Consider the following 72089-nt stretch of genomic DNA (forward strand, 5'->3'; position numbering starts at 1 on the left):
TATCTTTCTGTTGAGGCCTTAGCCCATAGTTTCGTTGATGATTGGCAAAGTCTCCACAGAATTTTTGCAAGTAAAGTCTGATTGAAACATTGCGAATCTCTGAACCTCATTCCATCTTAAGATTTCCTTTTGTTAACTTGATGCCATGAAGTTAAGTAGAGTCTTTTTTCTACATGCTTATTCCACCAAATTTACGCTGGATTTTGTCTATCTCCTTAATTGTCTCATTTGGTACCTTAAAAACACCCAGATTGTGAGAAGGCGTAACATTTAACACACTCTTCACCAACACAGATCTCCTTACTTAGTTAATGAATTTCCCTTTCCATCTGGTGAGTCTTTTCTTCGTATTATCAATGAGACTAGAGAATGATATGACCTTCTTCCTATTGAGAAATAAAGGAATGCCCATTACCCTTTCATCTGAATTCATCTTTTTCATCTTCAGTCTTTTGAGAATAATTCTGCAATGTCTTGACTTGAGTGAATGTGCTTGGAAAAATAAACAACCGATTTCGGAAAGTTTATTTGTTGACCGGATATAGCACTAAAAGCATTGATAAGATCAAGTAAATTATTTGCATTATTATGTATGTCTGTTTTTGCGAATAACAGGCAATCCCCGCAAACAATATATGGGCCATTTATAGAGCATTTTGTGCAATCTTAATGCCTTGTATCTTGCCATCTTGTTCAGCGTTAGCCAGTGTGATGTGGTAAATGCTTCCATAGTCGAGGAGATCCGATTTCGCCGTACCTATTCCGCCAAAGTAACCTTCTGAACCCCGATTTACCAACGTCAACAGGAACGGGGTACCGGTAAAAGAAAAATAAAATAAAATATCAAAGCATGCTGTCACTTCCATCTTTGATTCTTTCTCCTGTTTCTAATTCTTTCTTTCGTGTCGTGGTGTTTTTCTTTTTTGTTTTTCCTTTTCGAGAAGAAGACTTCAGAAAGAAATCAATTTATTCAAAGATCTCCACATCCTGTCGAGTCAAAGTTCAAGCAAAGAAAAAGAACCCTCACCAAGGTATTGTATTCATCTCTCTTGTTCATGTTTTATATTTGTTTAGGGTTTTGATTTTTTGATCGAATTTGCTTCAATTGCGATCATGCCCATTAACAATTTGCGTATGGAAATTCACAGGGAAGAATTGGTAGAGGGAGAATCAAATTCGTCAAGGGAGCAAACCCCTCAATCTGTTACGATAAATCAACATTTTATTAGGTAAGTTTGATTTTCATCTCTCGGCGCTTGATTCCTTAATTTTATATCTTTATTAAAGAAAATTATATTAGGGAAAATGTTATACTGGATTTTTCTTAGTAAGCATCACCATCCGTTTACTGCAATTTAAATAATTAGATAAATCTTATAGTATTATGGGTAATGTTGATAGTCTTTAGAAATATCGAGCATCAAAAACATACCAGATCTTCGAATGTATGCTTTATGATCAACCTTCTACAACTTGCTTGAGATCAATAATCATGCATTAGAACGGCTAGGCTTAAGTGGTTATAACTGTAGCGGCAACACTCTATCTGCTGACGAGTTCTCTTTCATCACACTGATGGAGGATGTTGGCAGGTGCACACACTGTGGTGGATTTGTAATCTCAGGCTCCTCGTAGTCACAATAATTAGCTCTTCTTCCTCCAACAGTCCTAAGATTTTTTACTTCCTGCTGGCCAAATGGCATGCTTTGTCCATCTAATATACTTAGTTAGTGGCGATCTATAGAATAAGAGTTACGACACTCCAATGGGTCACATTCATTGTTTCTTTCTTCAATAACCACTCTATTGATTTATAAAGCATATAAACACAGTTAGGGAATATTGTAGTCCGTAAGAGTTTCTGAAGGTTACTTCTTTATGTTTGGTGGAATTTCAAACTGCTATACGTGTTCGTAGTGGTGTCATCTTGGTTCACTTCACATACTATGTTTTATGTTTTAACCTTTAACTTGTTTCTATATAATTTTCCTCCTCATACAAAACCAAGAAGTAACCTTGTTGCGCTCTTTAGAGTTCTAATACGCCTTTTTGGATAGGTCCAGTATGAAGCAATTACTGGGAAGTTGGAAAGTATTTTTGGCATGGATGTCTGTTATGAACGTTTCATTATTTTTAGTTCTTATTTGAAATACCTGAAATCATGCACATCTTTAAGCTACTAGCTGTCTAGCCCTTGAAGGGATTTGCTTAACTAGCTGTCTAGCCCTTGAAGGGATTTGCTTAACTAGTTTTTTCGGAAGGAAGAAAAAGTGCTCTTGGGGCCACTTTAACATTTGTCAAGCTTCCAAACTCTTGCCTGATAAATCTGAGTTTCTTGCTTGAAGCAGTAACCAGTTGTAGAAATTATACTGCTAGCTGTTTCGGGATATTTATAGGTTGTATTCGTTCATGTCTGAAGTGTTTTACAATTTCTCCCACTAGCACCATGTAGACCTATGTTGCATGTAAAAACAGTTAATACATTGTTTCAGAGCATGTGATATCGCACTTCTGATCCTTAGTTACGCACTGCAGCTCTTAGGAAGCTCTTTGGTGTTTCTCAATAATCAAAGTCAAGCGCACGTGAAACTGTGATGTTTTGGACAACCATCTTTTAAGTCAGTGCTTTAGTATTTACACAAGTTTTACAACTTCGTCTTCACTGAACTTTTTTCTTGCATATACAGTACATACAGAGCTATTTTCCAGATACTTCAGAATGCAAAACGGGAGGCTGCCTGAGGAAGTCCCTCAACGTAATCCAATTGGTAAAAAGAAACCTAAGTTAGAAACAGCTTTTGCATTGCAACAAGGAGAAGAGAATCTTAGAAGGGTCCAACACCCATTCCCACAATCAATTAAGTCACAAAAGAGTAAAAGGAAAGTGAAGATGGAAGTTTCCCCATCGCCACAACAACCTGAGAGATCGACGTCAGATTCTTTGCCTGATTCTTCACAATTTGGAAATGAGTATCGAGCATTGAGGCGGAGGTATTTAGTGTTGGAGGAAGAGAGCTTCGGGTTGGGAAGGGAACTGACAGAAGTGGGAGTTGAGGTTAAAAATTTGGAGGATGAAAAGCTTGCACTGTTGGACCAGCTTGTTGTGTTAGAAGGTCTTATTGGTCCTTCAGAACTGCAGCATAGACTGCCTCCACCAATATTGTAAGTCTAATGTTGACATCGTTATTCTGCTGTATGTGAGCACTTGCCCTAAAATGTTTACTTGCCGTCATGCTTCTCGTGATGGATTGAGCTTAGTAATGGTAAAAAGTTATTACAACTAGGAATATTGTTTAGTTCCTGTTCTTTGCCATTCATTTTGTGGATGTTGCCTCGTATCCAGTAGACAATTTTCAGTGAGTTCGGTAAATATAAACATTACATGCCAAACCGCCACTATCCAGCAGTCCGATCTGTCAATGGCTCAGTCCATTGTCTTTCACGGAACATTTGTTTTGTTTGTTAAAACTATTTTGTGACCGTTATTATGGATGGGACCATAACACAACATTATCCAATCAAAAAGGCATGGCACAAAATATTTTAAAATTTGTGCATTTTTGCATGCGCCACAAGCTTGGAGGCTGGAGCAACAGTTGCAGAGCGGACCAACAATTGCAGAGCGCACCAGCATTCATCCATGTAGTGAATGAATATGAGGTCCAGTGCCCCTCCACAACCACAACGCCTTCAAGAAAACAGAAAGTCAATATTATAAAAGTGAGGATTTCCTTTTCGCTTTTTTATCATGAACTCCTGATTATAAAGTCCCATTGTTTAAATCTTTTTCAGATCCCAGCTGTTCTTATCTAAAGTTGAAGATATCTGGAGTAAAATTTATGATTTTTCTAGTATTCTAGATAAGAAGGAAGTAACTAGAACACCGAGTTACTGAAATTCCAATCACCTAGTAGTAATATTATTTCTGATGCATTCATGTTTTCTCTTTACGGTTAAGACAAAGTTTCAGTCTTTGTTCCAGTGAAGATTTGTCTCTTATTCTTTAAGTGCTCGTTCTAACCGCACTGTCAATTCTTCCCATATATGTCCTAACCAGTGTCCTTATTTGATCATTGTATGTTGTATTTTATCGCAATCAATAATCTCGTCGGACCCATAACCCATTTCATCTTCGCTGTAATATGCTAACACTGACAAAAACTATTCCAACGAAAGAAGGCAGATTTTATACTCCAAACAAGTTTTATCTCGACAATTACATAACCAATGTATGAAACAAAGAACATAGACTACTTAGTCTAGTATATATACATTGCTTCTACATAATTTTCAATGAGCAAAAATGAATTACAAACATAAAAATTACAGTTTTATCTGAATTTGATTCAGTTCAATCCTTTGTTTTAACGTAATAACCCGGTGCTAGAAGATTTAACACGTACTGTCAACGGGATAGTTACTCTAATCTTTTTCTTCCTCCATGTTAAGGACCCAAATGTATAACCTTTTGTTGGAGCAATGACTTCGAAATTCACCGTAAAACTTAATTTCTGTCCATAGCTTTTGAATATCAGAAACCTTGGGAAAACAGTAGTTTTTGTTCCAACAGGAGAAGAAACTATTGCTTTGTAAATACTTATTGGCTTACCCACATTAGTTACTGTTCGTTTCACCGAGTAATTTGTTTTAAGATTTGGTACTGTAATTGATGGGTAATTCAGTTCTGAAGGTGAGCTGAAAGTTGTCTTATTGCATGTGCTATTGTCTTTTGTGATTACACGTAGTGATTCCTCGTCGTAACCAATCGAGCACAAGAAGTTTTTGTAATCTACTGGTTCTGCATCATAGACTAGGCCAGGATTCAGGACTTTCCCAGGGTCCACAAATCCTGCACCGTAATCGAATGGGTTACCCTTCCTTCCCGTCGGATCCACTGTTATGTGCTTGTTGTTTTTGTTCAGCACAGTTGCTGCATTTTCCAAATCCCAATTTCAGATTCTTGAGAAAAAAATATGAACATTATTTCATTGTTCTACCTAGCTATGTAGTCTTGCTTGCTGGAGAAAAAGATGGAGTTTGGTTTTACCTGTTGTCATGATGGCAGATTTAATAGCAGAAGGAGACCATGATGGATGTACAGCTTTGACCAAAGCTGCAATGCCTGTAACATGAGGGCAAGCCATGGAAGTTCCAGAAATAATGTTGAAATTCAATTTTCCGTTAGCTGGAGACCAGGCAGCAAGAATATTCAATCCAGGAGCTGTAACATCAGGCTACAAAAGAAAACAAATGTATCAGAACAGAGAAAACGATTGGCAGAGAGAAAAGGATGCTACTTATAAATTCAGTAGGCCCATTATTCCACTGTCCATCTCATCTCATGTGAGTTTTACCTTCAAAATTGCTGGGGTCAATGCATTCGGGCCTTTCGAGGAAAACGATGTGACTCTTGGAGATGATTGGGATCCTAATACTGTCTTTGCACTGAAAATCCGTGCAGTTGGCTTCCTGTAAAATGAATTATTGAACAAAAATAGCCTTAGTAGATGTTGTCACGTAATTGATAATAGAAGTCTGTTTATGGAGAAAGCGGACCGTGAATGATTTGCGTATGATAGTATCTTCTCTCCAATTTGTGCTCCAACTATAGCTGAAGGAATTACAAATGGAATGGCCAGACTCTTATCTTCTTCATCTATTAGAATCATTCCTACTGCACCAGCTTCTTTAACCACCACACTCTTTGCTAGCTTCGATTCCGAAGAACCTTCAGCATGTCGGCATATAAGAATTTTCCCTTTAGCCGTTGTACCGTTCAATGAACTCTCTAAACAGAAACTGAAGCAAATATTTACAACAAGAAACGTAATTAAAAATCCATCAAGTATTTTCGAATTCCCACTGTTTTATATTCCTTTACCTAGATTGATAAGGAGTGAAGTATCCGTCATTAGCTTCGGAAGCATCTAAGAGTGTTGTGGAAGTGTTCATTTGTGAAAGTGTTAGACTTTCACCCTGCAACATAAGCAAGAACTGGTTAGAATGTACACCATATAACTCTTTGAGCATATAACAGGGGAATCTGAATTGCATTACCGTGAAGTTAGACCCGTTTCCTAGCGAAATGTCAGAAGTAAAATCCCTATCAGTAGAACTAGCAGCAACAGTAATCATCCACGGAGCAAGATTTGAAGCAGAACCTTGATTTCGTTCATTTCCAACAGAAGAAACAACCAAAATCCCATGACTAGCAGCATGAAATGACCCGATAGATATTGCGTCATTGAAATAATCTCCTTGAGGAGATTCAGGGCCAAGAGAAAGAGATAAAATATGAACACCATCTTTAATTGCATCATCAAATGCAGCTAATAAATCGACATCATAACAACCCGAATCCCAACATGTTTTGTACACTGCAATTCTAGCCATGGGTGCACCTCCTCTAGCTCCTCCCTGAGCCAATGACCCTTCATAATTCACATTTTTAACGTATCGGCCAGCTGCAGTCGAAGCAGTATGACTACCATGGCCGGAACTGTCTCGTGGTGAGTTATAATTCTTTTTCGTTGGATCTTCATTGCTTTCAATCCCACTTAGATAATACCTTGCTCCGATCACTTTTCTGCATAACCACACGTAAATATAAGAATCACGGCATCACTCCGTATCTCAGATATAAGAGAATTCCATGAGAGAAAACCTGTTACAGAAAGAAGAATTGAATCCTTCACCCGCTTGACATATTCCTTCCCATGTCCGGGGCACAGGAGGCATACCGTGATCACTGAAACTAGGCGATTCTGGCCATATTCCTGAATGTGATTGATGTTTCAAAAAAATTATCACCACAAGCAAAAAAACAAAAAGCATTAATTGCTCTGCCTCGATACGGAATCACCTCTAGAAAACTAGATAACAAAAACTACAGCTACGGGGATTGATTTAGAGCCACTGAAACAGAGAGTTAAGCCCTTCAGTAAGTACTCCTTTTTAACCTTAAGATGCTCTGTTTTAGCAATTTAAGAAATCGATTATTTTCTTACCTGTATCAATGAAACCAATGATGATATTTTCTTGATTCTTAGTAGAATATCCAGGTATTTCCATAGATTCATCATCAAGAATACCCATGTAATCCCAAGAATGAGTAGTATGCAAAATTCTTTTCGAATTACGAAACACGGAGACAACCCCAGGCATTCCTGTATAATTTTGTAATCCATAACCAACATTAATAATTTCAATCAGAGCAAACAGACTAATTCAATATCAGTAATTTTTCATACTTACTAGCAATTTCTGAAGCTTTTTCCTCTGTTAATTTTGCTGCAAATCCTTTAAAGCCATGAACGTAACTGTAAACATGAGAAGCTTTGGCTTCTTCATGCCTGCATATACAATCCAATGATTTAACATCTAAACTATGAAATAACAAGGAACTCACTTTTCTTTAGTAGTACTACAAAAATCAATCGTACTGACCTTCCTCCATGAATTTGAGCAAGTAACTGATGGTTTTGATTCAAAATGTCTTCTGGGTTTTCTTCATTTGTTTTACTACCCATGTAAACAACATATAACTGCCATATCCCATCAATAAACCATTAGAGAAAACGGAGAAATTAAAAACTGAACTTCAAATTTTTACAGACACATACATGAATATGAATAACTCACCTTTGAAGCAAAACAATACTTGATTTCTGCAAAAACAATAAGCAAAAACAGATGAACATAAATTCTTCTGTAATTCATTGTATCCATCTTCAAGTATTATCTATCAATCAGTGAAAAGAGAGAATGAGATTTAAATAAAGAAAATGAGGGGTAAAGAAGACTGTTAATAACAAGTGTTTTAACTGTTACTGGGTTTGTGACACGTGCCACTCTGTTCAATCCAAGCCCAGGGACATCATCTTGGACCGTAATCACCAACATTTCATTTCATTGGATGTGAACTTATCACCCTATAATTAGGAAAATCAAAGGGTTTAAGAGAGTGGGAAGGCAACTTTGATGTTATAATGTAGTAGTAAAAATCCCTACTACTCAGAATCAGAGATGGGGTAAAACGTGAAGACTGAAGAGGATATTAAGTAACGTTCCTTGTAGAGCAACCAAAATCCAAAAGGAAGAAAATCAAACACAAAGTACCCAAAAACACGTCACAAACCAACCTTGATATGTATCTCCTTAAAATCATGGGAGGTTAGGTTACACTGAATAAAACAATACGCCCTGCTCAGAATATGTAACAGAACAGGAAAAGGGTCGAGCGCCATTACGTGTTTTCGACAAGATTTGGTTTTTCCGATTATGCAAAACATGGGTATGTAGAACAGGTTTAATAGGTTTTTTCTTACTTCATGTCGAAGGAGAAGTTCAACTGAACTAGAATACAATACATTGCCCACACTTCTGCTAAAGTTGTATGGGCTTATCAACTTCCAAACGATTTGAAAATTTGAAAATTCTATCTTCCTTACGTCCTCAGCTCAGGTTTATGATGTCAGTTCTATGCTTTGGTCACCAAACACAGTTTTCTCTGTAAGGAATGGATGAAGCGTTTGGCAATGGATTTCGTTTTGTCAAAGCTCTTGTCCAGGCAAAAGCACGTTTCTTACATCCTCACTATCTGGTGGTTTATGTTTGTTTTTTTCTTCTTTTTTTTTTACGGAAGAAGAAGGTTATATTAAAGAGAAAAAAGACCTTTACAGAAAGTAAAGGGAACTACATTTACAGTCATAAGGGTTTCCCAATTTCTCCGGTTATATTAAAGAGAAAAAAAGACCTTTACAAAAAGTAAAGGGAACTACATTTACAGTCACAAGAGTTTCCCAATTGCTCCGAATGAGACTAGGAGAAACAAATTTAAGGGTATCGGAATCACAAGACCATACAACTACAAGTTGTTTAACAAGATCAATAATCTCAGTCGCCTCTTTCTTTCTATCTCCAAAAATTCTCTCGTTCTTTTCCTTCCACAATCTCCAACAAATAGCATAGTGGATAATAATCTCCCAAACAGATTTTCCTCCACCCTCTACCCTTTTATATTTTTATAAAAGGTTACATGGCGCAAGATTTGATCTTTTGTGTGGCAAGATGAAAGTGTTCAATGCCTCCCACTTCCGTTGTTAGTTAGGACAATAGTCTGTTACGAATACGAATTTGTGCACACCCTCTATTTTTGGAGTGATTATAGCCAAGATTCTTAGTACGCGAAGTAATGAGACCATCTGTTAACTATTTAACCAATTAAACGGACATACAACCAAATTAGTGTGTACAAACACGAGTTAATCAGGATAGTTGCTAATTGTGCTTTCTCTCCCTCATTTCCTATTAGTAGCATTGTCATGTAACCGTAAATATGTGGTCTAACCAGCGCACTCGATTTCAGATTTTGTGTTCTAAAGAATCTCATTCACGAGAGTGCAATTCTACTCGATATCTATCCGTTTCTCATTTAACAACGATCCTGTTATAGGGGCGGCATGTTCCATTAGAGGGGCGGCAAGTGTGATAACAATGTCCCTCTAGTTGGTTAGGGGATCTCTTATAAGGTTGTAAATTGACTAATTTACCCATTCTATTTTGGTTGAAAATACATAATTGTCCTCCCCTATTTCTAAACCTAATAAATCAAAAAAATCAAAACTGTTTTTTTTTTTCCATCTTCATCTTCTCTTCTCCTCTTCCATTAAAACTGAAATTTTCATCCTCCTCGATTAATCGGAAATTTGAAAAATTGATAATCATTGATTGAAAACTATATTAGAGATGCCGAAGAAGAAGGTTGGCGAAGATTGAAGTAAGTTTTGTATCAAAAATTAGGGTTTGGAACAAAATTGAAATTTTTGTGTAGCATGTGAGTTACGGTTGGTAATAACGCCAATTGGAACCGTAACTATAGATTTGGTTGATGTTACGGTTCATTTAACTCAAATACCAACCGTAAGTTCTTGATTTTGAGAAAGAATGTTCAGTTACTATTTTTTTTTTCAGCCGTAATTGATTTACGGTTGGTCTCGATACTTAAGTTACGAACCGTAATTCTTTCTGGATGTTTCATTTTTTTTACGGTTTGTATTTGCATCACTGTTATCAACCGTAATTGAGTTACGACTTGTAACTCAAATAACCTTACCAACCGTAAAACATACTGTGTCTTAAAAATTTATTCGGTTCAAAAATTAGTTGAAATACCAACCATAAGTCAGTTACGGTTGGTCTCGATTCATTAGTTACCAACCGTTATTTGTTACGGTTGCTATATGATGTCATGTTTCAAACCGTAATTAGATTACGGTTCGTATCGAATTTTTTTACCAAACGTAACTGGTATTCCGATTGGGTTTTCCCCAAATTGAACCAGTTACGGTTGGTATTCGATAATTTATGAACCGTAACACAGAGTTACGGTTGGTCAAGAGCACAATTCCAACAGTAAATTCTTCTGAAAATGTAAAAGTTTTGATTTTTTACGTATTTTTAGATAGTTTTGAGCGACAAAAAACTAATGAGAACTAATTTAGAAGTATAACTGGTCAGTTTCAGGCTCTAGTTCTTCACTTTATTGGCTAATTTCTTCAATTGATTGAGATTGACCTTGACTTTGGGTTAAAACATCTCTACCATCTAACAAATACTCCATATCAGGATCTCCATCAAGAGGTATGTAGTATTTGTTTTCTCTATCGTATAGAGATTCACCCATCTCAAATTTGCCACTGGAATCACTCATTTTGGTTGAGTGAATCAAAATTTAGGGTTTCACAAATATCACAAAAGTTTCTTTTTTCTTTTCCTTACAACTTTTTATTTTTTCTAACTCTAAAAATCTGATTTTAAAGTTATTATAAGTGAAAATTAATTATCAACACTAATCTTGATTATCATCACTAATCTTGATTATTAATAATAAGGGTTAATTGGTCATTTCCATATTTTTTTTGATAAGGGGTGGTATGAATTACCATGTATCCTTTTTGTCTTATTAGATTGTCGCCCCTCTAATGAATCATGCCGCCCCTCTAATAGGATTGTTTAACAAGACGACACACTATTAGACATGATTAGATGTTTGTTGTTTCATATATTCATGATATACGAGCAAAGGCAGTCTTAAATTTTGGTTAATAAATCTTAGCTTAAAAGGGAAAAACAAAAAAAAGGGTATAAATAGTCGAAAGAAAAAATTACATTGCAAGAGAGGTAATAGATAAGACTAAACCTTTGCTTTACCATCTTTTTTCCACTATCAAAGAAGTAATCGGCCATACGCAATCCTTGTATTGGCCATTTGATGATTAGTGTATGACCTCTCACAGTCGGTATTTTCTTCTTCATTTCCCCTTTAGATGGTTATGGATATCACATCACATACTTCACAATCAACGCCATCTTAATTGCTTAGTTATATCGTTAAATAGTCATATTGTCTAGTAAGTTGATAGAAATTTGTTTTTTTTTCTTCTTCCAGCAGTAATATGTACAATACAAAAATATTCATATTACTTTTGGTATGCCTTGCTTGCTTGGCCTGAGCCTAGTGCTGATTCCGTGTGGACTTGCAGCCGGAAATAATGTGATAGCTCACTTATTTTTTCTTTGTTACAGCCACATGTTACATGGTCAAATAATGATGCAACCCATGGGTGGCTTTTCCCTTTTCTCCCTGTCAACTTTGTCATTTTCAAGTCTCACGTATACTAGCTATCTTTTAAGCTGTGTAGATATTGTTATGGGTTATGGCCATGAATTTGCATAATTATTCCATATGTGCCAAAGTCGATGACAACGGTGATGTGATAATAAATGCTGATCCATTTTGTCACTCAATCCAAAAATATAAACATAATATTTTCCTTTTTCCCCAAAGGCCCAAACCATTCTAATTCATTACAGTGCATGCATGTTTTGCTATAACATTAACATCTGTATAAACCCATGCTTCCAGCGATATCAAAAAAAAAAAACTGTTTAAACCCGAAGTTTATAGAGAAGGAAATACAATCATATACTTTTATTATTAAAAATTGTGGTTGTTCATCATCTTGTCACACGCAATTAATAATTGTATCAAGAAAATGGAAGAGATAACCACTATACGGATATAGTATACATTCGTATGCACGATTACCTCTAATTGTTAAGACCTTCTTGTATACATAAATAATACTAACACGTGCAAAAAAATTATAAAAGGGAGAAAATACGACAAATAAAAAATATGCATACATCACCTTACCCTTAAAAGGACTAGCGCCCCCACGTTGAATGGTGAGAAAGCCGACCTTACCATTTAACGGTGAACGCTACTCACCCGTAAAATTGTTTAAGCCTCATAATCGGAAAAAGGAGAACGAAACCAAATTTTTCTCACAATATTTTTCAGGTTTTCGAAATTTTTCCATGCGAATAAAAGGTAAATAAAAAAATATTTTGACGAAAAATAAAAAAAACTAAAACTAAACCTAGAACGGAAAATGGGTCATTTGTCCAAATATTTTAAAACATGGTTCAAATGGACGAGTAAAAATTAGTATGGGTGAAATGGACACTAAAAAAATAGCAAGGATGAAACTGGATTCATCCTGACTTAAACTTAAAAAATAGTAAGGATGAAACTGGATACATCCTAATGTAAATTAAAAATAAGAAAAAGTATTTGAAAATGGGTAGGATGAAATTGTTTACATCCTGGCTATTTTTACATTTTTGTCAATTTAAACAGTATCAAAATCTAAACGTCCTTTTCACCCAGGAATTGTTGATTTTGGTCTTTTTAACCAATTTTGGGAACCTAGAAAACCCTGTCAATGGTTAGAACATCCAAACCGTCATTATTAAGAAATAAAAAAAGATATGCTTGCTAGGAGTCTCAGGGTGTCTCTTTTACTAAACAAGGCATTCTACGTAAATTTTCTTATCATCTCTCATCCTTTCATCTTAAGAGAAACGATTGTTCTTATTCTCTCTTTTCATCAACCCGACATCTTAAAACTTAATCTTATTATTTATTTGTTTGTTTTTTTGTTATGTTGATATACATAAGAAGCAAGGGTGTTGTTGACGCTGTCCATGGTGACGATAATCTATTAGCCCATTCTGCTGAAGGTATCAATCTTGCTTTGTTTTCTTTTAACATGTTTACATTTTTATTCGAATATTATTTCGATTTTTGTTTTGTTGACCATACCAAGGAGGATTAACTCTTTGGAACCATCTGCAGTATCAAAAATATATTGACAAGCATTTGTTACTACAGCTAATATGCGTCAGGTGATCCTATAATATTGCATACACCTTAAGATTCGTCGGAGAAGTAATTCATATGCAGTTTACGTACAAGTATCAATGTTGTTGCGCCAAAACCCGTGGAAAAGCGTTAAGTCTACACAGCTACAATTGTACTTCAATATTACCCAGAATACAATCACACGCACATACACAAGAAGAACAAGTATTTAATAAGGTTGAATCCTCGGGAAGGAATAAGCAATTTTATATATCACCATATTGGAGGGAGCAATATATAAAGTCTTCGGAAGAGAAGAAGATATTTTTGGTGTGTTTCTACTAGGTTCTCTCTATGGCTATTTATACATATCAATAGTACTAGACACATTCCTTAAGAAGGATTACCTTTCCTACAAGTATAGAGTTTCCTAACTTAACTCTAAGAGACAAATCTCTTAATTTGTTATACTTTGGGCACAAGCAACGGTTTCCTAAACCAATAGATTCCCTAATTTAATCCTTCTTTGTTCGACCTACCAATAATTCTTCACCTCGAATCGTGCATTCATGCATGAGACTATCACCGGAAAAAATCACCTTCATGTTCAAACGTCGATTGAACCATCACTGGCTACCTACGTATCCTCAATAGGAATCAAACCCGACCGTAGTTCTCTAAAACGACCTTGCTAGAAGGCCTCCACTAGGTTCCTTAGAACCCCTATCCCCATAGGGTCTCTTACAAAACATAAAGAATGTGGATTTCGAGCAATGTCGAAACTTGACCCAGACACAACTTTAGTCAACATCTCAGCTGGATTGTCTTCGGTATCGATCTTCACAAGTAGATGTCTTCTTCTTCAATAATTTCTCTGACAGAGTAAAATGGTACGTCTATATGTTTAGTTCTAGCATGATGCACTTGATTTTTAGCCAAGTAAATTGCACTAAGACTATCACAATGCACATGCAGTTGGTCTTGCACAACTCCTAAATCATCTATCAAACCCTGCAACTATATAGCCTCTTTAAATGCCCTTGATTCACTTCTTTATCCTCTTTTAGAGAGCCACGGTAGAATACAAAATTAATCTCCAACTAATCGGTGCCCCTGTTACGGTAAATACGTACCCTGTAGTTGAACGTCTCTTGTTCAAATCACTACCATAGTCAGAATCCACATACCAAACATACAACTGATTGTTACTCACTTCCTTTATAAACTCCAAGAAAACATCATGTGTACCATAAAGATACCTCAAAATCCATTTCACGGCTTGCCAACGTCCTTTACCAGGATAATGCATATAACGGCTGACTATACTAACTGCATGCATGTGAAATGTCTGTCCTTGTACATACCGTAGCATACATCAAGCTATCAACAACCTCATCATATGGTACTTGGGCCATATACCTTCTTTCTTCTTCATTTGTAGGAGACATACGAGCATTCAACTTAAAATGAGGAGCAAGAGGAGTACTTACGGATTTAATTCCTTCACGGACACCAAATTATTTCTGTAACACTTTCTTCAAATATGCCTTCTGAGACAAACAAAATTTACCCTTCTTGAAAACGCGGAGGCACCAAAATACACCACCACTTTTTTCTTAGAAAATCTGTATGGACAAACTCGATACAATTTCGAGAGTTAAACTCAATCAAGAAATAGTATCTAGAGTTATATCTCTCTCTTTTGCGATTAGAACGTTTACCGAAACAAATCTGTGAACCTAATCACAAAGAGATAACTTGTACGGTATCAAAGACCAATGTCTAAGAATCAATCAAGTCGTATCCAACAAACTAGGTCCGATGTATCTACTGTGATTGATCAACGCACAACCTATGATATTTCAATTATAAAGATAAACAATATAATGTGGAAAAAGAAATAACACGGACACCAGAATTTTTGTTAACGAGGAAACCGCAAATGCAGGAAAAACCGGTGACCTAGTCCAGATTGAACACCAAACCGTATTAAGCCGCTACATACACTAGCCTACTACCAATTAACTTCGGACTGGAATGTAGTTGAGCCCTAAAAGGTATCCCACCGATTAAGGTACAGTCGCGCTCCTTACGCCTCATGAATCCTAGCAGGACTCCGTGCAATTGATTTTCTTAGCTGACGTCACACCAACTAAGAGTTGCTTCAACTCAATTGAAGACTTTGAACCAATCTTCCTCCCACAAATTAATTTTATATATGAATTCCTTTTACAATCGAATAGTATGATCAAAGGTGATGGAAATCGATAGCAATAGACACAAAATCCGGACATATGCAACCCGAAGTGCAGCCTAGATTATTATTCACCTTACAAGTATAAAACTTGTGGAATCAACAAAGTTTGAGACAAAGAGAACTTTGATGATTTATATATATCTTGATCAAGTGAGTAGCTTAACAATCAATCAAGATCTGGATACGCAAGTTATCAAGGAAAGATAATTGGACCTGGATTCACGAATCCCTAAGAAGTCTTTGTAGTCGCTAAACCTTCAAAGGGTTAGGAAGAGGACGATTCTAGATACAACTAGGACACACCAAAAAGTAGTGTCGGGATTTAAAGATCCCAGTTGCTTGAAGTTCCCCTTTTATAGACATTCAAAGCATAGGTTGCTTTAGGTTTAAGCTAGGATAGCTTTGGAACTAAGCAAACATTAGCCACCGTTAGATGAATCTTTGAATCTGATATACATAAAAAAATATATACACTCTGGTTAGGTGAAACCATAACCGAACCGTGTACAAAAACTATGTTCAACATGGTTAGCCGAAACTACGATTTGAACTTAAAGGTTTAATATTGATTTTCATGAACACATAAGACATTAACTCTGAGTCACAAACATGTGAAATAAGTAGTATTTTTAGAGAAATAATCAAATGCTAATTACCTTGTAGAAATAATCGACATGGTTAGTAGGTTTACAAGGTATAAATACCATTGTCGTTCGTGAGTCGGTTTAGTCACAGTACGTACGTGTACCGGTTTGTAAACATTTAATCAAACCAAGTTCCGGTGTTAATAGAACTATTTTGGTTTTCCTACCGGTTTGGAAACCTTAAGACTATCACTGGTTCCGGAGTTCACAGAACTAATATGGTTTGCGTACTGGTTTGGATGCACAGCCGAGTTCGGGAACACGGAACTGTTTTAGTTTGCGTACCGGTTTGGATACTAATCCTGATTCCGTAACCACAGTTCCAAAATGGTTTGCATACGAGTATGCATACCGATCCGGTTCACGATTTAAACAGATTTTTCATATGATATACATAAGAATATGCGTACCAGAAATCTGTAAGTCGATATATAGCTACTCTTCTACGTATATGAGTACATGTAATACGGGTTCAGACATGTAACAGTTTTCCCAGTTTGTAAGACTGATAACATTGTCTTGTATCTGAATCTATAGTAGTTTTATATTTTTCTCTAAATCGATTCGAAACATTCCCGAATAACATCATTGACACATATCATTGTTGCAGGTTATTTTCGAATGATAAGACTTGAAATCATGATTTTTATTCCAAACAATAAATTAGCCGAAATTCATCAAGTATGAACAAATGTTCATTAAGCTTAGTCATTATATTTCGAAAATTAATTATCAAGATAAACTTGACTTGAAATTCTTGTCTATGCATAATAGTCTAATCAGTTATGAGACATCGTCTCGATGATAGAAAAGTGAATATAACTTGAGAAATAGGTGGTTCACTCTTCACTTACCTTTTGGCGATGAAGTTCTCCAAAAGCTTTGGTTGATCTTCGCCTTTAAATGGTAGAACGCAATGATGAATGTCGTGATCCACTGTTTCTCAACTACATTTTTATCCTAGTCCGAGACTTAACTTATTGTAGACTAGAAATCAAGATATATTTTTGACAAATAAATTTGACAATAAGCTTGAGATAGCAACACGTGTGAGTTCAACCGAGCAATGCTGTAACAATCTCCCCCTTTGTCAAATTTAGTGCCAAAACTATCAATACATTTGGATAAAAAATAAATCTTTGACAACTCTGAAAATCGGGGGTCTAACAACCACACCCAATATTTCGTCCGGAAATCTGTATGTACTAAATCCAATATAATTCCAAGAGAATCAACTAGACAGTCAGACTCAACCAAAGAAAAACATCCAAGAGTTATATCTCAATTTCTCAATCACAATCTACAATCGAACAGATAAAATCTGTGAGCCTGATTGATATGAGAAAAAACTTGAATGGTATCAAAAACCAATGTTCAAGTGTCAATCAATTTCAATCAACAACCAAAGGTAGGATTTACCAATTAATTGAACTACACACAACCTGTGACATTTCAATTATATAAAAAAATATAATGCGGAAAAGAAATAACACAGACATCGGAAGTTTTGTTAACTAGGAAATCGCAAATGCAGAAAAATATCGGGACCTAGTCCAGATTTGAACACCACACTGTATTAAGCTGCTATAGACACTAGCCTACTACAAGTTAACTTCGGACTGGAATTTAGTTGATTCCTAACCAAGTCTCACACCGATTAAGGTACAGTCGTGTTCCTTATGCCTATGAATCCCAGCAGGACTCTACGCACTTGATTCCCTTAGCTGATCTCACCCACAACTAAGAGTTGCTACGACCTAAAGTCGAAGACTTTATAAACAAATCTGTCTCCCACAGATAAGTCTATTCTGATAGATAAATCTGTCTCCTACAGAAATACCTGCGAAGTTTTTGTTCCGTCTTTTGATAAATCAAGGTGAACATGAACCAATTGATAATCCGGTCTTATATTCCCGAAGAACAGCCTAGAAATATCAATCACCTCACAATAACTTAACTATATGGTAGTAGAACAAGTTATTGTGGAATTACAAAGAATGGGACGAAGATCTTTGTGATTACTTTTTATATCTTACCTATCAAAGATAAATCTCGAGCCAATCTTAGAGAAGATAGTACTCGATATGATAGAACAAGTAAGATCACAACACGCAACTACAGAGAAAATAGTTGGGTCTGGCTTCAGAATCCCAATGAAGCCTTTAAGTCGTTAACTTATAATGGTTTTAGGAAAATCCTAGGTTAAAGGATAATCGACTCTAGTACGCAACTAGTATCACACAGGAGGTGTGAGGGTTAGGTTTCCCAGTTGCTAGAGTTCTCCCTTATATAGTCTTCAAATCAGGGTTTAATAGCTTTGAAACAAAGCAATCAATATTTACCGTTAGATGAAATCATGATTTAAGATTCAAGCTAAATTTGCTTAAAACCAAAGCAATATCTCTCCACCGTTAGATGGTCTTAGCTTGTTACACACAGATGAAATATACCTTCATTTAGATATGAGTAACCGTACCTAAACCTGTATAATTAGTTGGCTCAACAATATTTAACCAAAGATAGCCATAAGAACACTTTTCTATTAACCACATTCATCTAACACTTCTTGATCAAATGATGATCAAATGAATCTAAGTGTGTTACTCATAGAGTTATTCAATTGTTAATATTCTCATAGAAGTATACAAGACACAATTGAAACAAAATCGTATTGATTCAAGAGAATCAATTCATGAAGATTAAGCCACAATTTGCAAAGATTGCATTACTTAATTTATATATGTATTTGTTCATGAGTATGAAATCATACTTAACCGATTTTAAAACTTAAACCAACTTAGTTTGCAAACGGGTACGCAAACTTAAGTTCCGGACTTTGGTCTTGTCCGACAATTCGCAAACCGGTATGCATATTGTCGTCCCGGACCTAACTCAGGTAGAACCGTTCGCATACTAGTATGCATACTTGGTTCCCGTACTTTAACAGTTAAAACCGTTTGCATACTGGTATGCAAACTTGGTTTCCGGACCTGAATTATACCACAATAGTTTACATACTATGATATATCCAGACAATGGTTAATTGTTTTAAACTCCATTTCAATCATTGAAACATCCTTAGAATATGACAATACCTATCTCACACAAACTATTAGCTTATAAGTAATTTTTAAGTGATTGAATGATCAATACGAAACATTCCGAGTCGACATCAAATGACTGTCTCACACAAATCATGTAAGATGTTTCAAGGCAATTTTCACATGATCATCTTTTGACTCATTATTTAGTTTCCAACAAATAAATTGTTTCCAACTAAACTCGTCAAGAATAATGATGAATGTAGCTAAAGCAAAAAGCTTTCAACACATATTTCGAGAAAAATATAAGCGGGTTAAACTCATCTCAAAATATCAAATGGGTATAATGTAAAAGTCTATATAGCCATACGACCTATTCTCAATAGGAGATATAATAGAATATACTTCTGAGTTATAGATAAGTTTTAGTCTCCACATACCTTTTTGTTGATGAAGTTCCTCCAAGCTCTCCTCATTAGATCTTCGTCTTCAATCGATAAACGTCGTGAATTCTAAAGCTCAACTACACATTCCATCCTAGTCCGAGACATAGCTATAAGTAGACTAGAAATCAAGACTTATAATTTTGATCACCTAAACTTGACAAACAAGCTTGAGATAGCAACGCTTGCAAGTTCGACCGAGCGGTGCTATAACAATCTCCCCCTTTCTCAATTTTAGTGACAAAACTATCAATACATATGGATTACAAAATAAATAAACTTTGTAGCTTCTCATCCAACATGCTTGATTTCCTTGGTTCTTCAACATTCCTTGAATTTTTCGTCACTCCAAGTACTCCAGTGATTCTGAACGTGTTCAACTCAGCATTATTGTTGTTGAAGATCCATAGCAATATCAATACTCAACAAGATTGTTTTCGTATTGTTATACAGTGTCATAGTATTATTACACATCATCAAAGTTCAATTGTATCACAACTTTGACAATAATACTATGGTGATATGTATCACTCCCCATTAGTCAATACTTCATCCGAAAATGAAAACTACTCCCCCTTACATAATGATCCGTAAACCATATGTATGTAGTGTAAACTGCAAAATAATTCTCCCCCTTTTTGTCAATATAAATTGGGAAAGGTACGAAAACTAGCGGGATCATAATGAAATTCTCAAAGAGATTATTCATGACTAAAAGAGAACATATCAACTTTGTTTCGATGATTTCACATAGTCGAAACTTAGTGTATTCATCAAGGAGTTTATAAAGATACAAGAAAACTCCTACAATATTCCACAGCCGCACTCCCCACAAAGATTTGGCAATTAAGCACAAGTTCAATTAAGAACTCTCCCCCCATAATATGTCATTCTCAAAAGAACAACAAGAGCGACCTTACTTTTACGAGAAAAGTGGGATTTTCTTTGGACATTAACAAATCACATGAAACATGAATTTGTATCCAAAAAACTCAAATAAATTTACCACAAGAGAACCTTAATGATTAATTTAATTGGAAATGCTCAACATAAGAAAACTTACGGAGTCATACAGTACTTTCACATAGAAGTGGATCAGGGAAAGATCAATACTGCGGAATATTCAAAAGTTCATTCTATCTTTAATCAATATTTGCATAAAGACATAATAGACTTAACTTTTGACATATATGAGATAATCATAGTTTACGGATGTAAACACACATATCCCATAAAAAAATTCAATATATAAAACCATAAATATTAATACTGCAAAATCATCTTCCAAATAACTTAGAATTTAAATAAATAAATCTAAAACATTGCTAGATGAAAATCGTTGGCTATAGCTATGTGTAATCAAAATATTGTTATTCCAAACCCTAGTTATCCTTCTTAAAACACAAGAATAAATTCTCATAATAAGTTTCCTAGACATTATTTAAGCAGGAAACAAAAGGTCATTTCACTTACTTTCAAGACTCTTCTCATATTCCCTACAATCATCAAGTTCATCTTCGATTAGATCAATTCTGGATTCGAGATTATCCATCTTGTCCTCAAGTATTTTTGTTGAAGATTCGAGTTCACTCTTCAAAGCATGTACTTGTTCCAAGACGAGATTCATGGTTAATGAGAGTTTATCAAAATGAGAGACATTGGGATTCATATCAGAGGGGGAATCATGTTTGTCATGACGCATCTCATTATTAGAAGAATCAAAACGAACTTTCTTAGAGGGAAAGAGAACAGTCTAGACATCATCTTCTTTACTGAAAAGACTTGATGAGGACATGATAGAAGAAGATAAATGAAATGCTTTCTTAGAAGAAAGAAATCTTCCAACTTAAAAATGAGGATGATATGAGATAAATTTCCAAAACGACCTTTGACCAAAACCCTATCAGAATTTTGGATATCCCAAAAAGGATATTATTAAGTAAACCGTTTATACATAGGAACGGTTCTTAGCTCAATAACCGAAATTAGAGCACAAGAAGGAAAAGCAAAAACAAGTCAGCAGAGAAGTAACAGAAATCTTTTCACAACCCTCTTGAAGATTATGGTTCTTGTCCAAGGGAAAACAAGAATACCCTTAAATCCTATTACAAATAAAGGATCAGGTGGATTTTTATGAGAAGGGGATGATTTCCTTATTCCTTGTTTCTGATTTCTCTTTATGGAGGAAAGATCAAGAGTAGACGTCTTCCTTTCCTGCAATGTTCTGAAAACCATGTTTATCGATTTTTGCAAACCATGAATGGTTCTGAATATCTCTTTAGAAAATGATGTAGATTTCTTATGAGATTTTCTTTTCTCCTTATGGTAACGTAAATTAATAGAAAAAGATTTTTCAAGAACCTTTGTGCAAATCATCTCTGGGTGATCCTGGATTTTACACAAGGGTAACAAACGATCTGTCGTGTCATTGTATTTTACCATGTCTTTCTCGTTACAAGAGAGGTTTGAAAAAGACATGATATCAGGAGTAATATGCTAATTGGGTTTAAAAGAGTTTGTCGAAGATAACCGATTCTTCTTCTTAAAATCACGGTTGCTAGATGTCGCATTTTCTTGTCTTCATTTTTTCAGTTGACATTCCAGATCATCAATCCTTTTAATCCATGCTTCTTTCTCCGGTTGAAACATGCTCTTCATTGAGTACAAATCTTTGGTCAAAAGATCAATTTTCTTTTATGAGGAAGTTAGATCGTGTATCGTGGAACAATCAGAGTTGTTAGAAAGACAAGTGTGATTATGAACAAAGTAGGTGAGAGAGCTTTCACAAACTTCTTCCTCGGGACAGTAGTCAAGAGTTGCCATCCATGCTTTAGTTAACTCACTAACCTCCTTATTAGGATAACCAGACATATTATGAATACTTTTATAGCACTTGGAGCAAGTTCCATTATCATAGTTTTTATGAACTTTTTCATTCTTCTTATTGATTGACGACGAATTTTTTTGAGGCTTTCTTTTTCTCTGTCTAAGAGTTCTCTTTAACTATTGTACAAACAGTGAAAAAGTTGAATTAAGAAATTTTCATCCTTTGTATCAATCAATTCAGGACATAAAGACTTTACATCAGATCTAACAATAGGATTGTAGGACATGTGAAGTTTTTCTCTTTTACGCAATTCAAGATAAAAAATCTTTAGTTTTCCAACAAGAGTGTTTCTGGAAAGAGTTTCAAGGTTATTTCCTTCAACAATGGCATGTTTTTTCGAATCGTATCTAGCTGGCAACGATCTGAAAATTTTCATCACAATATCCTTTTGAGGAATACTCTTACCTAATGCAAAAGATGCATTAACAATTTCAGACACTTTGTGATTAAATTCATCAAATGAATCTTCATTATCCATACGAAGGTTTTCCCAATCATAATTTAGGTTTTGAAGCCTAGCTTCTTTTTCAAAGGTATTTCCTTCAAATACGGTTTCTAAGATATCTCAAGCATCTTTAAACCGAGTGCACGTAGTCACATGGTGCTGAAGATCTGGGGTAATGGCATGTATGATAGCATTTAATCCGTTAGAAATTTTTTTGCAGCGAGAATCTCATCAGGCTCATACCTACCAATATCCTTTGAAATAGTTACACTGTCTACTGTAATCATTAGAGGATCATAACCATTAACAACACGAACCCATGATTGAAAATTAGGCGCTTGAAGAAAGGCACGCATAGCAATTTTCCACCATAAGTAATTTGAGGCATTGAAGATTGGTGGTACGTTTATAGAGATAACACTTATGTCCATAGAGTCGGATTACTACAAACACAGACTTATGAGGTCTTAGCATGTTTGGCTGCTCTGAAACCAATTGAAAAAGCGGGGGTCTAACAACCGCACCCAATATTTCGTTCGGCAATCTGTATGGACTAACTCCAATATAATTCCAAGAGAATCAACTAGATAGTCAGACTCAATCAAGGAAAACATCTAAGATTTATATCTCAATTTCTCAATACAGTCTGCAATCGAACAGATAGAAATCTGTGAGCCTGATTGATATGAGAGACAACTTTAACGGTATCAAAAACCAATGTTCAAGTGTTAAACAATTTCAATCAACAACCAAAGGTCGGATTTACCAATTGATTGAACTACGCATAACCTGTGATATTTCAATTATATAAACAAATATAATGCGGAAAAGAAATAACACAGACACCAGAAGTTTTGTTAACAAGGAAATCGCAAATGCAGAAAAACTCCGAGACCTAGTCCAGATTTGAACACCATACTGTAATAAGCCGCTACAGACACTAGCCTAGTACAAGTTAACTTTGGACTGGAATGTAGTTGAGCCCTAACTAAGTCTCACACCGATTAAGGTACAGTCGCGTTCCTTATGCCTATGAATCCCAGCAGGACTCTACGCACTTGATTCCCTTAGCTGATCTCACCTACAACTAAGAGTTGCTACGACCTAAAGTCGAAGACTTTATAAACAAATCTGTCTCCCACAGATAAGTCTATTCTGATAGATAAATATGTCTCCTACAGAAATACCTACGAAGTTTTTGTTCCGTCTTTTGATGAATCAAGGTGAACAGGAACCAATTGATAATCCGGTCTTATATTCTCGAAGAACAGCCTAGAAATATCAGTCACCTCACAATAACTTAACTATATGGTAGTAGAAAAAGTTATTATGGAATCACAAAGAATGAGACGAAAAGCTTTGTAATTACTTTTTATATCTTACTTATCGGAGATAAATCTCGAGCCAATCTTAGAGAAGATAGTACTCGATACGATAGAACAAGTAAGATCACAACACGCAACTACAGAGAAAATAGTTGGGTCTGGCTTCAGAATCCCAATGAAGCCTTTAAGTCGTTAACCTATAATGGTTTTAGGAAAAACCTAGGTTAAAGGATAATCGATTCTAGTACGCAACTAGTATCACACAGGAGGTGTGGGGGTTAGGTTTCCCAGTTGATAGAGTTCTGCGTTATATAGTCTTCAAATCGGGGTTTGATAGCTTTGAAACAAAGCAATCAATATTTACCGTTAGATGAAATCATGATTTAAGATTCAAGCTAAATTTTCTTAAAACCAAAGAAATATCTCTCCACCGTTAGATGGTCTTAGCTTGTTACACACAGATGAAATATACCTTCATTTAGATATGAGTAACCGTACCTAAACCTGTATAATTAGTTGGCTCAACAATATTTAACCAAAGATAGCCATATGAACACTTTTCTATTAACCACATTCATCTAACACTTCTTGATCAAATGATAATCAAATGAATCTAAGTGTGTTACTCATAGAGTTATTCAATTGTTAATATTCTCATAGAAGTATACAAGACACAATTGAAACAAAATCGTATTGATTCAAGAGAATCAATTCATGAAGATTAAGCCACGATTTGCAAAGATTGCATTACTTAATTTATATATGTATTTGTTTATGAGTATGAAATCACACTTAACTGATTTTAGAACTTAAACCAACTTAGTTTGCAAACGGGTACACAAACTTAAGTTCCGGACTTTGGTCTTGTCCGACAGTTCGCAAACCGGTATGCATATTGTCGTCCCGGACCTAACTCAGGTAGAACCGTTCGCATACTGGTATGCGTACTTGGTTCCCAAACTTTAACAATTAAAACCGTTCGCATACTGGTATGCAAACTTGGTTTCCGGACCTGAATCATACCACAATAATTTGCATACTGGTATGCAACTGTGCTATATCCAGACAATGGTTAATTGTTCTAAACTCTCATTTAAATCATTGAAACATCCTTAGAAGACGGCAATAGCTGTCTCACACAAACTATTAGCTTATAAGTAATTTTCAAGTGATCGAATGATCAATACGAAACATTCCGAGTCAACATCAAATGACTGTCTCACACAAATCATGTAAGATGTTTCAAGGCAATTTTCACATGATCATCTTTTGACTCATTATTTAGTTTCCAACAAATAAATTGTTTCCAACTAATCTCGTCAAGAATAATAATGAATGTAGCTAAAGCAAAAAGCTTCCAACACATATTTCGAGAAAGATATAAGCGATTTAAACTCAGCTCGAAATATCAAATGTGTATAATGTAAAAGTATATATAGGTATACGACTTAGTCTCAATAGGAGATAGAGTATAATAGACTTCTGAGTGATAGATAGGTTTTAGTCTCCATATACCTTTTGTTGATGAAGTTCCTCCAAGCTCTCCTCAGTAGATCTTCGTCTTCAATTGATGAACGTCATGAAGTCTAAAGCTCAACTACACACTCTATCCTAGTCCGAGACATAACAATAAGTAGACTAGAAATCAAGACTTATAGTTTTGATCACCTAAACTTGACAAACAAGATTGAGATACCAATGCTTGCGTGTTCGACGCGGTGCTCTAACAAACTCCTTAGATCCATCATGTCTTGATTTTCTTGGCTTTTTCAACTCCTTGAACTTTTCGTAATTTCAAGCTGCAATAATTCTGAGTGTGTTCAACTCAGCATCGTTGTTGTTGAAGAACCGATTCCATAGCATTAACAACTTTTGAGAAAAAATATTCTCAATCGTCGTTATACATAAACATAGTACTATTTTTTCCCCAAAGTTCAATTGTATCCCAACTCTGAAGTAATACCACGGTGATATATTCTACCCCTTAATCAATACTTACATCTTTTGCATAATAGGTAATACCTATAGATTATTGATTCACTCCCCCTTGCATAATAATCAGTAAACCATATGTATGTAGTACGAAACTATTAAATAATTTCCCCCCTTTTTGTCAATTAAATTAACAAAGGTACGAAAATCGTGGGATCGTAATGAATACAACCAACACATATGTCAAGTTTTAAGGAAGTTTTGAGATTCCACATTATAACATGGATAAAATACAACTCCTCATATCAACTTTATTTAGATGATATCACATAGTAAGAAAATACTTATCACTCATCTAGGAGATTTAAGATACAAGCATCCCCTTTCAATTCCACAGCCACACTCCCCACAAAGATATAGTGATTAAGCACAAGTTCATTTAAGAACTCTCCCCCATTTGATGTTATTCCCAAGATAACAATATGAGTGACCTTGCTTTATAAAAATAAGAATTTTGTTGGACATTAACAAATCACATGGATTTGTATCAGAAAATCGAGTTAAAATAATCTCAACGCCAGTTACGAAAAAAAAGATAATTTTGATCGATAGGACTCAACATAATAAAATCTTACGGAGTGTGTCAAGCAGTAAAAACACAGAAGTGTGATCACATGTAGATCAATACTGCGAGAAAATTTGCAAAGAGTTTGTTCTGTTTTCCGTTTATAAAAACATGATAGATTTAACTTCTGAGCATATATGAGATATCAGTTCAATTCACGAAAACGTAAAGGAACATATATGATGAGCTAATAATCCACGATGCACCCAAGACACCACAAACACTATTAACTGCGTAAATAAATAAGGTAAGGTTTTAATTTGGTCCTTACCAGTCCATAACACTATGTTAGTAGGTAATTTGGTGGAAAAAAATTTAATCATTAAAGATTGTAGTATGTCTTGACATGTTGAGGTATAACGAAATATTACACCTAGTGGAAATAATTTAGGGTTATTGGTATGAAGAGAAAGTGGATGTTGTTTCTAATCAATTGAGGAGCATGATTGGTGATGGAGGATGAAACCCTTAACCAATATTTTCTTCTCTTAATCATAATCAGTATTTACTTTGTTTTTATTTACATTGGTATAGTTTAAAATTCACAGCTCATTTTGATTACATAAGAAGTTGAAAGTAACAATTACTGTAACTGCATAAAATCCTACAGCCATAAGATATCAATCGAATCCCTTAGATGAAATACAAGATGATACCAACGAACATAAGTGCAATATAAGTAAAACGCTGAAAAGATGAGGGTACCCAAATACGCCACAATCTTTTATTATCAACCTATAAGTCCGATTCCAAGTGTCATCGTCTATGGAAAAAGTCGAGACAATACAACAACTTGATATTCACTTGATAATAGTTACAGTTTGAAACCGATTTACTATAGGATCAATATCAAGTATTAAGGAGTTAACGCACTTGTGCATTTTACTTAATTATAATAATAATTATAATGCGGAAAACAAAGTAAAAGACACAGTAAGATTTTGTTAACGAAGAAACTGTAAATGCAGAAAAACCCCCGGGACCTAGTCCAGTTTTGAATAATCTCAGAATTAAGCCGATATACAAAATCTAATACCAACTTCATATAGCTGAGACCAAGAAGACTACCCCTAGATACTTAGTTCCCTCAGTATCCCTGCGCCTTCTACTTTTAGAGTCACGCACGTGAATAGCAAGTCCTTTGGATTGTATTCCAAACAGCAAAGCAAGAATCTGTTTGGTAACCACTCTAATCAATCTTGCTTAAGATAAAATGAGTCTTTCACAAAGGCTCTTATGTTTAATCTAATAAACTCCTTTTTTTGGTTAAATAAATCTATCCAATGGCTACCGAAATAATCAAGTTTAGATTCGCACTCAATCGATATAGATCTCAAAGAGAAACTACAGAGAGTTGACGATCTCATGCAACTAATCAATCAAGTCTATCAAAGATAAACCGATTCTAGTTGGATCCCGGCCGATCAAGTTTTGTGCACTAAATCCACAAGATACGAAAACTAATAAGAAATCTTATTCGTCTTCAAATCTTATATTGCCTTCAAATACCTGCACAACAACACTTGAATCCTCTTGTGATCAATCACACACAAAACGGAGTCTGTTAACAATGGATTATCACAAGATGTATTTAGATACGAAGATGGTTCTAAAGATCCCGTTGATACTTTGATCTAGTTTGAGTGAATCTTATATCAGAAAAGAAGATTCTCAAGAATAAACAAACTAGGTGCAATCAAAGTTTCAACAACCGTTAGTCAATCAAATCAATAATGAAAAACTAATAACACTGGAATTATCTAGTTTCCCACCAACGGTACTCGTAGAGCTTCTTGATCCCACAGAAGTCGCTAAACGAGCGGTCATAAGAGATTTCACCTAATTAAGATACTTTCCTCTCCTAATAGACGACTCCACCAGAAACAACAAGTAATAAAGTTTGCCTGGCTCTTAGGATAGTTTGCAAGAAATGCAAACTCAAGTATTTATACACCAAGGTTGTTTGGACAACAAGGAAATTCCAAAACCGAAAATATTCTCAAGATATGCATTAAAGTACCTAAATTCAGTTTTCCTATTCCCAATAAATGTTGTCCAATATTTTCGAAAACTCTCATGGAAAAATTGTTATTATTAGTTTAGGACATTAACAAATAATATATTCCAGAGGATATGTTTTAAGTGCTGGTAATTAAAACATATACTATGAAAATCATAATTAAATGCTTTTCACTTTTTTGGACCAGAGATCACCTTGAGTATCGAGGAATATCTTTGAACAATAAATGATAAGAGTTACGTACATTTTCAAATATGTCGGCATCTAGTAGTTTCTTAGCAATCCCTAATTCCAAGATTCACACAAAACTTACAGAGATGTGAATATTGGAAGCTCGGTTTTGCTTCTTGGGATCGGTTGTACCAACCTCACAATGTAAGTTGTGATTGGTGATACCATGTTTCCCAAACCAGGTTGTGACTGGTTACACCTTGCTTCCCAGGGGTATCTTGTGACCGGTTACACCTCACTTCCTGAGTTAGCTTGTGATCGGTCACACCTTGCTTCCAAAGGTAGCTTGTGATCGATTAAACCTAAATTCCAATTCATCTTGTGACCGGTTATACCTTGTGAAAAACCGGGGGTCTAACAACCACACCCAATATTTCGTTTAGTCAATCTGTATGGACTAACTCCAATATATTTCCAAGATAATCAACTAGAAAGTCTGACTCAATCAAGGAAAATACATCCAAGAGTTATATCTCTATTTCTTAAATCAATCTGCAATTGAACTGATAGAAATCTGTGAGCCGGATTAATATGACAAATAACTTGGATGGTACCAAAGACCAATATCCAAGTGTCAATCAATTTATATCGACAACCAAAGGTTGGATTATCTAATTTATTGAACTACGCACAACCTGTGATATTTCAATTATATAATAATATAATGCGGGAAAGAAATAACACAGACACCAGAAATTTTGTTAACGAGGAAACCGCAAATGCAGAAAAATCCCGGGACCTAGTCCAGATTTGAACACCACACTGTATTAAGCCGCTACAGACTCTAGCCTATTACCAACTAACTTCGGACTGGAATGTAGTTGAGCCCTAACCAATCTCACACTGATTAAGGTACAGTCGCGTTCCTTGTGCCTCTTGCCGGATTCTACGCACTTGATTCCCTTATCTGATCTCACCCAAATCTAAGAGTTGCTACGACCCAAAGTCGAAGACTTGATACACAAATCTGTCTCACACAGAAAAGTCTTGCATAGATAAATCTGTCTCCCATAGAAATACCTACGAGTTTTTTGTTCCATCTTTTGATAAATCAAGGTGAACATGGACCAATTGATACACCAGACTTATATTCCCGAAGAACAGCTAGTAATATCAGTCACCTCACAATAAGCTTAATCGTATGGAAGTGAAACAAGATATTGTGGAATCACAAACGATGAGACGAAGATGTTTGTGACTACTTTTTATCTTACCTATCAGAGATTAAATCTCGAGCAAATCTTAGAGAAGATAGTGCTCAATACGATAGAACAAAGTAAGATCAGAACACGCAACTACAGAGAAAATAGTTGGGTCTGGCTTCAGAATCCCAATAAAGTCTTTAAGTCGTTAACCTATAATGGTTTTAGGAAAAAGCTAGGTTAAAGGAGAATCGACTCTAGTCGCAACTAGTATCACACAGGAGGTGTGGGGATTAGGTTTCCCAGTTGCTAGAGTTCTTCCTTATATAGTCTTCAAATCAGGATTTGCAATCAATGCTACCTTGGTAACAAAGCATTCAATATTCACCATTAGATGAAAACCTGATTAGAGTCAAGCTAATATCTTTCAACCATTAGATCGAACTTATCTTGTTATACACAAATGAAATGTGACTTCATTTAGGTATGAGTAACTGTACCCAAACGTGTGCACATAGTTGTCTCAATAATAGTTAACCGAAGTTAGCCATATGAACACTTTCATATCAACCTTGTTCATCTTAATCACAACTAGTTCAAATGACTCAAAGAAACTAATTATGGAGTTGTTCAATTGTTTATATTCTCATAGAAGTATACAAGACACAATTGAAGCAAAATCGATTTTGATTCACTTGAATCAATTCATAAACATTATAGCCATGATTTGCAAAAGATTGCAGTTCCTTAATATATAAATATATTTGTTCATGAACAAACCGATTTTAGAACTTAACCCACTCAAGTATGCAAACGGGTACGCATACTTAGAGTTCCGAACTTGGTATGGGTTGGCCAGTATGCGAACGGGTACTTATACTATCATACGTGACCAAACCCAGTTGATTTCCCCGACTTGAACTTTTCAGCCGGTACGCATACGGGTATGCATACTAAGTTCCCGGACTTCAACTATCAAACCAGTACGCATACGGATATGCATACTATGGTTCCTGGACTTTGAATAACTTGCAACAGTTAGCATACAAGTACGCATATTGTGCTATATCCAATCAATGGTTAATCGTTCTAAACTCCATCTTAATCATTGAAACATTCTTGGAAGACGGGAATAGCTGTCTCACACAAACTATTAGCTTCAAAGCAATTTTCAAGTGATCAATAAATCAATACGAAACATTTTGAGTCTACATCAAACGACTGTCTCACACAAATCATGTAAGATGTTGCCAGGCGATTTTCACATGATCATCTTTTGACTTTCGTCAAGAATAAAAATGAGCTTGGTTAAAGCGAAAGCTTACCGACACATATTTCTAGAAATATGTAAGCGAGTTAAACTCAGCTCGAAATATCAAATGTGTATAATGTAAAGTCTATATAGCGGTACGACTTTTTTCTCAATAGGAGATAAAATAGAAATAGACTCCTGAGTGATAGATGAGTTCAAGTTTCCACATACCTTTTGTTGACGAAGTTCCACAAGCTTCCCTTAGTAGTTCTTCGTCTTCAATCGATAAACGCCGTGAAGTCTAATGCTCAACTACACATTCTATCATAATCCGAGACATAGCTATAAGTAGACTATAAATCAAGACTTATAGTTTTGGAAACCAAACTTGACAACAAGCTTGAGATAGCAATGCTTGCGAGTTCGACCGAGCAGTGCTCTAACACATTGGTTCCCAAAGTAACTCATGGTCGGTTATAACTTGCATTCCAATATAGCTTGTGATCGGTTTGAAACAAGCAAAGCCATCTTCCATTGGTCATCCAAAAGATATTCAAAGAATAAAAAGACCAATCATGATTTCCTTTCGATCATGAAACATGTTCATACATGTACTTACTTTAAACAAATGTTATAAAACATTATTTCCTAGGATGAAATCATTCATATATAATGCACGCATAATCAAATAACTATATACAATAGATTATGTCGATGTCGTAGTTACGAAGTTCCAAAAGATGAGCGTTTATACTTTGTAATATGTTTTCCTTGACACTTACTATTATGAACAAGTCACGTCACTAGAGTATTATATACAATATATACAGCTTCATATGTTATGTTTTCAATATAGCACGACTTGAAAGATACATTAGGAGTGGAAACAGGATCAAGTCGGTATTACTAACCTCAAGTGGAAGGATGATGTCGTCGTTGTAGTCGTGACTTCTTCTCATTTTTCAGGTATTCAAAGTAATACTTGTATGTCTCAACATTCCTAGACTTTCTAGTCTAACCTAAACGAAGTTGACTCTAGTATTTAATCAAGCGACTCTAAATGAGTTTTGATACTAAAATATGACAACCAAACTTGACATATTAACGCTTGGCGAGTTCAACCGAGCTATGCTTTAACAAACACAACAAGTAGATAACACATGAGGGTTTTACGTGGTTCGGTTGTTAATGAAACCTACATCCATAAACTTATAATAATAAAGTGTATGAGGTTACAAATGATATTTTCTGTTATTGAGTATGGTATCTCTCTGTTATTGCTTAATATTACTCTCTCTCCCTCTTGCATAGATAATTGCTAACTACTTTATCCTTCCTTAAAACACAAATGATCTTTATTTATAGCCCAAAGGATGATCTAGAGTTCCACATTTATTGAGTAACACTTTCCACGTCCTCCTCGGTTTGAGTTCGAATATATAGCTCAGCTAACCCAATGTGACCAATTTATGCTTGACAAGTTACCTAGCTATAAAGTTTTCTCATAGCTGACCATACGGTTTCAACATTAAATGTTCTCCAACTCCTTTTTCAATGTGCTCCGTCTATCTTCATCTTGCTCTTACACGAGTCACTTTTCTTTCCTTTGGCGGATTTTTTTAATTGAAGCATACACATGGGTAATATGATTACATGCCTCCTTGTGTACATCTTATCTTACTTTATGCTGTCGGATGCGTCCCGCACATCCCATGGATATTCTTCCCTTTCAACTTCAAAGTTATTCGTCGGAATAATTTTTACTACTACTATATGATTTGTTATTATTAATAGGAAATATCTAGAATAATTTGTTGTAATTACAAACATATAATTTGTTGTAATTTTTTTTTGTCAATCAACAATTTCAATTTATTCATATCAAAATCGTGATTACATGATTGCTTACAGTAATAATAAAAACACCAAAATAAAAGAAAATCAAAACCCTAATACAAATAAAGATATCAATTACAAGTAAATCGCGAAGAGAAAGAGCCGTGAACCGCAACGATATCCAATTTTTGTATATGTAATAGGGACGAATGATGATATAATCTAGAATCGATTCCGACCATTTAATCTGATTTTCTTTTTCTTCAATAAGAGATGCTCCTAAAAGAAATGAGTAATTTGTCCATAATCTTGTAGATCCAAACATACCTGGATGCCCGAAATCCGAATAAGTATTCAAAGCAATACCGTGTTGAAACATCGATGTTTTTGAATCGATAATAGCAAGCCACGAACTAGCGATTAAGCTTTGAATAAATCGCCCTCAAAGCGAAGAGAAAATCGGCCCAAATGGCGAAGAAAATTCGCTCCAAATAGCGAAGAAATATGTCGAAAGACATAAAAAACTAATAGAAAAATTAGTTTTATTCAAAATCTACCTACTAAAACTTAAAAAGAGAAGAACTTTTGCTCAGATCTGGTCCAAAAAGGACCAAATCTGAGCAAAATGTTAATGGAGGCTAGATTTTTTTTTCTCAGAGAGAAGAGTAAAGGAGAAGAAAGAGAAAGGTAAAGAGAAAAAATAGTATTGATGGATTATTCTTTTTGAACCCGTATATGCTCGACTCTCGGCCTTCAGTTACATTAGGTGTCATTGCATCTTTTATTTTTTTTTGGCAATTATATCGACCAAATCCGATTGGATTCGACTCATCGGTGCATAATGTGACACACTAACACCAAATGAAGTGTTGTTGACCAACAACTCTAGGTTTGCCCGAAAAAATACCGGGATAAATCCCGTGACTCACAAAACAGCGGATCCACTTTTTCCTTTACCTAGATGCTAGCATCGTTGCCCCTTATCCGTCGGATCCCCTCACGGGATTTTCCACAGTTATATTGGGCGTGAACGTAGCACCAGTGGTTGTTGACGGGCTCAAATGAATTGGTGGGTATCTCGGCAGTGCTCGGCAAAACCCTAAATAAAGGTTAAACTCGTCAAATGGAGTGAACCCTAGAGAGCCAGTCCATTCCACTATTAAAGCCAAATAACAGAGAAACCCTAAACCATTCTTCAGAAATATCCTTAATCGTTCTCTCTTAGTTTCATCGTTTTTCTTTGTATGTATTGCTTATCGATTTTTGCTTGTAGTTGTTATTGCCTGTCCAAATTCCAGGTGATGAAAATTGGATTTAAAACTCACGACGGTCATCAGAGACTTTGTGTCGTTGTTGATTCGAAATCTATTTTTTCTGATGGTGTTTCTCTCTATTAGCCGATTTAGTTTTCAGTTTGTTTTATTTTTTGATTTCATTATTGAATCACTTATGAATCGAGATTGAGGCGTGGTGATGAAAAAAGTTAAATTCTTTCCGACTAAATATATGAATGGATCAAATAACCTCCTACTCATTCTGAACACTGTATATCTCGATCATTAAGATTCGTTTCTTTTTATTGTTTTTCGAGTTGCGATTCTATGAAAAATTTAGGAGTTAGGGTTATATTAATTTTTAGTTTTTGATCAATGATTTACGATTTCGACACGATGAGGAGATTAATTAATGTTGAATCAGATCGACAGATCTTTGAAACTTTACTTTCAATAAGTCCTTTTCATTCTGAGTGTCAATATTTCGAAAGTAAATCCTTTTTCCCCCCTCTGGTTTCTAGTATGTAATTCTTTTTCATAAATTTAATTGTTTGGACAAAATAATCTGATTTTTGATTGTGGCATCTGCATTGAGAAATAATGTCACTAAAAAAACATAGGCAACAATTGAGAATCCAAAACAAAGTATTGTTGTTTCTCCTTTGTGGCTGAATTTACCATCTTTGTTTAGTATCGTAGCGAATGATTACCACTTAACTAATGCTTTGAGTTTGTTCAATGAAGTCCCAGGAAATTTAAGTCAGAGGTTAAGGGGTTAAGTTTATGATTTTGACACAAATCTTATTTTCAAGCATAAAGTCCTTTTGCAATAATTAAGATTACGAGTTGTATGCAACTGAATTATACTATTTTCAAAATTCTCTCTTAAGTCAATTTTGAATGCATTGGTGTAGTTTAGTGAAATAGTTGAGCTTCAACAATAATTAGAAGAACTTTTCCGATTCTACGAATGCGGTGCTAAATTTTATTTTTCTGAAGTAGAATTATTTTATTTAGATGATATAAGGTTATTTTTCTGAAGTAGAATTATTTTATTTAGATGATATAAGGTTTACTCCCACGAGGATATGAAACTTATTTCTAATTAGGATTAAATTTATATTTTAATCACAAATTATACAATTCTTTATACAATTCTTTTATTTTTGTTATGTCTTAATTCCTGGCCAGTGGTCAGTCGGGTCTCTTGATCAGATATTTTCAGTTTTGACAATCAAAGTATTTGAAACTGAGATCTGGTTATATCCATTAAAAATTTGAAAGCTATCACCAGCAACCGGGGTAAAAATTTGAAAGCTATCACCAGCAACCGGAGAATTCAAACACACAGATAGACTTATATCTGAAGTTAAGTTGCACACTTCAAACTTTGTTTGTAGTATATATATTTGAAAGCTATCACCAGCAAAATCACCAATGCCTGTGGGTAAGGAATAATTATTGTAACTCCTATGGTTATATCGGCTCTGTCATGAGGAATATAGATTTGTCTTCCTTACCGTGTTTACGATTCTGTTTTATAGCATAGCGCCATTGTGTAACGAAAGAACAACATTACAAAACTAGTAACATGCGGAAAATGTAATGAGGAAAATCCAAGAAATATAAATTTGTTTGGAAAAAAAAAACTTCCCAGACTTTTTTTATCTGAAGGACAAATGAAAAAACAGCAAGAGAAGAAACATATAAAAGATCAACATATTAATACTAATCCTATCATATTAGTAGTTTAAAGCTACTAATGGGACATGTAAACATAGAGCTCTACGTCAAATCTTTGTATTCTATCAGATGGTTCTCAGATTCCTAAGATTCTCAGTTGACAGGGTTTAAACTCTGTTGCCAAAAAACCCCATATCAAACTCCCATCTTCCACAAAAAAATTTTCCCCAAACTTTCAAACTGTAATGGCTTCTGATACCCAAGGTACAAGTAATGAAAAGAAGATTCTAGTGGTCGATGATGATAATGGACAAAAATCAACCAATCATGTTCAACGAGGACAGTGGCTTCGAGCTGCAATTCTTGGTGCAAATGATGGATTACTGTCCACCACTTCACTCATGCTCGGAATTGGTGCGGTAAAGGAGGATCGATTGTCCGTAATTCTCTCTGGACTTGCTGGTGCTGTTGCAGGAGCTTGCAGTATGGCTGTTGGGGAATTTGTATCTGTTTCAACTCAAAGAGATATTGAAGAAATGGGTAGAACTCTGAATTTTCAAACTAAGTTATCAAATCAGGATCAAGAATCACATGAGAATGTTAGTCGTACTAATTTGGATGTTTCACCTAATATAATTCTTGGTGGAAGAAAGAGTGTAATCACTGGACTCAATGAAATGGCTGCACTTTCACCATTGACTTTGACATATGGGAGGAGCTTACAATCTTTCTCACCAGGAAAATCTCTGTTGACTAGGGTAATTTCAGAGGATGGCATTGTAAAATTGAAGAAAAATGATGAGATCATTGTGGCACTACCACATCCAGCACTAGCTGCCTCAGCATCAGCTTTGGCTTTCTTATTTGGTTCATTTTTTCCACTGGCAACAGCTTTGCTAATTAAGGAGGCCAAAGCGAGAACTATTTTGATTCCTATTGTTACATCAATAGCTCTAGCACTATTTGGGGGGATAGGGGCTCGTCTTGGTGGGTCGTCAGTCAGCATTTCTGCTTTCAGAGTTGTTCTTGGAGGGTGGATAGCCATGGGTATAAGTTATGGAATACTAAAACCTTTCCATGTTGAAGATCAAGAAACAGATTCAACTTAGCACTGCTATGGGCAAGAGTGCTGGATTCAATCATGCTTGTGTTCTAGATCATACTATAGGGAATGAAAAACTTTGATCTTACCTCACAAAGTTTATAGTCCTTGCTTAGGACAACCTCTGTTTCTGCAAAAAGTGATAGAAAACTTTTGCAGAAACGGAGGGAGAATACATTTAGTGTCGGAACTGAACCGTCATCTTATCATGTACTATAAGTATCGTCCTAGCGTTTAACCAGCATTATGTAATCTGCTACTTTCGAACTAGTTCTAAATTTACACCTTGGTTATGATAATGTTCTTAGTGTGTACAAGTATTAGGGGAAGTTATTTTTTATGATCTGCCAATATTAGGAGCCTCTTGTAGAGATTATCAGACAAAAATGTATTCCCTAAACAAGAAGAAAGTAACTATTGTTTCTTCCGATTACATTATACTTCTCGAAAGGAAGAAGCACACTCGAAGAAGCCAGAGCAAGATCAAGTCTCCCAAACTAAGCTGAAGAAGCAGAGGCAATAGCTACATTGGAAGCAGCAAAGTGGGCAGTGGACAATGGCAACAACAACAGAATACAATGGCAATGTATAACTGTGCTTCATGAAGCTAAGACAATGCCATAACTAATTACAGTTTTTTGGCCCTTAAGTTTACTCCGAGAGAAGCAAGACAACAGACTCCTTAGCTAAGGAAACAAAAACTTATAATAGAAATGAAACCTGGAGCTCTAACTCTTCCTATTGTATTAGACTAAACCTTTTAGTAGATAGATCCAACATTAGGCTAAATGTGTCCAACTATCCAGTATAAGATTACTCTACTAATCTTTTCCTATCAAACCTTTCTGGCCAGTTTGGCTACTCTTTTGATATATTTGTCATTCATATAAAAAACTTATAATAGAAATGAAACCTGGAGCTCTAACTCTTCCTATTGTATTAGACTAAACCTTTTAGTAGATAGATCCAACATTAGGCTAAATGTGTCCAACTATCCAGTATAAGATTACTCTACTAATCTTTTCCTATAAAAAACTGCACAATTGTTTGGAATTAGATCCAAACTTAGTCGGCACCCACCATGGCAGCAGTACTAGTTTTAAAGGTGTCATTGGTGTTGTTCTATGCCGGAAGTGAAGCAAGTGTCAACAATATAATTAGACTGAAAGGAATAACATGCCTACAGGAGTGACTAATGAGCTCAGTTTTCTATTTTGAAACCAACCCAAATCACAGATACTAACAACACAAGTTCAGAACTCCTATAATGTAAAAGGGAAAGAACTACTCCCTCCGTACCTATTATATAGGCAGAATTTTGATTTTTCTTTGTACCATAGGCGGAGTCCTATTTTCAAGATGAATTTTCTCACAAATACCCTTATTTGTTGTACATAAAAGATTGTGTTAGTAATAAGACAAAGGGTAAAACAAGAAAAAACATGAAAAATGATGAATTCAAGGTAATATATGTGGTATATGTGGTACGGAGGGAGTATTATCTAAAGAAATCAATCATGCATGCATTTCAAGTAAAAAGAAGATTTGATTCAACACCATTCAACACAGAAGATTCAGTACATATATTAGTTATAATACTACGACTAATAAATTAGGGCATACAAACTACTAGTAGAATAGAAACTTACAAAGAGGACATCAAACGATTTGAGATTATTAATCTTCATAAACACGGCATTCATCAGTCTCGGGATTCTCGTTACAGAAAGACTCCAGCGGATCTTCCTTCTCAACTTTCATACGAAAATCAGCTTTAGCTTGACTAATTTCTTCAACCTCATCCCAAGCAACTTTACACTCATCTGTAATTGGATTATAATTTTCACCACCACAAACTTGAGTAGCTTCTTGAACTTTCTTCTCAATCAATTCTGATAGTTGTTTGTCTTTCATCTGTGTTCCTTTGAATTTCATAGCTCTTACTGAAAATGATTTCAGGGTTTTGATTTTATCATTACGGTTTTGATTTCGGAAAGAAACTGAAGTGAGTTTGTAGAAATTATCAGGTATCAGAGAAACTGAAGATGAAAACAGGGTTTGATTTTTGTTTGCTGTTGAAGAAATGTTTAAACCAGTGATTGAAGCCATTTGCAGAACTAGATGAAACTAACTCCGTCGTTGTGATCGATTTCGCTCGTTTTTCTGTTTGTTTTTATTATATCACGGTTGGTAGGGATAATTGGATGGTGAAGTTTGTTGGTTAAATGCCCCTGTAAACTACTATATTTACCAGTGGAGCAGATTCCCCCAACAATATTACCAAGTCGCTCTTCCAGTTGCGGCCACTGATTGGAAGGAAAATAAGGGTAAAGTTGGCATTCAAGGAAAAATGAGGGATGGGTGTCTTTATCTATAACAACGACCTGCTAGTGTTCTGATCTTATCTTTAAAGAGGGCTCCAACCAATAATGACAGGAAGAAGATAACAAAAATTGATAGAAGTCTGTTCATTGACAACACTGACGATCTAGTTTTCATTTTGCTTGAAATGTCATTGTCAAATTCTCATACGCAACCTCGTGCAAAACCAAGGGAAGGGCAGGTGAAAACGGAAAACTCTAGAACCACGACAACTAACATGGGCCAAACATGGGATAACAAATCCAGACTTTTGATCATTTTCCTTTTCACCTATTACCAATCTCAATGCTAGAGTCATTTCCCTCTCCACTGCTTAGATTGTGCCACGTCTTGTCCCAAATCTGGACAAGCTCCTATTGTCCATTTATCCTAGCTGTAGCAAGGTCCGTTGAAAACTAAGGTGGATGGAATTGGATGAGGGAGTAGGAATCAGTGTTTGTGGTACAATAATAAATGGGAGAAAAATGATGTCTAAGACTGGAGGTGCTTCACAGGATTCACAGCCATTGCTGGAGGCACCGTTGTTTTTATATGTTAAAGCATAGCACCAGCTTTTATAGTTTTCTTTTTAATAAGAAATACAAAGTTCTGCACACTACCCTGAAGAAGTAGTGACATTCAAGTACATTGGCCCGTTTAGTTCAGGATACGTGTTGGCATCCCTGCTTAAATTGACTAGATGGTTTCCGACCCATCTCTCATTGATTACAGCCTTGTTACAAATAGTAGATATGTTTGCAGCAAACAGATTGTCTCGCCTATTAACTAAATTGAAAGACAGTGCTTGAAAATTAACTAGTTGCCGTTTGTAGTTGCTAAAATGATTGTTGTTCTTGAATTTGTCCTCTTTAGCCTTATCGTACATTCCAATTAGCAGTTGTAGAGTGGGTTGTGAGTCACTTTGAAATTCAATACGGTATCCACTGAGTTCATTTGCCCACTGGAAAGCTGCTTCGGCTCCATTTTGCTCTAAGAAATCTCTTGAGTTCCACCCCGATGATTCTCCTCTTGCTTCTCTACATGTACCTGTATCATCCGAGTCACAGATATCTGGAAACATGGACAACGCTATGTTGATTCTTAGCCTCATGAAACCTGGATAGCTGTTATAATTGAACCTTGTAATCGTTAAGCTTTCATCCTGCATAGGACTGTAGTACAGAGTTTGGGAGCGAGCATAATTTTTATTGTTCACATGTAAACATTCATTTATATATTTCACTATGGTATTAGCAGTAACCCAACTATTTTGGTCTTGTTACCAATAGCCTTATTGCATCTGGCTTTCCAGATGTGCCAGGAAATGGTGCTACAGAATTCTTCCCAACCCATATATTCCCCATCCCCGACCTTTGAATTAAGTAAAGTATTTAACCAATCATGAAAGGTAGTGGCATTTTGTTTTTGTTAGAGCACTGCTCGGTCAAACTCGCATGCGTTGCTATCTCAAGCATGTTTGTCAATGTTAGTGATCAAAACTATAAGTCTTGATTTCTAGTCTCGGACTAGGATAGTAAGTGTAGTTGAGCTCAAGGACTTCATGGCGATTCATCATACAAGTAGAAGATCTACTCAAGGAACCGGTGGAACTTCTCGACAAAAAGGTATGTGGAGACTTGAACTTATCTGTCACTCAAAAGTCTATCTATTATATCTCCTACTCTTTGAGACAAAAGTCGTATGCTATATATATATAGACTAGATCATACACATTTGGTATTTCGAGCCGAGTATATCTCGCCTATCTATATATCGAAATATGTGTTGGTAAGCTTTTCGCTTCGACCAAGTTTATCTTTACCTAGTGACGAAAGTCATGAATGTTTCAATCACTTTGAAAATTGCTTTGACGAGAAATAGTGTAACATCTATATAACGTCCTCTAAGAATGTTTCAATGATTGGAATGAGAGTTTAGATTACATAACCAATGGATTCCTTGAACCGAAGTTTTCGAACTTTGTTGATCAAGAGAACCGGAAGTATGGCAAGTTCCAAGTCCGCGAACACAGTCCGCGAACTGCCGAAGTTCTCAAACCGGAGAATTTCTGTTGGAGTTGACAAACTACTTGCGTGAGCCGAGTCCGTGAACCAAGTCCGCGAACCAGCGTAGTTCTCGAACCCGAGAATTTCTGCTGGAGTTTGTAAACTCTATCCGGTGTCTTAAGTCCGCGAACCTAGTCTGTGAACTTGAGAAGGTTATATATCTAAAGATGATTTCCGAACTTAATCTTAAAAGACTAAGGAATGCTTTTGCAAACCGTGGATATTAAAGCTCATGAACCTATTCTTGTGAATCAAATCATCTTTGCTTCAATTGTGTCTTGTATAGTTACATAAGATTTCCTTGCAATTGAACAACTCTCTTAACTAGTTCATTTGAGTCAATTGAACTAGTTATGGTGAAGAAGAACATGGCTGGTATGAAACTCTCATATGGTTAACCTCTTTGGGTAGACTATTGTTGAACCAACAATGTACACTTTTGGGTGCGGTTAACAAACCTAGAAGCGTACAGTAATTTGTGTATGACAAGCTAAGTTTTCGATCTAACGGTTGAGAAATATTAGCTTGAATCTAAATCAGGTTTTCATCTAACAGTGAATATTGATTGCTTTGTAACTAAGGAAAAACCCTGATTTGAAAGGGTATATAAAGGAGACATCTAGTATTGTGCAAAACTAATCCCCACACCTTATGTGTGATACTAGTTTGCGTGCTAGAGTCGTTTCTCCTTTGACCTTTGGTTTTCTTCTTCTAAAACCAAGTTAACGACTTAAAGACTTCATTGGGATTGCGAAGCCAGAGCGATACTACTTTTATCGTAGTTGTGTGATCTGATCTTGCATCTTCTATCGTAACAGTACAAGCATATTGATTGGCTTGAGATCGTGATAGTTCTCCGATATGCAAGATATAAAAAGTAATCACAAACACCTTCGTCTCATTGTTTTTGATTCCACGGCATCTTGTTTCGCTACCATACGATTAAGATTGTTGTGAGGTGATTGATTAATCTAGGCTGTTCTTCGGGAATATAAGACCGGATTATAAATTGGTTCCTGTTCACCTTGATTATTATTAAAATACGGAACAAAAACTTTTAGGGTTTTTCTGTGGGAGACAGATTGATCCTTTGATAGACTTGTCAGTGTGAGACAGATTTGTTTATTGTTAAAGCCTGCGATTTTGGGTCGTAACAACTCTTAGTTGTGGGTGAGATCATCTAAGGGAATCAAGTGCGCAGTATCCTGCTGGGATCAGAGGCGTAGGGAGTACAATTGTACCTTGGATCAGTGGGATTGATTGGGGTTCAACTATAGTCCAGCACGAAGTTAGCTTGGAGTAGGCTAGTGTCTGTAATGGCTTAATACAGTGTGTATTCAATATGGACTAGGTCCCGGGGTTTTTCTGCATTTGCGATTTCCTTGTTAACAAAATTCTGGTGTCTGTGTTATTTTTATTTCCGCATTATATTTGTTTATATAATTGAAATAATACAGGTTGTGCGTTTGAATCAATCAATTGGAAATCCGACCTTAGGTTGTTGATTGATATTGATTGATCCTTGGACATTGGTCTTTGGTACCGTCCAATTTATTCCTTGTGTTTGATTATAGACTCGCTGATTTCTATTAGCTTGAGTGAGTCAAAACAAAAGAGAGATATTAACTCCTTGAGATACTTTTATCTAGATTGAGTCTGACTGTCTAGTTGATTCTCTAGTAAGTGTTTCGGAGTTAGTCCATACAGATTGCTAATCGAAATATTGGGTGGTGTTGTTAGACCCCCGCTTTTTCAATTGGTATCAGAGCAGGCAAACACGTTCAAGACCTTACAAGTCTGTGTTTGTAGCGATCTGACTATATGGACAGCTGTGCTATCTCAGTAAACGTACCACCAGTCTTTGATGGCTCAAACTACTCAGGGTGGAAAGTTGATATGTGTGCTTATCTTCAAGCTTGTGATTTTCAAACCTGGGTACGTATTGTTAAAGGCTATGATCCTCCAGTTAATACAAAAGGCGATGTATCTATACCTAAGGATGTTGGTAGTTATAGTCCTGAAGAATCTCTTGTTGCAATGCAAAACTCTAACGGATTAAATGCTATCAGACAGGCCGTTACCCCAGACCTTCAACACTATGTGTCTACATGCACTAAGTCTAAATATGCCTGGGATATCTTAGAAACTGTATTTGAAGACAAGAGATATGTTTCTAAGAAGCATGCCATCAATGGAGGAAATAACCTCAACACCCTCTCCATGAATACCTCTCTTGGACAGGTGACAATTCATGATCCAAATTCTGGTCAAACCTTTGCATTCAATGTTGTTTCCGAGACAAGTAAATCCTTTAACTTGTCTTGGGATGATGAGTGTTGTTCTAATGATAATAGGTTTGATAAACCATTGTTCACAGAAAGGATCAAGGAATTTGTAAAAAGAAGCATTAGATGTGATAAACATCTCATGTCAGCTGTTGCTACTAAAGATTCTATGAAAGAAAATTCTCTAAGTGTCAATGCTTTGAATGCGTCTATTGGATGTGATGAAACCGCAACTCTCGCGGCAGAAACCTCCACGTACTCAAGGTATGTTTCAGGAGTTGAATCTGACACAGGGATTTTTGAGTTCTTGAATAAAGAGGTTCAAGAAAATCTTCAATTAAAAGCTTCATTGAAGAAACTAGAATCTTTAATCCAGGTAAAAGATCTTGAGATAGATTTTCTTAATGATCAATTCACCAGAACCGTTGTTCTAAAGGAAAAAGAGATTAATACTCTCAAAGATGATCTTCAACGACTGTCTGGAAGTTCTGATAAAATCTCAACAATGTTATTTGGTCAGAAATTCTTTGGAAATACCAATGGTTTAGGGTTTAAAAGCAAGTCTGCAGGTATTGTCAACCATGGTCCAAAGTGTCATGGGAAATCGAAGGTTCGCAGTTGCGATAAACAGAAGGCACTTCAACAAGACAAGGAATCGTCGATTTGTTCGTTTTGTGGAAATGCAAATCATGCTCAAAGCACGTGTTGGAAATTCAAGATGAGCAACAAAAGAATGTCCAGACTGCAAAAGAGGATGCAAAAGATGAATCTGGAGAATCAACAAAAGTCTTATAAAAGCAATGCTTCCAGAATCAGAAGAGGAAGGAAACCTGTTTATACAACAAGTCTTGGTAAACAAGGGGAGCGTCTGGCTCACATTGTATCTATCTAACTTCAGAGACGTTCGCATCCTCATCCTTAACTTGAGAAAATGAGGCTCTGCATTTGTGTGGCTCAAGTATTGTATCTATTTTTGTTAAGAAAATATTCTCCTAACAATATAGATTGTGGAATTTTAAACTGTGGAAGACTGTGTCAAGGATCTCTAGGGTTTGACACTTATAAATCTTCTCATATTCTTTTTCCCTCTCATACGTTCTCATGGCTCATGTAATCAGAGGCACTTCCAAAAGTGATGCAGTAGAAGCAGTCAACGTATATCTATGCAACAGAATCACTTCCTCGAGGATGATAAAGTAGAAGTCAACAATTTATGAAAAATGTTCTTCCTCTAACTGTCTATTTTCCGTGTATCATAAATTTGAGAGACATGGTGAAAGCTTTCATCAACAAGCGAAATGATCTAAAATCTCGAATAATTTCCTCTTTGGAAGAGATAACTCACTATGAACAAAGGTTGTCTCTAAACACCTTCGTCTCATTGTTTGTGATTCCACGACATCTTGTTTCGCTACCATACGATTAAGATTGTTGTGAGGTGATTGATTAATCTAGGTTGTTCTTCGGGAATATAAGACTGGATTATAAATTGGTTCTTGTTCACCCTTATTATTATCAAAATACGGAACAAAAACTTTTAGGGTTTTTCTGTGGGAGACAGATTGATCCTTTGATAGAATTGTCTGTGTGAGACAGATTTGTTTATTGTTAAAGCCTGCGATTTTGGTCGTAGCAACTCTTAGTTGTGGGTGAGATCAGCTAAGGGAATCAAGTGCGCAGTATCCTGCTGGGATCAGAGGCGTAGGGAGTACAACTGTACCTTGGATCAGTGGGAGACTGATTGGGGTTCAACTATACTCCAGTCCGAAGTTAGCTTGGAGTAGGCTAGTGTCTGTAGCGGCTTAATACAATGTGTATTCAATCTGTATTAGGTCCCGGGGTTTTTATGCATTTGCAGTTTCCTCGTTAAAAAAATTCTGGTGTCCGTGTTATTTCTATTTTCGCGGAAATTGAAATAACACAGACACCAAAAATTTTGTTAACGAGGAAACCGCAAATGCAGAAAAACCCCGGGACCTAGTCCATATTGAACACACATTGTATTAAGTCGCTACAAACACTAGCCTACTCCAAGCTAACTTCAAACTGGACTGTAGTTGAACCCCAATCAGTCTCCCACTGATCCAAGGTACATTTGTACTCCCTACGCCTCTGATCCCAGTAGGATACTGCGCACTTGATTCCCTTAGCTGATCTCACCCATAACTAAGAGTTGCTACGACCCAAAATCGCAAGCTTTGACAATAAAAAAATCTGTCTCACACAGACAAGTCTATCAAAGGATCAATCTGTCTCCCACAGAAAAACCCTAAAGTTTTTGTTCCGTCTTTTGATAATAATCAAGGTGAACAGGAACCAATTGATAATTCGGTCTTATATTCCCGAAGAATAGCCTAGATTAATCAATCACCTCACAACAATCTTAATCGTATGGTAGCGAAACAAGATGTTGTGGAATCACAAACAATGAGACGAAGATGTTTATGATTACTTTTTATATCTTGCCTATCGGAGATATCAAATCTCAAGCCAATCAATCTGATTGTACTCGTACGATAGAAGATGCAAGATCATATCACACAACTACGATAAAAGTAGTATCGGTCTGGCTTCACAATCCCAATGAAGTCTTTAAGTCGTTAACCTGGTTTTAGAAGAAGAAAACCAAAGGTTAAAGGAGAACCGACTCTAGTACGCAAACTAGTATCACACGTAAGGTGTGGGGATTAATTTTGCACAATACTAGATTTCTCTTTTATATAGTCTTTCAAATCAGGATTTTGCCTTGGTAACAAAGAAATCAATATTTACCGTTAGATGAAAACCTGATTTAGATTCAAGCTAATATTTCTCAATCGTTGGATCGAAAACTTAGCTTGTTATACAGAAACAAACTGCACGCTTCTAGGTTTGTTAACCGTACCCAAACGTGTACATTGTTGGTTCAACAATAGTTAACCAAAAGGTTAGCCATATGATCATTTCATATCAACCATGTTCTTCTTCACCATAACTAGTTCAAATGACTCAAATGAACTAGTTAGAGATTTGTTCAATTGCAAGGAAATCTTATGCAACTATACAAGACACAATTGACGCAAAGATGACTTGATTCACTTGAATCGGTTCATGAACTTTTATAGCCACGGTTTGCAAACTGCATTCCTTAGTCTTTTTAAAGTTTAAGTTCAAAGATCATATTCAGATATATAACCTTCTTAAGTTCGCACACTAGGTTCGCGGACTTAAGCAACCGACAAAGTTTACAAACTCCAGCAGAAAATCTCGGCAAGAGACCTTCCGCCGGTTCGCGGAATGGGTTCGCGGACTTAGCTCACGCATGTAGTTTGTCAACTCCAGCAGAAATTCTCGGGCTTGAGAACTTCGGCAGTTCGCGGACTTGGCAACAAGCCATTCTTCCGGTTTCTCTTGATCAACAAAGTTCGCAAACTTTGGTTCAAGGAATAAGACTTATACATAAATGTGTTTCCACAATAATGCTTATGTCCATCATTGGTTATGTAATCTATACTCTCATTCCAATCATTGAAACATTCTTAGAGGACGTTATATAGTTGTTACACCATTTCTCGTCAGAGCAATTTTCAAGATGATTGAAACATATCATGACTTTCGTCACTAGGTAAAGATAAACTTGGTCGAAGCTAAAAGCTTACCAACACGTATTTCGAGATATACAAAGGCGAGGTATACTCGTCTCAAAATACCAAATGTGTATAATCTAAGTCTATATATATAGCATACGACTTTTTGTCTCAAGAAGTAGGAGATAGGGTAGATAGACTTTTGAGTGACAGATAAGTTCAAATCTTCACATACCTTTTTGTCGAGAAGTTCCACCGGTTCCTTGAGTAGTTCTTCTACTTGTATGATGAATCGCCATGAAGTCCTTGAACTCAACTACACTTTCTATCCTAGTCCGATACTTAGCTATAATAGACTAGAAATCAAGACTTATAGTTTTGATCACTAACATTGACAAACATGCTTGAGATAGTAACGCATGCGAGTTCGACCGAGCAATACTCTAACAATCTCCCCCTTTGTCAATTTTAGTGACAAAACTATCAATACATATGGAATACAAAAAAGATAAAGAAACTTAAGTAGCCCCTATTCCACATGTCTAATCTTCAACATTCCTCGAAATCTTCGTCACTTCCAAGTACTCCAATGATCCCAAAGTTTGTGAGTTTAGCATCACCGTTGTTGAAGATCCTTAGCTATAACAATGAGAAAGCATCAGTCTCGATCATTGTTATATAGTGTCATAGTATTTTACACAGCGTCACAGTTCAGTTGTATCACAACTTCAACAATAATACTATGGTGATATGTATCACTCCCCCTTAGTCAATACTCCATCTGACATGGAAACCACTCCCCCTTACATAATGACCCGAAGACTATATATATTTGTAGTGTGAACTACATCAACAATAATACTGTGGTGATATGTATCACTCCCCCTTAGTCAATACTCCATCTCAAATGGAAACCACTCCCCCTTACATAATGACCCGAAGACCATATGTATTTGTAGTGTGAGCTACATATTAATTCTCCCCCTTTTTGTCAATAAAATTGGCAAAGGTACAAGAACGGGATCATAATGAAATTTCCGTAAGAGACATTTCATGACTAAAAATAAAGAACACACATCATCTTATTTAGATGCAATCATATAGCCGAGGATAATAGCATTCATCAAGGAGTTTAAAGATACAAGATAACCCCTCTAAAATTCCACATCCGCACACCCCTCAAGATATGACCATTAAGCACAAGTTCTAAAGAACTCTCCCCCATTTGATGTCATTCCCGAAAGAACAACAAGAGCAACCTTAATTTCAAAAGAAAAAAAGGTTTTATTGGACACCAAAAACCATAAGAATGATTTTTTATATCCAAAAAATCAATCAAATTAATCACAAGTAAAACGCGTGACTAATTTAATCGGTATACGCAATCAAATCAAACACAAAAAGTGATCAATTCAATTGTTTGTGCTCAACATAAGAAAACTCATGGAGACACAAAAATAGTCAACTGGATTAATTACAAGAGAACCCATAATTAATCTAATTGGAATACACAACCAAAATTACAAAAGTAATCAATTTAATTGTCAATTATTTTGCTCGACATAAGAAAACTTACAGAGCAATAACTAAATAACCAAACAAGATGATTAATTTAGTTCAAAATGCTCAACATAAAGTACCTTACGGAACAACCAACAAAGCTAATAAAAAATAATCAACTTGGTTGTATCGTGCTCAACATAAGACACATTACAGAGCCTCACAATAATACATACGAATATGGATCAGGGATAATCAATACTGCGGAATACACAAGGATTCATTCTATCTTCAATCATTATTTGCATAACAACAATAATAGACATAATTCTTGAAAACAAAAGATTTTAACCTATCTTCCATAAACATAATTGACAATATAGGATTAACTTTTGTATTTGTCAAAAGTCCATTCATCCTTTTTCCAGTACGTGAATACCGAACACGAACGACTTTACTTTTTACAAAGTATGGGACCTTCAAGTTCACAGACGCAAACATACATATCCCATAACAAGTTGCAATATAACAAATCATAAAGGTTAATACTGCAAAAACATCATCCTCCAAATATTTTTAGAATTTAAAACCAATAAACCTAAAAAATAATACAAGAATATGAAAAATAATAGCTATGTGTAGTCACAATCGTTACTATTCAAGCACTAGTTATTCTTCCAACTAAACCAAAAAGAAGACATATTAGGCAACAATTAAAACAAGCTAAAGGAAAACACACTCCAGTGCTATTCTGAACAAGAACTACGATTATGTAGACGGTTCAGAATCCCCACGAGACAACGGGTCTTCGAGCTTGTGATCTACAACATTCATTGCGACATCAGAGAGATGATTCTCTTTGCGAAGATCATTGATGTGAGACTTTATGAGACCAAGGTCAGAGATAACCTTTTCCAACTCAGTTTTTAACACATCAAGACCTTTTAGAGTATCGACAAGTTGTTTTTTTGCTTCCCCAAAGTACTTAAGAAAGTCATGAACAACTTCAGCAGAAATCATATCATCATTTTCAACATCCTCGTGAACAAACGCAAAGTAACATGAAGCATTCGGATGATCTTCATCTACAAGGGTTCTCTTCTTCTTGGACTCAACAAAACTTTCGCCAAGGAATCCTCTTGCAAAACCACCATAGCAATATGAAGAAGAAGACATTCTTGACAACCCAGAAATCAACCTAGAGTATGCGTATGTGACGTTTGTAACTCAATAGGTGAGTATATAAGGGTTTTCTTGGAAGGGGATTTTAGGGTTGAAAACAGTTGACTCGTTCCAGAACATGTATCCGTTTGAGTACAACATTTACCCCATAAAATATAGCTCAAACACGTTTGCATACAACCAAACAAACACTCAACAATCAACAGAAAATAATTTCAGAGAGGTTGTAGCAAGGACTAACATAAAAAACGAAAAAAAAACACGTTTTAGACAAAAACTAATACTTTAAGTATTGCAGGTCTGTAAACAAAAGTTTAGCTATGGACGATAAGAAAATAGCTCAACTTAACAGATGCAAAAACCAAAAGTATACCTAACTATTAACACATCTTACTCACGAGGATTTTTATGAGTAAGCTCTTTAAGCCTTGTGATTAATTAGCACAAGTATGAGCTACACGCTCATCAAGAGATTTGTGTTTATGGTCAAGTCTCTTTTTCCTCCTGAATCTAGAGAGGGATCCCTTTTGATGTGAGAAATTATCATAAAACTTATTGTCATCAAAATACGAGACATAGTTTGAGTTCTTACCAGAAGAATTTTGGTTTGAGGAGGAAGACAACCTGTTGAAGAATTCTTCAATTATCCTTTTCAGATTATCTCTCATTTCAACAATTTTTCTTCTTTCTTCTGAACTTCCTTTCTCATCAGGGGCAGCGTTATTTCCAGAGACCATGACACGATCTTCCTTTAGACGATGTTTATTAAGACGTCTGTTTTGTTCTTGAGCGTTTGAGGAACTCACTGAAATGACTTTCCTGGTAACATACACAGGGTAGGTACAAAAACCAATTGTTTTAGTCATACAAATGTCAGTTACACCTTTAAGAATTAAATCTAAGGTGTGTTGAAGTTGAACCAAGGATTTTTTCTTCAACCTAGAGGTTTCCTTTTGCTTAACAGAACTCTTTGTCTCACAGACAAGACATACTTTCTGATCATCAGAATGATTAGATAGTACAGTCTTAATATCATCATTAGAATACTTCTTCCTTCCATTTGATGTGCGACATCCTTGAGTGATGTTGACTACAGGCACATCCGGTTTACTAGAAGGGGCTTCCTTTTTTACTTCTGAGCATGAACCATCTTTAGTTGTGTCATAAGTACTTGGCATATTGGATTGCTTTGAGCATCCTTGAATAGAGAGTTTACTCAAGTGATGTTCAATTTCCAAGGCATCTCTTCTAAGGCTAGCTTCAAGAAACGTACACGAAGAACGAACTTCAGTATTGCCTTTGGATTTGCAATCTCTTATTATACCAAGTAGAACATTGGCATGATGCTTCAACCGATTGAATCTATCAGCTTGGATTCTAACAAGATTTAGAATCCATTCACTCTCTTCGGCTGAATCCCGTTCATTGATGGAGAGACTCACATTCGAAGGATAACCGGGAATACACATGTCAGTGTTAGTCTGTCTCGTTAGTACAGAGGGTTCTTCTATATTCGAGATTGTAGAACCTTTCTCTTTAATAGAGTTAGACGAGATAGAACTTTTATTTCTGGTGATACGTTTATCAGAGATAGTACTCTTTTTCATAGAGTCAGATCGCTACAAACACAGACTTGTAAGGTCTTAAACGTGTTTGCCTGCTCTGATACCAATTGAAAAAGCGGGGGTCTAACAACACCACCCAATATTTCGCTTAACAATATGTATGGACAAACTCGAATATACTTTTAAGAGAATCAACAAGATTCAATCGATTAAAAGTACATCAACGAGTTTATATCTCTCTCTTGATTTGATTTCCTCAAACAGAAACTGCGAGTACTAATCAAATACAAGGAATAACTTGGATGGTACCAAATACCAATATCCAAGTGTCAATCAATATCAATCAACAACCGTTAGGTCGGATTCTCCAATTGATTGATCTAACGCACAACCTGTATTATTTCAATTATAAAGATAAAAACAATATAATGCGGAAATTGAAATAACACAAACACCAGAAATTTTGTTAACGAGGAAACCGCAAATGCATAAAACCCCCGGGACCTAGTCCAGATTGAAAACACACTGTATTAAGTCGCTACAGACACTAGCCTACTCCAAGCTAACTTCGGACTGGACTGTAGTTGAACCCCAATCAGTCTCCCACTGATCCAAGGTACAGTTGTACTCCCTACGCCTCTGATCCCAGCAGGATACTGCGCACTTGATTCTCTTAGATGATCTCACCCACAACTAAGAGTTGCTACCACCCAAAATCGCAGGCTTTGACAATAAACAAATCTGTTTCACACAGACAAGTCATCCAAAGGATCTGAAAAAGCGGGGGTCTAACAACACCACCCAATAATTAGATTAGCAATCTGTATGGACAAACTCCAAAATAGTTTGCTAGAGAATCAACTAGACAGTCAGACTCAATCTAGATTAAAGTATCTCAAGGAGTCAATATCTCTCACTTGTTTTGATTTACTCAAGCTAAAACAATAGCGAGTCTTTAATCATACACATGGAATAACTTGGACGGCACCAAAGACCAATATCCAAAAATCAATCAATATCAATCAACAACCAAAGGTTGGATTTCCAATTGATGATCTTTACGCACAACCTGTATTATTTCAATTATATAAAAAATATAATGCGGAAAAGAAATAACACTGTAGTTGCAGGAAATCCTACAACACACCCCTTGTATTATCATGACTATAATTTCTAGATCTAAGCTTATTTGATATGAAAATAAAGATAAAGATAATGAAAATAGAAAATAAGACACAAAATTTACGTGGTTCGATCAATTTGATCTACATCCACGGGGTTAGGTTTCACTATGATCATTGAATTACATATGAATTACATTGAGACTCCATTAATGAGTATTAGGAGCTCTCTCTCTCTGGTTTTTGGGAAAGAATAAGAAGATAATAATAATACAAGTTACTTTTCTCTCTCCTACCTTTCTCTTTATATAGGATGCTACCTAGCGGATGACAACTCATATTTCCTTTTATTTCATATTTCCTTTTATTTCCTATTTTCTTTTATTTCCTATCCTCCGTGCGACATTATCGCACAGTCTTTTACGAATCTCGCACACTTACAAATACTTGTGCGATATTTGGATCCTACATCTTGCCTATTTTTTCTTGAATTTTGCTTGAAGAGCGATCTTCAGGAAAAAATCCGTTGCTGTAGTTGTTGGAGCGAGATACGTGTTGTTGGAGTAGTCTTTGATTTTTGTTGATGAAGGAACGAGCGAAAGAATACTGGACTTAAAAAGTACGTACTTGCCTCTATTCTTTTGTGAAGTTCCGGAGCGTTGCGAAGTAAATAAGAAGTATCAACCCTTGAAGTATGCGAAGTATGAAGTATCCTTGAAGAAGTATAAGAAGTACTCAATCCTCGAAATATAAGAAGTATATGTCCTTGAATGAGAATAATAAGTATTGCCTCTATTCGTGCGAAATTATTATTCCATTTTCGGTGAGGATTCTTGTTGTTCATTAGTGAACGTCCACTTTGGAAATGATTCTTTTTAGAGGAGATAAAGAACATAGAATGTTTTCTTGGTAATCCATAGTTGCCTCTGTTCTTTATCTATGAGGGTAGAATCTTTGAGAAAATGTTGAATGTGCGAATTGTTTCTTCATTCTCATCTTGCCTCTGTCTCATGTTTTGTGCTCATGCGATAGTATAATCTCTTCAAGTTGCTTATAATTGTGCGAAATAATTGAGCGAAATAATCATATCGTTCGGAATAATCACATTCTGCGAAATAATCACATTCTGCAAAATTCGGACACACTCTGCGAAATTCTGAATAATCCTGCGAAATTCTGAATAATCCTGCGAAATTCTGAATAGTTCAGCGAAATTCTGAATAATCCTGCGAAATTTTGAATAATCCTGCGAAATTCTGAATACTCCTGCGAAATTCTGAATACTCCTGCGAAATTCTGAATACTCTTGCGAAATTTTGAATACTCCTGCGAAATTCTGAATACTCCTGCGAAATTCTGAATAATCCTGCGAAATTCTGAATACTCCTGCGAAATTCTGAATAGTTCTACTAAATTCTGCGATATTATTGCGAAGTTCTGCAATATTATTCCGTACAGTTTTGTAAAGTACTTGTGGGAATATAATGCTTATATGATGATTATGTTATGAAATGTGTATGCGATGTTTATGCCATGAAATGCTTATGCAATGCTTTTATGATGCGAGTATGATGCTTGTATGATGAGAATGCTTATCTATTGCAATGTATAACTAATGTTTGCGTTACTTAGCTCATTTTGCACGCTAAAATGGATGTAGCTTTAAATTTCCTCCATTCTCCATTTCTCTGGCTTTTTCTTTAGTGTATGCATTCCTTTTCGTGTAGTTATTGTTCCTCACAAGTTCTTACTTGTGTTTCATCTTTCCTTTTTCCTGCACTATTAGTATCTCATAACAGTATGATCATAATATCAAGTCTGCGGCATTTTCACTGCCTCAGTTTCATTTCCATGTACATATTCGCAAGCTTGTTTGCTTACATATAATCATTCTCGCAAGCTTACTTGCTTACTCATTTTCTTATGTGGTCTTATTTTTCCTTCCTAGTTAAAGGTCTTATTTTGCCACCTCTTGTCATTGCGACAAAATCGCAGGACGTCTTTGCACTTTCATGCAAAAACCCATTGATTTTGCCTTAACTTTTTCTTTTGTATTATTGCCTCTTCAGGATTGTTGCGACAATATGACAGACCTAAATATTCTTGCGAAAATAAAGCCCCGTGACATTGCCGTCTTGCGACGAAATCGCAGGACGTCTTCACACTTTCATGTAATGACCCATTGATATCGTCTTATCTTTTTCTCTAGTATTATTGCCTCTTAAGGATTGTCGCACAAATATGACAAGCCTTAATACCCTTGCGAGTAAAAAGTCTCATGACATTTGCGTCTTAAGACACTTATCAGCTCCCTAATGGAGGGTGCTGCCCTTATCTCCCCCCTGGTTGCCCCTTCAAGGAGGCGTACTTCTACCATACAAGGTTAGCTCCTCCCATCCAGTCTTAACAACAACCAGTTGTTTTCGCAGCCTCTTATCCCTTTTACCTATAGGGATTATGGTTACGAGACTGCACCCTAAGTGGGGTTTTCTTCGGGCCGAGTGCAGTATAAGCCAAGACTTGTCAAGAATGGAAAGGTGCGCTTCAAACGCCCCTGGCACTCTTGACTCAACCGTGTAACTCGACGCCTTGATCAGATTCCGCACTCCTTGGGAGAGTCCTTATTACCTTAGTCGCCCAACCTAAATCATATGCTTAAGCTGAGAATCCAAGGTGCCTCTCCCAGATGGGCTTTATTGACCGCAAATCTCCGTGACTCAGGTTCCAGGGGCGGTGTAACCTTTTCCCTGAGTCATGCTACAGGTACCCCCTTCTATGACATACTTTAGGTCTTACATTTGCCTCTTTCGAAATTTTATTCGCGAACTAGGGTGTACGCCATAAAGGTTCGCCCCATTCTAATCTTAGATTTTTATGGATCTTAGATTGTGTCTTGCGAAATTTTCGCGTTTCTTTGTTCTTTTATTCTTTCATTCATTCTTTCATTTCTGTCATTTCTTTCATCCACTCTTTCATTCTCATAATATCAAATCATTTGAAGCAAAGTAAATATTTAAGAGAAATTCTAATACATTATAATTCTGAAATCTTTGCAATTGTGAAATCTTTGTAATTCTGCAATTGTTTCGCATTTTGTAAATCAAATCAAAAATCTTTTTATTCTCTGTAAAAGAAATATTCTAGAGAAACATATAAATTAAATTTTCTCAGTTTTCTGTAATTTTGAAATCTCGCAATCTTTGTAATTTTGAAGTCTTTGTAATCTGGAAATCTTAGTAATCTTTGAAATCTTGAAATCTTTGTAATCGTGCGATTAAATCGCTTTTTTGTAAATCAAATCAAAAATATTTTTATTCGTTCTTAGTATAAAGTAAAATGTTCAAGGAAGTGGTACTTATCTTTCATGTGAGTCGTTGTTGTTGTCAAAGAAGTGAATAAATGCCTTGAAATGTATGAATTTCGCGCAGCAAAAAGAAGTGTGAGAAGTGAGACTTGAACCCTTGATCTGCGTCTTGGATTTTCTCGCACCATACCAACTGTGCTAAGCCTCTTTTGCGAAATAATCAAAGTTCTTGCGAAGTAATCAAATTCCAACTGCTGCTTGCATTCATGCCTCCTGACCAACTGTGCTAACCCTCTCTTGCGAAATAATCAAAGACTGTGCGAAGTAATCAAATATCAACTCTGCGAAATGAATATTTGCGAAGCAAAAATTTTTTGGTCGCAGGGAGAATCGAACCCATGTCCTCTAGTTTGCATACTCCTTCTCTGACCATCTGCGCTACTTGTTTCTTGCGAAAGAAATACACAATGCTGTACTTTATTCCATTTATTCGCCTTTAGGATTTCAAAAATGTGCGAAAAATTAAGATTGATGAGGGATTCGAACTCAAGTCTTACAACTCACTCTAGCGAAGCTTGACCAACTGTGCTACCTCTTGTTTGCGAAATAATGAAACTATATTGCGAAATTATTCATTTTTTCGCTATCTGTAAAAAGAAGAAAACTATGCTTGCAGGGAAGTTCGAACTTGCGACCACGAACGTACATATTGTTCTCTTGACCAACTGTTCAAGAATCTCTTTGCGCATCTCCAGTTTGACCTTGGTCAGTCCCCAGTGCACTATTTTACTTCCGCATCTCCAGTTTGACCTTGTTCAAGACTTAGGGTTTCAGTAAAACTCGTAACTGAATCGGAGATAAGTGCCTGCCATATCTTGTATATATCTTTGTAGATTTAAGGTTTACCACTTGCGCCAATATTTCCTCCATTCCTAAGTTAGTTTCATCACAGAATAAATTTCGATCATGATACCTTTCATAGCATGTCCGCTGATAATATTTCTTCTCAAAACGGACTTCAGTCGAAACATGGAGCAGAAGCGCCCATCTTGGTAAGTTGCACATCTTTTCCATCCCGTTCAGTTGAGGTTACTGATCGTAGAAGATTATTTGTTGCAGGATAACTAGAAGAATCTTTCTTCTCACAATTCAAGGCCCAAGCGGACTGCTAGAACTCCTGCCTGATATAGGTCGGCTCCTGCTGAGACTGGATCATCTGTAAGCAATCTTATAATTCTTGAAATTTTACCATGTATAATTCAGGTGAAATTAAACACTTCTCCGTTCATCACAGGCGGATGTTCGTGTCGTTGTTCATGCTAGAAGGAGAAGGAGTGGAAAGTCCGTGACTTTGGTCGAGGTTGAAGACAGTGGCAATCGAGCATGTGAAGATTCTGCAGAATCAGTGGAGACAAAAGACAGTGTTCACGCCTGTGAATACCCTACAGCTGGGCTCTCGTTTGAAGCTCCATTGGTTAACACTTTCCCAGACAATGAGTTGGTTGGTGGATTTGTCATTCCCAAGTGCCATGCACCTATGTATACCAAGATATGGAAAAAGTATGGGCATATTGCTACTACGGAAGTGTGGAAAGGTTTCCTACCCACTCTCTTGACTACAGTTGCAGGGCTGAACCGATCATTGAAGAAATGAACCAAATGCACTTGCGAGACGTCAAGAATCAGAAACTGCACAAGTGGGATGAGATGATTTCCAATTGTGAGATATTGCGATTCAATGTGAGTTGGCTTCGCCGTCGTCTTAAGATAATTAAGATCCATAAGGCGGCGGAGGCTGCTGATGCGATTTCCATGACCACTGCTTTACTGGAGGAGGAAAAGGTACTGACTTTGGAGTCAGCGAGGGCTCGGAAGTAGATTGAGGATCTGAAGGCAAAGACTAGGATCTTCCAGAAGAAACTCGACAGGGTTTCCTATAGGGATTATCCATTGCTGGATGGTTTTCTCTGAGTGAATATTCAGGAGAGTTGTAATGTAGGTTTCTGACAAGGTAGAATAATCTGATAGCATGAGGAGTTTTGTTCAATTGATGAATATTTGATAAACGAATGAGCATCTTGCATGCTCTTTGAAGGAAATAAATTACATTTGATATGTATTTGAAATAAAGGTTAATTATCTGTTGTTGATCAAGCGTAATACGCTTTGAGCCATTTGTCGTTGATAATACTTCCTTCCTTTCCTCCACTGAGTGCTAAAATTTTGTAGTATCCACTAGACACTGCTTTGATGATAACATACGGTCCTTCCCATTTCGGAGAGAATTTGGGAGCAGACATGTCTTGTTGAATGTGCTTTGCTGTCTTTAATACCAAATCTCCTACTTGAAAAGTTCGGGGTTTTACCATTTTGTTGTAAGCCCTGGATACCCTCTGTTTATAAGCCTCCACGTACTTTTCTACTTTAGCTCTCCTTGATTCAAGCATGTCTAGTTCAGCAACTCTTGACTTGGACACTTCAGCTTCATCCCATTGTATTTCGCTAGCCACTGCAATCCTTGCTGAAAGAATTTTTATCTCGGCTGGGAGTATAGCAACAGCCTCATAGACGAGCGAATACGGTGACATCCTAATTGAGCTCCTTGGTGCCGTTCTGTAAGCCCACAAATCCATGGGAAGTTTCTCATGCCACGATCATGGATTGTCATGAATTGTTCGACTGATAATCCTGATCAAAGTTTTGTTGGTACTCTCCGCTTGGCCGTTTCTTTGGGGGTAGTATGGTGTGGAGAAGATCTGTTTAATCCCGTACTCCTAAGTAATTTCTTGACATTTTGATTGGCGAAAGGAGTCCCATTATCTGTGATGATATGTTTAGGGACGCCGAATCTACATATAATATGCTCCTTAATGAAGGCTGCAATAGTTACTCTTGTGGTACCTCTGAGCGGGATTGCTTCGACCCACTTAGTGAAATACTCAATAGAAAGGCCATGGACTATTCACAGAGTGTAATGGAAGACAAGGGGTATGAATGAGATTACCGTGAATCTGGCATTTATGGCACTTCTGAACGTATGCGGCTGCATCATCTTCCATAGTCGGCCAGTAGTATTTCTCGTGGATTTGGAGAAACAACTTCTTTTTCCCATGATGTACTCCTTCATGAGTTTCTTTCAGGACTGTTAGGATTTCATCTTCGTCTAGGCATCTCAACAAGTCTCCTCTAAAGCTTTTGCGGTATAAGATTCCGTCAAGAAAAACAAATCTCTTAGCTCTCTGTATGAGTTTGATTGCATCTTTCTTTTCTGGTGGCGATTTGTTGTCTCGAAGATATTCGATGTAAGGCTGAGTCCAGTCCGCGGTGTGAAGGAGTGTTAGCACCTCCAAATGATGAGGAGGTGTCTGAAAATTAGGACAAGCTCCCTGCAAAGTCCTCGACCGTGCTTCCATGGAAGGCCAATAGTACCTGAGTCTCTGGAGTCTTCTATAAAGTGTTATCACCAGCGTCTGTCCGCACACTTCTTGATGCACACTTTCGAGTTTTTCTTTCGCTTCTTCATCACCCAGGCATCGTGATAGAGAGGCATCCGGGTTACGATGGTATAAGGCGCCATGAAGTAAGAAGAAGTTCTTTAGTTCTTTAAGGATGATCGTCCCTTCTGTAGTGGAGCTGCTCAGTTCATGAACGATAGGTGCTCTCCAGTCATTTGCTTGAGCTTCTTCAGTTTGATTAAGCCACGTGGATGACACAACTCGTATTTGCACTATGATGGATTTCTCTGATCCTTCGAATTACAACTTGGAGGCAAGAGTTGTTAAGCAATCAGCATGCCTATTGTTGGTTCGGCCAGTATGGGTGATGGTCGCGTTGGCGAAATGAGTCAGGAGTCGCTGTGCTTCAGCCCTGAATGGAGCAAGTGTTATCTCTTTGAGAGAGTACACCCCATTCATTTGATTGACTAGTAGTTTTGAATCTCCTCTGATCTCCAGATGCATTGCTCCTGCTTGTTTAGATAAGGATAATCCTAGCAAGAAGGCCTCATACTCTGCTGAATTATTTGTACAGTAGAAATCCAGCTTGAATGAGTGTGAGAATACCTCTCATGATGGTGAGACCAAGAATATGCCCGCTCCTCCAGTATCATTACTAGGAGTGGAGGATCCATCAAAGTACAATAACCATGTTTCTTCTTTAACGACTGAGATTCCTAGGAGTTCTCCTGGTACGTCATCTGGTAATGTCGCAGAATCTTCTCCTGGGAACGCTGCTAGTAAATCTGCTACTGCTTGACGTTTGATTTCTTTGGGGGAAACACATACTATGTCGAATTCCGACATCTGAAGCAGCCATTTTCCAGGTCTTCCTATCAGAGCGGGCTTTGAGAGTAAAAACTTTATGGGATCATCTTTGGATACAAGCACAACTCTGTTGGATAGTAAATAATTCCTGAATCTTTGCATTGCATGAGCTAACGCCAGACATGCCCTTCCAGCTTTCGGGTATCTGTGTTGAGCATCCTTCATGGTTCGGCTGAAATAGTAAATTGGATGCTCGACGCCTTCTTCGTCTTCTTGAGCCAGTAGTGCTCCAATAGCAACATCACTGGAGGTTGTGTATAATATCAACGGTAGACCCTACACTAGAGACCTCATGACTGCAGGTGATAAAAGTATTTGTTGTATTTTCTGAAATGCTTCCTGCTGAACATCCGTCCATGTGAAACTCGCTCCCTTCTTTAGCAGAGGGGTGAACGAAGCAATAAGTTGAGCCAATCCTGGTATGAAGCGTCTGATGTAATTCACCTTACCTATGAAGATCTGCAGTTCCTTCACAGTGCGTGGAGGAGGCATGGTGGAGATGGATTTCTCTTTGTCCGGATCGACTTTGATCCCTTCGGCAGTGACCAAGAATCCAAGAAACTTTCCAGAAGAAACTCCAAAAGCGCATTTTAGAGGATTCATCTTCAACTTGTATTCTCTGCATCTTTCAAAGACTTGTCTCAGAACTTCTAGATGGGATGTTCGAGCTTTCGATTTCACCACGACATCGTCAACATAATCTTCTACTTGCTTGTGCATCATATCATGAAATATTGCTGTCATGGCTCGTTGGTAGGTGGTGCCAGCATTCTTCAACCCAAAGGGCATCACAGTGTAATGAAAATTCCCAATGGGAGTGCGAAACGCGGTCTTGGATGCATCATGTTCGAACATTTTGATTTGGTTGTACCCACTGTAACCATCCATTAATGAGAACATACCGTGGCCGCTGGTCGCATCAACGAGCATATCAATGTTGGGTAAAGGAAAGTCATCCTTCGGGCAGCATTTATTTAGGTTTCTGAAATCTACACAACATCTGATTTGACCATTTTTATTCTTAACTTGGACGACATTATCCAGCCATGTTGGGTGTTGAATAGGCTTGATAAATCCTGCTACCAGTAATTTTTGAATTTCAGCCTTGATTTGTTCCTCGACTTCATGCCTGAACTGCCTGGGTGGTTGTTTGATAGCCTTGGAGCCAGGAATGATATGTAGACGGTGAGTGACCAATTTGTCATCCAGACCAGGCATTTCTTCATACGTCCAAGCAAATATATCCCGATACTCCTTCAGTAACTCTACCAAGCCTGTACGCTCTTCCGGTGATAGCGCAAAACTGATTAAGATTGGTCTTGGATCTTCCTCTGTGTCGATGTTAATCGTCTCAAGATTATCAGTGGTAGAATTCATGCCATCTTGCAACTGTTGTGGAGCTTCCTGAGCTTCATCCTCAGGTGGCTGTTCATTCTGACACGATTCACCAGTGTGGGGAGACTCCTGATCAATCTCCCCTATTAATTGCTAATCTTTGTGTTGCCGGTAAATGACCCTTTCTTCTGTGTCATGAGTGGTCATAAAATTGGATCCTGGGATTGTAGTTTCATCTTTTCGGCGTTTGACCCGTGTAGCAGGTGACTTGACTGGTTCTGCTTCTGAAGATGGTGATGACACCGCAGATGCCTCAATAGCTTTCCAACTTGGAAGTGGAGTAGTGTAGATATTCTTAGGAGGTTCAAGGGCGCTTCTCTGGGACTCTATGAATTCCACATCGTAGGACAGAGTGTACGGAGATGATGAAACAACTATGCGTACGATCTTGTTATTGAGTAACGCCTTCATGCATTGATGGTAGGTTGATGGAACCACCTTGTTGTCATGGATCCAAGGTCGTCCAAGTATCATGTGGTAGTCAGGTTCTTGTTCGATCACATGGAATTTCACCTTTGATTGAATTAGTCCTACCCTCAAATCTATGTACGCGTATCCATATGTGTGGCTTCAGCTTCCTTCAAACCCTGTCATTAGGATGGGATGGCGAACGATTTTACCTCGCGGGAGTCTGTCCATTCTAAGAGTTTTCATAGTGACAATGTTGGTGGAAGCACCGGTGTCGATGAGAGCTCTTCTAAATTCGGTGCCTTTGATGAAGCCAGTCACGTACAACGCGCGATTGTGCCCTTCGTCTGCGATGCGATCTTCCGCTCCAAAAGTGATGTTGTCGATTGAATGTCCAGTCATCAAAGAAACTTCTTCAACTACTGGGGTTGGTGAAGTTATTTGTACATCGGACGATATCTGGCTGAGCAGCAAATGTGTCCGTGCGTTGCTCCTTAGAGAAGTGTAGGAGTTCACATAAATTTTCGATCAAATGTGCAACTTCCTGTTCCACTGGTTCTCATATGTGGTGAAACTGTTGGTCTGAGGAGGATTACTAGTCGAAGGATTTGGAGGTTCCACCATCTCTGCTCCTAAAATCCTCGTCACGTGTACCAGGAAGTGAACAGGCTATCGATTGCCCTTTTCAGCCGGTCCACGTTTCTTGACAAGTCTTCTTGTCTTCGTGCCAATTCAGCCAAGCTTGGGATTTCTCCATCCATCGGTTCAACGGAGATAAATGGAGTTGTAAAATATGATAATTCATTGTAACCAGAATTGTTCGAAGGAGTGTGAGAGACATTACCATTCGAGAGATTCTGGTTGGGATCTGGAGTTGTTGAGTCATTCCTAAGACCGACCATCCTTGTGAAATCGTGAGATTGCAACCGAGAGATTAATCTCCCACTGTGGTCGCCAATCTGTGAGTGGGGAAAAAATTTGCTGGTTTTTACGGAATTGAAGAGTCGACCGTGTGGAGACTCCTTGAACCGAGCGAAATGTTGAACCTCACACAGATGCACTGCAAGAAGGGAGTGCTTTAAGTTCGAGAGATCAATCTGTAAGACCCCGGCCTAAACCAAGAACAATGGCGTTCCAGAGTCAATTCGGTCACAAGAGAGGATGGGTTGATCTGTAGGGGAAGCTGAGAAATGCGTGAGATCAATGGTGATCTGAGATTGTAGGTGTGTGAATTCAGCGTGAAAATGCTCTGAATGATTGAATTTTGCTCAATTGAGAGTAATTTCTGTGAGTTCGTGTAGACGAAAGATTGTCTGTATGAACTTTGATGAGAAATTGCTCGTTTTGGCGAATGTTGTTCGATGTTCGAAAACTTCTGTCTTTTCAATCAGGATTCAGGACATTTTATAATGCCGGAGTTGAAAACACCATGATCCCATGAAGTGTGACAGTTGCTGGAATCAGAGAATGGGAAATGGGGAAATCATGTTAAAACCAATTACTCATCGTGCGGAGACTTGGTTAACTTTCCACCCACTACTTTGCTGACTCTTCCAACTGATTGCACGACTTGCTCACATTCTCATCGTGGGTGAACACACGTGCCGTAGACCGCCAGACCAAAACCCTAGTTAATATCCCCCCATGTGACACGATTGAAATCTCGTGATTGTGGAGTCAGTTGCTGACTTTATGGGACGATGAGTCCATGTAGCTGAGTTGAACATGATTAGCAAATGTTTCGAAACTCATGAATTTAATGTGTCTGCTGAGACGAGGTATCATCATAACCTAAGACGAGCAAAACTGTGTTGCTAAATTGTTGAATATTGATAGTTGAACCAATATTCTTTGATTTGAGCAAATATTGCTAGTCTGAGCGAATATTGCTAATTGAGTAAATATTGCCGGTTCGAGCGAATATTGCTAGTTCGAGCAAATATTGCTAGTTTGAACAAATATTGTTCTTTTGATGAATTGTTGGTAGCTGGACCAAATAAAATTTAATTTAAGTTACTGACTGCTGGTCGAGCAAAAAATAAATTAATCATGGAATCAACATAAAATTATCAGAGTGTTCGAATCTGCTCAGAATCGTTTCTGCAGAGCTCTGGATTCAAAACCCTAATTTTACCGAGATGATGATTTATTGCAAATCACATGACCGGCTACATGGGATGACGGGTTCACCATATAACGCCCAATGCTCGAATGAGCAAAAATACCAAAGTCTCTTGAGGACCAGTTGGTGAAAGAATGATTAAATGTTGGTTTAATCATTTACTGAAATAATGCTCGTGTGAGCAACAAATCATAAAACCTGATGTAAAATATGAGGGACCGACCAAGAGGTCATGAGACCGGCTCTTGATGGTCGTGGGACCAGTAGATGGTCGTTTGAGCGAACTTCCAATTGTTTGGAAAGAGTTCGAACCTAATATGAGCAACTGAGCAAATTAGGTTAAAATCATTAAAACATGCGGGACCAGCTGTTTGCAAGCCTCAGGGTCACCCTTGGTCGGTCAAGGGGATGTGCCCGTGTCACCATAGTCCGTGCTTCAGTCCTGAGAATTTTGATATTTTCTGGTGCACGTTTGAGCAACATTTGGAGAAAATATGAAAATCCATGGTTTTGCTGAAACTGGGAAAAATACATGAGATGATGAAAATAATAAATAAACAAGGAATCACAAGGTGTGGGACCGGCCACGGCTAGGGCATGGCCGGCCGGCTGACACGCGGTCCCACATGCTTTTCCCAGTTTTATGTGATTTTATGTATTTTTCTCTGATTTAAGGGAAATTCCATGAAACTGGAGAGTTTGGCGAAATTAGGGAACTTCCATGAGATGAGAGACATAAATTAAAATATAAAATAGGGAATGGGAGTGTGGGACCGGCAATGGCCGTGGCATGGCCGGCCGGCCAATGGGCGCGGGTCCCAAGGCACTCTTCCCAATTTTATGTAATTTTGATGATTTTAGATAATTTTCATAAAATCAAAGGGATTTGTTGAAAACCAAGATATTTTGTTGAAATCAGGGAGTTTACATGAAATCAGGAAACAAAACACCAAATAATAATAAAATAATGGGCGTGTGGGACCGGCTAGGGCATGGCCGGCCGGCTAGAGCCCGGTCCCACAAGTTTTCCTAATTTTTTAATATTTTCCATGATTTTAGAGAAAATACATGAAATTAGGTAATTTTAGGGAAAATTCATAAAATCAAGGAATTTTCATAATTTGAGAAGGAATAATAAAATAATGGGACGTGAGGTGTGGGACCGGCCACGGCCAAGGCATGACCGGCCGCCGCGGTCCCGCGACACCTTTCCCTAATTTTATTATTTTTTGATAAAATCATGTGATTTAGATAAAAATACATGAAATTAGGTAATTTTCATGATTTTAGGGAAAATTCATAAAATCAAGGAATTTTCATAATTTGAGAGAAATAATAAAATAATGGAGACGTGAGGTGTGGGACCGGCCACGGCCAAGGCATGGCCGTCTGGTGCTCGGTCCCGCGACACCTTTCCCTAATTTTATTATTTTTTGATAAAATCATGTGATTTAGATAAAAGTACATGAAATTAGGTAATTTTCATGATTTTAGGGAAAATTCATAAAATCAAGGAATTTTCATAATTTGAGAGAAATAATAAAATAATGGAGACGTGAGGTGTGGGACCGGCCAAGGCATGGCCGGCTGGCGCTCGGTCCCGCGACACCTTTCCCTAATTTTATTATTTTTTGATAAAATCATGTGATTTAGATAATTTCTTTGAAATAAAGAAAATTTGCTCGAACGAGAGGATTTTCATGAGATCGTGAAAATAGTAAGAATATGGTAAAATATAAAATTGGGCGCGGGACTAGTCACGACATGACTGGCCGGCTGGTGAGCCTAGTCTCCTGGCGCTTTTGTTTAATATTTTATTATTATTTTCCCTTCCTATTTTGCATAGGTTCCTCGTTCGTTTACATTTTTGAAATGCTCGTTCGTGCATTCAAAATGCTGGTCTGTGCATTATCTGCTAATTACACTTGCACCATTTTTGTCAGGGCTTATTCAATGCTCAGATGCCCGTTTCGTTGAATATTTATTACTAACCTGTGGAATTCTGCTGGGAAGAACCACAGATTGAAGTAACGAAATATAACGAGGAATCGTAGAATATTGCTGAATATTCAGGCGATTAATTGACAACTCGTAGAATATTGCTGGATATTCAGACGATGGCTCGTAGAATATTGCTGGACATTCAGACGATTTAAGATAATTAATTGTTGGATCTATACTAGAAGGGCTTACTGTCTATGAGCATTAATTATCTGAGGGTTGAGCAATATGAACTTGCTGGAGTGTCATATTCCTCTTGCATAGTCGGGGAAAATCTGGTTACATCCCGAAGACGTTGTCGCTCTATACTAGCAGACATGCTGTCTAGGAGCCGCCCAATCTTTCGATTCTATACAGTATGAGATGTGTCGTGGCCTCAGCTGAGAGACTGCACATCTTCATCTTCTCTGAGAGACTTTCTCCATCAGAGGTGGCATGAGATTTCATGCATAGAGACATGAGTCTCGATACTCATCTAATTGACGGATCCGGAGTAATTACTGAAATTGCTCAGTATTCATGAGATGTGTCGTGGCCTCAGCTGAGAGACAACACATCTACACGTACTCTGAGAGACAACCTTCTCAGTCAAAGATTTTATGACATGATATTTCATGCTTTAATGAGAGACATGAGCCTCAATACTCATCCGGTTGCCAAATCTGCAGTATAGTTTTACAATTCTACCCTTTGTCGAAAATCCACCATCTACAGTAGAATATATGAAAAACTCAACTAGATTAATTACAAGAGAACCTATAAGTAATCTAATTGGAATACACAACCGAACTAATCACCGAAACAATCAATTTAATTGTCAAAAGATTTTGCTCGACAAAAGAAGACTTTCGGAGCAAATAACTAAATAACCAATCAAGATGATTAATTTAGTTCAAGAATGCTCAACATATAGCATCTCATGGAACAACCAACAAGGCCAATATTAATCGACATAGTTGTAAGGTGCTCAGCATAAGATACACAATGGAGCCTTCACGGTAAAACATAAAAAAATGGATCAATAAAGATCAATACCGTGGATAACATACAAGGATCTATTCTATTTTCCATCACTATTTGCATAACGACATAATAGACTTTATCCTTGTCAAACAAAAGATTTCATCCTATTTTCCATCGAATAAATGACTGCATAGGCATAACTTTTGTAATTGTCAAAAGTCCATTCGTCCTTTCATCAATACGAATATAAATTTATGAACGACTTTACTTTTGACACAATATGGGACCTTCAAGTTCACAGACGCAAACAATACATATCCCATAAATATTGCAATACTTTAAAACAGATTAATACTGCAATAATATCATCCTCCAAATATTTTTAGAATTTAAAAACCAATAAACCTAAAAAAAAAATAAACATAAGAAGATGAAAACAAAAATAGCTATGTGTAGTCATAATCTTCGCTATTCAAAGCACTAGTTATTCTTCCAACTCAAAAGAAGACATACTAGGTATCTGAAAATATCCTCAGTTTTCCTTGATAATTTCATACCTCTGAAATGGTCCATCAAAGTATGAGTCACTGATATCCTTGATTCTGTTGATTGTAGACACACCATGTTCATAAGTCAGAACATTAACTTTCCGATCAACAGTGCGAGCATAATGACGAGCCTTTGCACAATCAAGGATAACTTTCTTCTGATTTCTGATCAAGATATTCTGAGTACCAAGGATTTTCTCTTGTCCATCAATAAGCTGGTTTATCTGCAATTGAAGGTTATCCAGTTCGTTTTTTGCTTCATTCTGAACACGAATCAGATCCTTGACAGATTCTTCAATCCAAGAGTTATACTCTTTTCTTTCAAGCATCTTCCTCAGTATAAACTCTTGGCCAGAATCACATCCTTTGAGATCATCCTCAACCATAGGTTTAACTTCTTCATGGGGAACAATTTCCATAGAGCTCCTTTCTGGAGAAAAATGAAACATGTATAAGAGTTATATATGTTTGTGAATTCCCTGGCTAGAAACCCTAGAGTTCCTTAAGGAGATGCGGACGTTCGTGGACCGACCAAAAGACAAATGGCCCTAAGAGGAAATATTGCACACTGTGCATCTTTCAAAGATTCTCCATCCCAAAAGGTCATAGTGACAAAAGAAAAGGAAACTAGAGAAGAGCATTACATCAAAAGATATACAAGCTAGAGAAAAATAACACAAAACTTGAGCATCTCTCAAATCCTTATCCTTGTATCTCTCAAGTTAGACACAAGAATAGAACATTCTGATGTTAGGTAGCAGAGGGAGACATAGTCCCACCATAGGTTCTGAGAAAGTAGCTGTAATTTCTAGGGGATTTTCCGAAATTGGTCTCCACACACTAGACTTAGATTTACCAGATTTGTTCTTATAAGATGCCTGGTTTCCTGTGAAAGGGACCTTCACTATAGCAGTCGTCTGACTATTTACTCCATTGACAGTAGAAAGAAGCAATTTGTGAAGTTCAGAAACACATTTATTTCTGGCAAAACAATGGATAGCATATTGATTTCCTTTTCCACATAAGGTACAGATTCGTGGAGGAGAAGCAATAACTGGTACTTGTTTAAACTTCATAGCCACCGGAGAAGATTGTAAGTTATGAAAGCTTTTCTTGACACAACCTTCATCTGGAGAAAATTTCATTATGTACAGTAACTCATGAGAATTTTGTGCAGAAGAATTTTTCTTTAAAACAGAGTTTTCCTTTTCCAAGGAATTGCACTGTCCATGGGCTATGACAAGTGATGCTTCAAGTTTCTTTTTCTCAACACGAAGTCTGTTAAGATCAGATGAATGTGTCTTGATCAAATATTTTTCTCTAATTGAGCCTTATTTAACTAGCTTTTCAAGATCACAAATCTTTTCACGCTGTATATTGGTTTCTTGAAGAAGATTCTCAATTTCCTTAGAGAATGACCCTATAATGTTATAGAGTACCTGTTCACGATCAATACACTTTTCAAATTCATCAATGAGCTGTACAGGATCCTTGAGATCAACAAACTCTGTAGAAATTTTGAAATTCTGGTGAGCTCCTTTTCAGCCTTTGCCATTATGTCCAATGTCTCATTGGAGGAAGAATGACCAACAAAGGATGGAACAATCTTCTTACCTCGGGATTCGGAAGAATCATCTAAGGAGTGGCCCTTTGAGGTATTTCCGAGACACTTGACAAAGTGACAGCTTTAGGAGGAATTTTTGGTATGCATATGAGTTTCTTTCCACAGATTCAGATTGCCACAAACACAAGCTTATAAGGTCTTTAACGTGTTTGCCTGCTCTGATACCAATTGAAAAAGCGAGGGTCTAACAACACCACCCAATAATTCGATTAGCAATCTGTATGGACAAACTCCGAAATAATTTGCTAGAGAATCAACTAGACAGTCAGACTCAATCTAGATTAAAGTATCTCAAGGAGTAAATATCTCTCACTTGTTTATATTTACTCAAGCTAAGACAATAGCGAGTCTTTAATCAAACACAAGGAATAACTTGGACGGTACCAAAGACCAATATCCAAAGATCAATCAATATCAATCAATAACCAAAGGTTGGATTTCCAATTGATGATCTATACACACAACCTGTATTATTTCAATTATATAAAAAATATAATGCGGAAAAGAAATAACACAGACACCAGAAGTTTTGTTAACTAGGAAACCGCAAATGCAGAAAAACCCCGGGACCTAGTCCAGATTAAATACACACTGTATTAAGCCGCTACAGACACTAGCCTACTCCAAGCTAACTTCGGACTGGACTATAGTTTAATCCCAATCATTCTCCCACTAATTCAAGGTACAGTTGTACTCCTACGCCTCTGATCCCAGCAGAATACTGCGCACTTGATTCCCTTAGCTGATCTTACCCACAACTAAGAGTTGCTGCAACCCAAAATCGCAGAGATAATAAACAAATCTGTCTCACACAGAAAAGTCTATCAAAGGATAAATCTGTCTCCCACAGAAAAACCCTAGGTTTTTGTTCCGTCTTAAGATATAAAATCAAGGTGAACAGGAACCAATTGATAATCCGGTCTTATATTCCCGAAGAACAACCTAGATTAATCAATCACCTCTCAACAATCCTTCTTGACTACACAAGCGGTTTTTCGAGGAATCACAAACAGTGAGACGAAGATGTTTGTGACTTATTTATCTTGCCTATCGGAGAACTCTCGTGATCTCAAGCCAATCAATAGATTGTACTCGTACGATAGAAGATGCAAGATCAGATCACACAACTACGATAAAAGTAGTATCGGTCTGGCTTCACAATCCCAATGAAGTATTTAAGTCGTTAACCTGGTTTTAGAAGAAGAAAACCAAAGGTTAAAGGAGAATCGACTCTAGCGAGCGCACTAGTATCACACAGACGTGTGGGGATTAGTTTTACACAATGCTAGATGTCTCCTTTATATAGTCTTCAAATCAGGGTTTTGCCTTAGTTACAAAGCAATCCGTATTCACCGTTAGATGAAAACCTGATTTATATTCAAGCTAATATTTCTCAACCGTTAGATCGAAAACTTAGCTTGTCACACACACTTGGGTAGACGTTTACTGGGTTTTTGAAAACCATGCCCAAACGTGTACGTGTATGTTGGTCAACATAGTAACCCAAAAGGTTAACCGTATGAGCAATTCATATTAACCTAGTTCTTCTTCACCATAACTAGTTCAATTGACTCAAATGAACTAGTTAGAGAGTTGTTCAATTGCTATGAGATCTTATGTAACTACACAAGACACAACTGAAACAAAGATTATTCGATTCGATTGAATCGGCTCATGAACTTTATATCCACGGTTTGCATAAAGCATTCCTTAGTAATTTAAGTTTCATGTTCAGAGCACATCTTTAGATCATAACCACTTAAGCTCACAAACAAGTTCGCGGACTTAAGGAAATCGGCAGAGTTTTCCAAACTCAGCAGAAAATCCCGGCAAAGAGACTTCCGCCAGTTCGCGGACTAGGTTCGCCGACTGAGTTCGTGGACTAAACACGCAAACGAGTTTTTTGAAAATCCCAGCAGAAATTCTCGGTAAGAGAACTTCCGTCAATTCACGGACTGAGTTCGCAAACTGAGTTCGCGGACTTGGCAAAGCCAATTCCTCCGGTTTCTCTTAATCAACAAAGTTCGAAAACTTCGGATTAAGGAATACATGGTTATGTAACCTAAACTCTCATTCCAATCATTGAGACATTCTCAGAGGACGTTATATAGCCGTTATTCACAAACCGTTTCACGTCAGAGCAATTCTCAAAGTAATTGAAACTTTTCATGACTTTCGTCACTAGGTGAAGATAAACTTGATCAAAGCGAAACGCTTTACCAACACACGATTTCGAGAAAAAGATAAGTAGTGAATACTCAGCTCGAAATGCCAAATGTGTATGATCTAGTCTATATAGCGTTCGACTTTTTGTCTCATAAGAAGTAGGAGATAGAATAGATAGACTTTTGAGTGATAGATAAGTTCAAGTCTCCACATACCTTTTTGTTGATGAAGTTCCACGGTTTAT

The 72089-nt window shown here is 36.8% G+C and overlaps 3 protein-coding genes, 1 long non-coding RNA gene, 1 other non-coding gene and 1 pseudogene across 5 annotated transcripts; 4 read left to right on the plus strand and 2 right to left on the minus strand.

The window, feature by feature from the left end:
* Window positions 1-834: 834 nt before the first annotated feature.
* LOC113361454 lies at window positions 835-3296 on the plus strand. Its single transcript, XR_003365125.1, has 3 exons — window positions 835-1031; window positions 1149-1229; window positions 2688-3296. It is a non-coding gene; the product is annotated as an uncharacterized LOC113361454 (long non-coding RNA).
* An 866-nt stretch (window positions 3297-4162) lies between these two features.
* LOC113356755 (subtilisin-like protease SBT3.9) lies at window positions 4163-7775 on the minus strand. Its single transcript, XM_026599961.1, has 11 exons — window positions 7642-7775; window positions 7447-7544; window positions 7255-7352; window positions 7008-7166; window positions 6665-6776; window positions 6058-6586; window positions 5882-5976; window positions 5557-5799; window positions 5355-5469; window positions 5048-5234; window positions 4163-4930 (listed from the first exon to the last, which is right to left on the minus strand). The coding sequence occupies exons 1-11, from the start codon at window positions 7726-7728 to the stop codon at window positions 4365-4367; spliced, it is 2289 nt and encodes a 762-aa protein (XP_026455746.1). The 5' UTR covers window positions 7729-7775; the 3' UTR covers window positions 4163-4364.
* A 26672-nt stretch (window positions 7776-34447) lies between these two features.
* LOC113356756 (vacuolar iron transporter homolog 4-like) lies at window positions 34448-38768 on the plus strand. The gene has a single exon (XM_026599962.1). The coding sequence runs from the start codon at window positions 36490-36492 to the stop codon at window positions 37351-37353; it is 864 nt and encodes a 287-aa protein (XP_026455747.1). The 5' UTR covers window positions 34448-36489; the 3' UTR covers window positions 37354-38768.
* On the plus strand, window positions 34579-34670 carry LOC113362497. The gene has a single exon (XR_003365751.1). It is a non-coding gene; the product is annotated as a small nucleolar RNA Z161/Z228 (small nucleolar RNA).
* On the plus strand, window positions 34750-34827 carry LOC113362473 (annotated as a pseudogene).
* A 100-nt stretch (window positions 38769-38868) lies between the features above and the next one.
* On the minus strand, window positions 38869-39518 carry LOC113356757 (calvin cycle protein CP12-3, chloroplastic-like). The gene has a single exon (XM_026599964.1). The coding sequence runs from the start codon at window positions 39453-39455 to the stop codon at window positions 39024-39026; it is 432 nt and encodes a 143-aa protein (XP_026455749.1). The 5' UTR covers window positions 39456-39518; the 3' UTR covers window positions 38869-39023.
* Window positions 39519-72089: the final 32571 nt, after the last annotated feature.

Source organism: Papaver somniferum, chromosome 3 (assembly GCF_003573695.1).
Source record: "Papaver somniferum cultivar HN1 chromosome 3, ASM357369v1, whole genome shotgun sequence".
NCBI lineage: Eukaryota > Viridiplantae > Streptophyta > Magnoliopsida > Ranunculales > Papaveraceae > Papaver > Papaver somniferum.

Coding starts and splice junctions, on each gene's coding strand:
- LOC113356755 (XM_026599961.1), bottom strand. CDS start 7,728: ATGGATACAATGAATTACAGAAGAATTTATGTTCATCTGTTTTTGCTT. Junction 7,353..7,446: donor GCTCAAATTCATGGAGGAAG/GTCAGTACGATT, acceptor TTGTATATGCAG/GCATGAAGAAGCCAAAGCTT. Junction 5,977..6,057: donor GAAACGGGTCTAACTTCACG/GTAATGCAATTC, acceptor CTTATGTTGCAG/GGTGAAAGTCTAACACTTTC.
- LOC113356756 (XM_026599962.1), top strand. CDS start 36,490: ATGGCTTCTGATACCCAAGGTACAAGTAATGAAAAGAAGATTCTAGTG.
- LOC113356757 (XM_026599964.1), bottom strand. CDS start 39,455: ATGGCTTCAATCACTGGTTTAAACATTTCTTCAACAGCAAACAAAAAT.